Source organism: Carcharhinus amblyrhynchos, chromosome 3, assembly GCF_965287045.1.
Source record: "Carcharhinus amblyrhynchos chromosome 3, sCarAmb.v2.hapA, whole genome shotgun sequence".
NCBI lineage: Eukaryota > Metazoa > Chordata > Chondrichthyes > Carcharhiniformes > Carcharhinidae > Carcharhinus > Carcharhinus amblyrhynchos.
This window is the reverse complement of record NC_137326.1, coordinates 25,723,395-25,795,483: the sequence shown is the minus strand read 5'-3', so window position 1 is coordinate 25,795,483 and position 72,089 is coordinate 25,723,395. Positions and strand designations below refer to the sequence as shown.

At 43.4% G+C, this 72,089-nt stretch overlaps 1 protein-coding gene across 1 annotated transcript; it reads right to left on the bottom strand.

Moving 5' to 3' along the window:
- Positions 1–15,807: 15,807 nt before the first annotated feature.
- On the bottom strand, positions 15,808–71,447 carry LOC145337625 (ninjurin-1-like). The gene is made up of 4 exons (XM_080182432.1): positions 71,062–71,447; positions 32,434–32,659; positions 26,866–27,041; positions 15,808–20,347 (listed from the first exon to the last, which is right to left on the bottom strand). The coding sequence occupies exons 1-3, from the start codon at positions 71,113–71,115 to the stop codon at positions 26,872–26,874; spliced, it is 450 nt and encodes a 149-aa protein (XP_080038558.1). The 5' UTR covers positions 71,116–71,447; the 3' UTR covers positions 15,808–20,347; positions 26,866–26,871.
- Positions 71,448–72,089: the final 642 nt, after the last annotated feature.

Genomic DNA, 72,089 nt, shown 5'->3' with positions numbered 1-72,089 from the left:
AATGTGGAAAATTGCCCAGGGTCGCTCTTTACACAAAAAGCAGAGTAAATCCAACACAGCCAATCACTACCCACTGCAGTCTACTCTTAATCATCAGCAAAATGATGGATTGTGTCATTGACAATGCTATCAAGTGGCACTTACACAGCCATACACGCTCACTGATACTCAATCTGGGTTGCACCCACGTCACCCGGCTCTTGACATCATTACAACCTTGGTCCAAATATGGACAAAAGTTCTGAACTCAGGTGAGGTGAAAGGGACTGCCCTTGACATCAGAATGGTGTTTTACACAGTGTGCTCCTAGTAACACTGGAGTCAATGAGAATCAGGAGGAAAAGTCTACATTGGTTGGAGCCATACCTAACACAAAGGAAGATGGCTGTAGTTGTTGGAGGTCAATTGTCTCAGTTCCTGGACATCAGTATAGGAGTTCCTCAGGGTAGTACCCCAGGCCAACCATCTTCAGCTGCATCATCAATGACCTTCCCTCCATCATAGGGTTAGCACTGAGTATGCTTGCTAAAGATTGCATGATGGTTAAGTTTACTAGGCTGATACCAAGGTGGGCAGGACTGGGCTTGTATTCACTCGAGATTAGAAGTATGAAAGGAGATCTGATTGAAATGTATAGAATTCTATCAGGGCTGGACAGATTAGTTGCAGAGAAGATATTTTCCCTAGTTGAGGTATCTAGAATCGGGGACATAGTCTCAGGGTACGAGGTAGATCATTTAGGACTCAGGTAAGGAAACTTTTCTTCACTTAAAGGGTTGTGAACCTGTGGAATTCTCTACCGCTGAAGGCTGTGGAGGCTATGTCACTGAATGTATTCAAGAAAAAGGTAGATAACTTTTTAAATTTAAATGGCATCAAAGGATATGGGGAGAAAGTGGAAATATAGCATTGAGATAGAAGATCAACCATAATCAAAGAGAATGGCAGAGCAGGCTTGAAGGGCCGAATGGCCTACTCCTGCTCCTAGTTTCTATATTTCAGCACCACTATTGACTCCTCAGACACTGAAGATGTCCATGTCGATACGTAGCAAGAGTTGGACAACATTCAGGCTTGGGCTGATAAGTGACAAGTAACATTCAAATGCCAGGCAATGATCATCTCCAATGTGAGACAATCCAACTATCTCCCTTTGACATTCAATGACATTACCATAACTGAATCTCACACTGTCAGCATTTGGGGGCTACCATTGACCAGAAACCAAACTGGGCGACCCATATGAGTGCTGTGACTACAATTGCAAGTCAGAGGCTGGGAATTCTGCAGTCAGTAACTCAACACCTGACTCCCCAAAGCATATCCATCATCGACAAGGCACAAGTCAGGAGTGTAATTGGTATCCCACAGCCATAACGTTCACTCCTTCCTTCATCTACAAGATGCACTGCAGACAATAAATGCTGGCCCATCAGTGATATTCACATCCCATGAACAAATTAAAAAAAAGGGTGGTGAGTATATGGAACAAACTGCCAGAGATTGCAGCTAAGGCGGGTATAATTTTGTCTTTTAGAAAGCATTTAGACAGTTGCATAGGTAAGATGGGTATAGAGGGATATGGACTAAATGCGGGCCATTGGGACTAACTTAATGGTAAAAACTGGGTGGCATGGACAAGTTGGGCCTGTTTGAATGCTGTAAACCTCTATGACTCTATAACTCTCTCAAAGACCTTCATGTTGTGGCCCCAGAACTGCACACAAAATTCTAGCTGGGGTATGACCAGATCTTGGACATTGAAGATATCACCATATCTGTTTGCATTTTGCTTATCAGACTACTTGGAGCTACATGGGAAGAATCATTACCCAAGTGACAAATTACAGAAATGTTACAGTACCAAAGGAGACCATTTGGCCCCTTGCGTCTGTACCAGCTCTCCAAACAAGCCACTCCCTTGCCTTTTCCCTGTACCCCTTCTACATTGTTTCTATTCAAGTAATCATCCAATGCCAAGTAGGCATCTAAAACAGGCCCCATTTTATGCCAAACACTCATTGTAGTGCTCTGAAGTACTCTGCCTGCTTTATCAATGAGATATCTTAGCCAGCAGCTGTTAACATCTTTGTACTGAAAGCCCAGGTCACAGTTCTTGACGTCTCATACATGAAGTTGTATAGACTTCTCCTGTACTGAAAGGAATCACTCAACTCCCTGGTGGCACAATTGTTAACACTGCTGCCTCACAATGCCAGGGACCTTCAGCTTCAGGTCTCTGTCTACATGGAGTTTGAATGTTCTCCCCGTGTATGGGTTTCCTCTGGGAGTTCTGGTTTCCTCTGCACTCCATAGTTGTGTGGGTCATTAGCTGATTGGCCCTGCTAAATTGCCCATTAATGTCAGGGGAACTAGCAGGTAAATACATGGGGATAGGACCTGGGTGGGATTGTTGTCAGTGCAGGCTCAATGGACTGAATGGCCTCTTTCTTCACTGAATGGATTCTATGATTCTATCCTGTTCTAAATGAACCAAAGTTTCGAGTTGTTTTCAGTTGGCATTTTTCGGGTATTAGTTGACTATTGGTTTCTTTGAAATTGATTTTAAACCATTTCTCCAACCAGAAGGATTTAAATCTGTTGACACATTAAAACAATGGGCTCCTTTCCTTCCCAAGTCTTCCTCCGAGCTTTGGGGAGATGACGAGTTCCAAACGATCGCTTTCAAAAATATTAATTGCCTATGGATGGTTGCACCTTTTATCAATGGTTTATAGGAGTTTTCTCTGAGACCTGTTGTGTATTTTTATGTGACATAGCCGACTCATGTAACTCGCTTTTATAATTCCATTACATCAGACTCCTAAGCACTTGCTATTCATTTATTGGTTCCAGCAATAAATCATCAATATATATTCAAACGAACAGAGAAAATAACTTGCACTAGAGCAGCGTAACCATGGGAATGCTGATATTACTTTTATGTTCACATTAATATAAGAGGGTGGCAAAGTCAAGTCTTCTTTCTAAATTGTGTATGAAATATTTTGACAAGATCCACTTCTAGTAATCCACAGAGTGTGTTGCAGAAACACAGGAGAGTTCTGTTTGAGCTACTCCTTCAGTCAATTCCAGTCTGACCAAATAGTTATGGCTGTCGTGCCAATTTTTGAACAGAGCGACATTAAGATCCACACCAGACAGAAGGCTTCCTAAGAACAGTTAATACTGCACAAATTCTAACCAGATGTAACAGGCGTTGGCATTGACATGTAAACTGGAATTGGATCAATTGGATGGAGTCAGGAATTTTATTTTTCTGTTCACATTAAGTTTAAGGTGGTAGAATTGACTCTGAACGCCAGAATCCATAATGGTATCATGATTAGATTGAAACACTTTAATATTTTCATAACACGCCTAATGTTTGCTTATCAAATTTTTACTTTTTTATTAGTTCATAGGTTGAGAGTGCCGCTGGCAAGGCCAGCATTTGTTACCCATCCCTAATAGCCCTTGAGAAAATAGAAGTGAGCTGTTTTCTTGAACCATTGAACAGAGATTCAGGATTTTAATCCAGTGACAGTGAAGGATTGGTGATATGGTTCCAAGTCAGGATAATGTGTGGCTTGGAAAGGAATTTGTAGCTGTTGTTGTTCCCATGCCTCAGCTGCCCTTGTCCATTGAGATGGTAGCGGTCACGGGTTTGGAAGATGCTGTAAAAGGAATCATGGTGATTTGCTGCAGTGCATCTGGTAGATGAGACACACTGCTGCCACTGCGCTTCAATGCTGGAGAGAATTAATGTTTAAGTGGAATGCCATTCAAGCAGGCAGCTTTGTCCTGGATGTTGTCAAGCCTCTTGAACGTTGTTGGAGCTGCAATCAGCCAGACAAGTGGATGGTATTCCATCACACTCCTGACCTGTGTCCTGTAAATGGTGGACAGTCATGATGAGTTACTGTGCAGAATTCCCAGCCATTGACTCACCTTATTTATATGGCTGGTCCAGTTGAGTTTCTGGTCAATAGCAACCACTAGGATGGTGATACTGGGGGGATTCAGCGATGGTAATGCCATAGCATATTAAGGGATTGTAATTAAATTCTCTATTATTGGAGATAGTCACCATCTGGCAATGTATAGTGTGAATATTAATTGCCATTTATTTTCTTAAGCCTGAATGTTGTCCAGGTCATGCTGCATATAGACATGGGCTGCTTCAGTATCTGAGGAACTGTGAATGGTCCTGAGCTCTGTTCATTTATCACTGAACCTCTCACTCCTGACCTTCTGTTTGGGGGAACAAATATAATTCTAATTTCCTTTCTAAAATGCTATTTTTATTATTTTTCCGCTCCTTTCCATGCAGCAGTGTATCACTTGTTGGGAAAGAACCTTGCTGCCAGTTCCCAACTGGCAGTATTTTTGAAATGGTTGTGAGGTGTTAGAGAACAATTCGGAAAGATTCAATTGATTTTTTTAATTTAGTTCCTCGGTAAGATGGCATAGTCAAGGTCATTGATTCACATGTGTTAAATGTTTATTATAGCACCAGTGTGTCCCCTCAGGAAAGACAATGCAAATTTCCCATTGTCATATTATCAATCAAGTGAAGGACGCTATATATTGATTGGTGGATTTGAGCGTGATGATCTATTTGTGGTTGAAGACTGTGGTACACGTCGCTGTTGACATTGGAATTTTAGTTAACACAGACTGAATGTTGAAACTAGGACATACATTAAAATATTTTGCTATCATTAAATATTGTGTTGACATGACCTGGATATAAAAATATATGCAATTTAAAGCTTCAGTATCTCAAGTTGCATCATATTGACTGCTTTTCATTTCCCGCCATTTACACGTTGGGCAAATTTTCCAAGAAAATGGCAAAGTGTCAGGTTCTGACTGAAAACCAGCGTGTTTCTCCCAGAAACACAACAAAGTCATCTCTCCAGATCTTCTGACAAGTTGTCAAAAAAAGGTTGGCACTACCCAGCCATTTCCTTCACCACCCGGGGGCTTTACTGACCTCTGAGTCCCCGACGTGGTCATCACGACTGGTTTCTGTTTTTGGAAACCAGAAGTGATTCCCACCACTGAGGAGGGGAACCCCGGAAGCTATGGCGTTAAGCCATTTACAAATATTTAAATTTATTTAAATCCATGGTAATGGAGGGTGTGATTCTGTTGTCAGAGGGGAGTCGGGGAAGGTCTCAGACTGAGATTTTGCCGCAGCAACCCTCTCGCAAGACCAAAATGGGATTTGCATCTTTGACCAAGGGAAGCAGAGAATTGCTGCCATTAAATTTTTGTAACTGACATCCGAAGATTTTTTTGAATAGGCATGAACTTAATCTGGCTGATGAACGGTTAATACGTGTACATAAGATGGGTAAGCATACCTTTCACTTTTATTAGTTGGAACATCTATATTGAAAAATACAATAAAAGAACAAAGTATTGGAACTGTCAGTTATTTAACCCAACAAAGAAAAATGTGAAAACTGTGAATCAAGTTAGTTACCATATGTAAGGAGAAGAAAGTTAAACATTTTTTGAGCAGACGCCTTCGATATTGAGGAATGAAAGATAACACATCAGGAAAATAAAAAGAAGAAATTCACTTAAAATTAATGAGTTTAATAACTTCTATTCTGCTTGGAAAATGAAAGATTGCACCAAAGGATTATTTCATGGTGCAGAACATTAAAGAGATCTAAGTATATGCAAATCAACCTAAAGGAAAAAAATAAGGAAGTTAAAAGATGAAGGAAAAGGAACACTAAAACCCACAATTGATGCAATTATTCGATGAGAAGGACAAATTTTAAAGGTATAGACTCTCCACTCCCCCTCCCCCACCCTTACCACTTCCTTACCCCCACCCCAGAAACATGTCCACCGAAGGTTTAACCAAGAACATCAATGCATCTCCCCATGCCCCAACATCCCTTACAGTATAAGTGGGAGAGATAGCGAGGATTGAACTCTGACGGGCGCCAGGAGAAAGATGAGATCCTGATGGTCATTGTTAACACAGCCCTAAATCAACTCAATTTTTGTTTTATTAATGTCATTGCCAAACACTTTTTTTAACTAAACTATCTTTTTTAAGCAGCTTGCAAGTCATGAATCCAAGTATCCTGTTTTCCTTCGCTTTCAGACTCCATTAATATACATGTTTATCTCTAGTTTTTTTGGTGCTTAATTAAGATTCTGTCCAAAATGCCTTTCAATTTTCTCGACAAATACTTCCAAACATAGTGTGCATTTCTAGCATCTTCTGTCCTTGTTCCGTTCCAGTTAAGCATCTTATGTGTGTCTTTGATATCTTTGTGCTTAGACTTCCACTGATAGCCACTGAAAACAATCATAGGAATGATGAGGGATTAATCCACACCCACTACTTCTTGCAAACTTTCTGCCTCCTGCTGGTGTAAATGATAGTAGTAGGCAACCTTGTACCCAGTGCACTGTATGGTGGCTGCACGCCTTAACATGGGCCCAAGTTGGGCAACAATGGCACTACTTTGTAGCTAACTATTTAAAGCCAATCTTCATCTCGGAAAGGAAAGGCACATTCTGGCTGTAGCAGGTTCTGGAGTTTAATGTGGAACAGAGTCCAACCTGCAAGAAGAGTGAATATGAAGCAGCAGGGTAGGCAGCATGCTTCAAGGTCCTCTGACACAATACTTGGAGGTTTTATGTGCAGCGGTGAGCTGGCAAAGGGAGGTTGCCTATTGAAAGGGGGCCAGACAAGCTTTGCAAAGGCAATGGGAGCATGTCTCTATCATTGCCAGTGCAAGTGATTTAGCACCCAGGACTTGCATAACATGCAGGAAGAAGATTCGTAACCTTACACTGATGCTCAAAGGCAGATAAGAGGTCACTTGTGAAAGTGGTTTGTAGGTTTTCTGACAGTAGTTATACACTCTAGGGTGGAGCATCCAGAAAGAAATAAATGAAATATCCAAGAAAGGTACCATGATAATCATGGATGACTTTAAGAACATAAGAAATAGGAGCAGGAGTAGGCCATCTGGCCCTTCAAGCCTGCCCCGCCATTCAATAAGATCATGGCTGATCTGAAGTGGCTCAGTTCCACTTTCCCGCTTTCTCCCCATAACCCTTAATTCCCTTGTCTACCAAAAACATATCTACCCATGACTTAAATATATTCAGCGAGGTAGCCTCCACCACTTCAACGGGCAGAGAATTCCAGAGATTCACCACCCTTTGAGTGAAGAAGTTCCTCCTCAACTCCGTTCTAAACTGCACCCCCCCCTTATCTTGAGGCTGTGCCCCCTAGTCCTGCTGTCCTTTCCGAGCGGAAGAATCTCTCTACCTCTACCCTTTCCATCCCTTTCATTATCTTATACGTCTCTATAAGATCCCCCTTCATCCTTCTAAACTCCAACGAGTACAGACCCAGTCTATTTAGTCTCTCTTCATAGTCCAACCCCCTCAACTCCAGTATCAGCCTAGTGAACCTCCTCTGCACTCCCTCCAAGGCCAAAATATCCTTGCGCAAGTGCGGTGACCAAAACTGCACACAGTACTCCAGCTGCGGCCTCACCAGTACCCTGTACAGTTGCAGCAAGATCTCCCTGCTTTTATATTCTATCCCCCTCGCTATAAAGGCCAGCATCCCATTCGCCTTCTTGATCACCTGCTGCACCTGCAGACTGGGTTTTTGCGACTCGTGCACAAGGACCCGCAGGTCCCTCTGCACCGTAGCATGCTGCAGCTTTTCGCCCTTTAAATAGTAATCCCTCCTACTATTATTTCTATCAAAGTGGATAACCTCACACTTGCTAACATTGTACTCCATCTGCCAGGTCCTCGCCCACTCGCTCAGCCTATCTGGATCCCTCTGCAGACTTTCCACACACTCCGCGCAATTTGCTTTTCTACTCATCTTTGTGTCATCAGCAAATTTCGTTACCCTACACTCAGCCCCCTCCTCCAGATCATCTATATAAATGGTAAATAGCTGAGGCCCCAGCACCGATCCCTGCGGCACTCCATTAGTCACCAACCGCCAATCAGAATAGCACCCATTGATACCAACTCTCTGCCTCCTATTAGACAACCAATCCTCTATCCACGCTAACACCTTACCCCCAACTCCATGCACCCTAACCTTCTGAAGCAACCTTTTGATCTATCTATAGATTGGAACTATCAGATTGGCGAAGATGACCTGGAAAATAAGTTCGTAGAGTGTTTTTGGGATAATTTAGGCACAGTAAGTAGTCTCACAACACCAGGTTAAAGTCCAACAGGTTTATTTGGTAACATGAGCTTTTGAAGTATCGCTCCTTCATCAAGTGAGTGCAGGATTTGTTTCACAAATTGGGCATGTATAGACACAAACTCAATTACAAGACAGTGGTTGGAATGTGAGTTTAACAGGTAATCAAGTCTTTCCAGGTGCAGACGATGTAAGTGGGAGAAAGCGTTAAGCACAGGTTAAAGAGATGTGAATTGTCTCCAGCCAGGACAGTTAATGAGATTCTGCAAGTCCAGGTAAGTCGTGGGGGTTACAGATAGTGCAACATGAACCCAGATTCCAGTTGACACCATCCTCATATGTGTGAAATTTGGCTATCAGTCTCAGTGATTTAGCTCAATGATTCTGCATTGTTGTGTGTTGTGAAGGCCGCCTTGGAGAATGCTTATCCAAAAATCAGAGGCTGGGTGCCTGTGACCAATGAAGTGTTCCCCGACAGGAAGGGAACACTCCTGCCTGGTGATTGTCGAGTGGTGTCCATTCATCTGTTGCAGATGTCGTAGCGTTTGCATGGTTTCCAGAATGTACCATGCCTCAGGACATCCTTTCCTGCAGCGTATCAGGTAGGCAATGTTGGCCGAGTCACAAGAGTATGTACCGTGTACCTGGTGGATGGCCTTCTCACATGAGATGATGGCATCCGTGTTAATGATCCAGCACATCTTGCAGAGGTTGTGTGGCAGGGTTACGTGGTGTCGTAATCACTGTTCTCCTGAAGGCTGGGTGGTTTGCTATGTACAATGGTCTGCTTGAAGTTGCATGGTTGTTTGAAGGCAAGTAGTGGGGGTGTGGGGATGGCCTTGGCGAGATGTTCGTCTACATCAATGATATGTTGAAAGCTCTGCAGAAGATGTTGCAGCTTCTCCGCTCCTGGGAAATACTGGACAACAAAGGGTACTTTGTCCGCTGTGTCCGGTGTTTCTCTTCTGAGGAAGTCGGTGCGATTTTTCACTGTGGCGCACTGTCAATCGATGAATTGAGCACCATATCCTGTTCTTACGAGGGCGTCTTTCAGCGTCTGTTGGTGTCTGTTGCAATTTTCCTCATCTGAGCAGACCTTGTGTATCCATGGGGGATGGCTTCTTTAACACGTTTAGAGATGAAGCTGGAGAAGTGGTGCATCGTGAGGTTATCTGTGGGCCTGCGGTACAGTGAAGTGCTGAGGTGACCATCCTTGATGGAGATGCGTGTGTCCAAGAATGCAATTCTGGAGATAATGAGGCCGCAGCTGGAGTACTGTGTGCAGTTTTGGTCGCCGCACCTGCGCAAGGATATTTTGGCCTTGGAGGGAGTGCAGAGGAGGTTTACTAAGCTGATGCCAGAGTTAAGGGGGCTGAGCTATGAGGAGAGGCTGAATAGACTGGGCTTGTACTCGTTAGAGTTTAGAAGGATGAGGGGAGATCTCATTGAGACGTATAAGATGATGAAAGGGATGGATAGGGTAGAGGTGGAGAGGTTCTTCCTGCTCAGAAAGGACAGCATGACTAGAAGGCACAGCCTCAAGATAAAGGGGGGGGGGCGGTTTAGAATGGAGTTGAGGAGGAACTTCTTCACTCAAAGGGTGGTGAATCTCTGGAATTCTCTGCCCGTTGAAGTGGTGGAGGCTACCTCGCTAAATATTTTTAAGACGCGGGTTAATAGGTTTTTGATAAGCGAGGGGATTAAGGGTTATGGGGAGAGGGCGGGGAAGTGGAACTGAGCCACTTCAAATCAGCCATGATCTTATTGAATGGCGGGGCAGGCTCGAAGGGCTAGATGGCCTACTCCTGCTCCTATTTCTTATGTTCTTATTTGGAGGTAATTCTGGAGGTAATTTTTCTGGAGATAATTTAGAGCAGTTCTAGAACCAACCAGGGAGCAAGATATCCTAGAGCTGGTAAGAGGCAAAGAGACAGGATTAGTCAATAATCCCATGGTAAAGGAGCCTTTACATGATAGCAATCACAACATGATAGAATTCATATTCCGTTTGAAATGAAGAAGTGTGGGTCCATGGTTAGCGTTTTACACCCAAATAAAGGTAATTATGAGAGTATTAAGGCAGATCTGGCCATAGTGAATTGGAAAACTCGGTTAAAAGATAGCACAGGAGAGTTGCAGTGGCAGATTTTCAAGGGGATATTTAAAAACACTCAGAAAAGATGTATTCCAGTCAGAAAGGAAGGCTCTCTGAGAAGGATCCATCATGATGTGGATGTGCTGGCGTTGGACTGGGGTAAACACAGTAAAAAGTCTGACAACACCAGGTTTTAGTCCAACCGATTTATAAACAAACAAATAAATCGGTTGGACTAAAACCTGGTGTTGTCAGACTTTTTACAAGGATCCATCATCCATGGCTAAATGAGGAAGTTAAGGTTTGTATTAAATTGAAAGGAACACTGTACAAATCTGCAAAGATTAGAGTAGGTCAGATGCAAAAGTGGGTTAATGTGTTTTTTGTGTGCTAAACTGATCAAAGTGCCTGCATAGAATATTTCACAGACAACACTCTTGGGATGAAGGGGTTCAAATGATGTGGAGGAAGACAGGATCAGGTTAAAGGATTGGATGACCAGCCATGATCATAATGAATGGCTGAGTAGGTTTAAAAGACCTATTTCCCATATTTCTATGAGTACAGATGAATGACAGGTGAGCTTATTGAAACACACAAGATCCTGAGGGGATTTGATGGGTGTTGCCTGGAGGGTGTTTTCTCTTGTCAGAGAGCCTAAAATTAGAGGACATTGTTCAATAATAAGAGTAAGATTCCTTTTAAGACAAAGGTGAGGAGAAAGCTTTTTTTCCCAAAGGGTTTTGGTGTGTGGAACTTCTGCAAAAAGTAGCGAAGGCTGGGTCATTGAATTTATCTAATGTAGAGTTAGACAATTTTTAATTAGGTAAGGAAGCCAAGGATATGGGGACAGACAGGAAAGTGGAGCTGAGACCACGAACAGATCAGCCATGATCTTATTGAATGATGAAGTTGATGTGGAGGGTCAAATGGCCTACTCCTGTTCCTATCTTCTTATGAATTTATTCTCATGCTATATCCTTACAAATGAACATGATACTCACATCCTGTTCAATTCACTTCTCTCAGCCAAAAATCTTGTGCAACCATGATTCAGCCCTTAGGCGGGATTTCCTGTACCCCTGCCTCTTGTTTTATTAGAAGTTTTTCATTTTACAATTGCCACAAAATTGCAACAAATCCCCAAAATCTACAAATGTGGTACAGTTCAGAGTGGCCATTATTCCAGATAAACATACAGAAAGGACCAGTGAATATTCATGCGAGTGATTCCAATTATCAATCATTGCAATCTTTGTAGTTGGCATCTCCTCTCTTATGGATAGAGAAAGGATACAATGAAGAGTGGGGGAATCTCAGGATAATATGATGAAATGATACATTCATAAATCCTTGACCACCCCCCGGTATGTATGCTCTTCTCCACAGGATAAGAGAGACAGAAGTATACAATATATAGGATCCCTTGTGAGATAATATGCAACCAACTGGGGCCTAACTCAACATTGCAGAACTGTCAGCAATGAAAGGATAGAAAAAGGAAATATCAGAATATTGCTATCAGTTCAGGGTGTGGCATGTCAGTCTACGCTCTCACGCACAGGAACCAGTAAGCCAAGGATCCATGCACCTCGCCTTAGACCATTTTCCACCAAGGAAATCCCACTAACAAGGAGAAAATTGTCAAGATACCCATTGACAGAGTATCTCAGGAACAGAGATGACCCTTCTCCCAACAAGATAAAGGAAATCCTGCAGGATTAACTAGAATGAATGAGAGCCTCTATCATAATCCCCCCTCCCCCACCTCCTCGATGAATAAAGGAAGCCCCAGAGAGAGAGAGGAGCATCAAGGTTATCTAATAGACAACAAACGTGGTTATTCTGTATACACTTTCACAGAAAGGATTCCAGCAACAGAACAGCACATCCTCGTAAGAGGGAGAACATTGCCTCATCTTTCTAGTTCTGCTTTTTAAATGATAAAGCAAAAATAGTTTTATTTGTTAGCTCTGCTGTTTGGCACTTTTTAATAATCATTTTTAATGATTAACTTTTTAAAAGATGGATTTATTGCTTTGACATCATTTTGGCCCAGAAGGATGTCTGTTTTCCTCATACCCATACCTTTTTTTAATAATTGTTTTTAGTCTTGTATCAAACCAGATCTCAGGCCATTGCTGTTGGGTTCTTGCTGGAGGGAAATAAGGGGGTCACAAGAGGATTGTTTTTTGGATGGGTGACAAAAGAGGTTATTTTTGTTCCATTAGAAATGGGAAGTACTGGAAATGTTATCTGTGTTGAGAGGTGTGGTTAGTTTCAATTTTAATAAGAAAATATTTATCAGCCAATGCAAAAAAATGATATTTCTGATAATACTGCCTTTTGTTAATTTACAAGAAGATTTTGCCATTTTAATCTTGGAAGTGAAAATAGGCATTAAGCACCAATGGATATGTCACTGTGTGTTCGAGATATTCTCATTTGTACACAGGATTTGTTTATAGTGTTTGAGGTTCAAGTCTTTTGACTATTGTTGCCTGAACATCACAAAGGATCTGGTTTTAAGAAGCAGACCTGGTTGCATAATATGAACCATCAAAATTTAGAAAGCAGCCAGCATAATCAAGGACTCCATGCACTCTGGACTTATTGGGTGGAATTTTATGAGTTTTTTTCTAATTGTTCAGCTAGTCTGAAAATGGGTGAGTTTTCATGCCCAATCTTATGCATTCTCTCTGAAAATATGAGCTAGTCAGTTTCTAGCCAGACAGGCTATGGGCAGGGCTTAACTCACCAGATAGCTTGTAGAGGGGGTTATTGCGCATGTGCAGACCTCTGATGCTGCACATGCGCATCAACAGCAGCAGGGGTCTGACAAACAAGGGAGAGCTGTCAGGCCCCTGCTATTGCAGGCAGCTTCAAAGAGCGACACCCACTCCCACAATCCCAGGAGCCCATGGTCTGAGATGCAGGCCCTACTGGCCCCCAGAGACCAATTGCGGACCCCTCCCTCCCTCCCCCACCGATTACGGACTCATTTCTCCCCCACTGATCATGGAATCCCGCCTTACCCCACCAATTGTATGCAGAGTGGCAGTGGACGCCCCTTCCCCAATAGGCCCTGCCACACATTGGCCCTGCTCCTACAGTCATCACCCACTGGCACTGCCCCCCCAGACCCCACTATCTGGCACTGCACCCACAGGCACCCACCCCATTTACCCCATCCCCTGGCACTGCCCAGTGTGCATTACCCAGGTGCCCAGGTTGCACTGCCACTCTGGCACTGCCCATGGGGCACCTGTACTCTGTACTCGGCCCTCCCGGAGGCCCTCTGTGGCCTCCAGTTCTACTGGGTGAGGCCATTAATCAGCTTCTCGCCCTTACCAGTGACAGAATGACTGCGCTGGAATTCCAGGTATTGTAAAATTGCACTGGTCACAAAAACTGGCGCCAATCACCCTAGCTGCTTTACTCCCAATTTTACAACATTTTCCCACTGCAAAACGGGCCTAAAAGCGCTGTCAAATTCTGCCCACTCTCTTCCACCTTCTAACAGGAAAAAGATGCAAAAGTCTGAAAACATGTACCAACCAGCTTAAGAACAGCTTCTTCCCTGCTATCATCAGACTTCTAAATGGTTCTATCATATATTAAGTTGATCTTTCTTTTTACCCTACCTGTAACTACAACACTGTATTCTACACTTTATCCTTTCCTTCTCTATTTACTCTATGAGCGGTTTGTTTTGCTTGTATATTGCGCAAGAACAATACTTTTCACTATATCCCAGTACATGTGACAATAATAAATCAAAACATTCAAAAAAACAATTGTCTGGTTAAGCTATGATTGTAAAATGCATGATACTGAAACCTGGGCTTTCAATGGGCTTTATCAATGAGGCATAGAGTACAAAAGAAGTGTTTGAGTTGAGAAGCTTTGATAAAACAATTTGTCCCTACTATAACTATGGTTCCGAATTCAAGGCACCTGAAAGTTTTGAGAGGGAGGGTTTAAGGGGACAGCGGAAAGGTGGAAATTGGGTCCCAAAAAGAGGAGCAGGACCAGAGTTCACATTTGCCCTCCCTGGCACTGGCCTGGGTGAAGGTAATGAGATGATCATGCAAGAGTTAAGCAAAATTTGATTTATTATTGTCACATAGTGGAAAATATTGTTTCTTGTGCACTATACAAAGCATATTGCTCATAGAGAAGGAGAGAGTGCAGAATATCGTCTTACAGTTATAGCTAGGGTGTAGAGAAAGATCAACTTAATACAAGATAAGTCCATTCAAAAGTCTTACATCAGCAGGGAAGAAGCTGTTCTTGAGTCGGTTGGTACGTGACCTCAGACTTTTGTATCTTTTTCCTGATGGAAGAAAGTGGAAGAGAGAATGTCTGGGGTCACAGTGTCATAGGGGTTTACAGCATGGAAACAGGCCCTTTGGCCCAACTTGTCCACGCTGCCCTTTTTTTTAAATCCCTAAGCTAATCCCAATTTCCCACATTTGGCCCATATCCCTCTATACCCATCTTACCATTTAACTATCTAAACGCTTTTTAAAAGACAAAATTGTATCTGCCTCTACTACTATCTCTGGCAGCTTGTTTCAGATACTCACTACCCTCTGTGAAAAAATTGCCCCTCTGGGCTCTTTTGTATCTCTCCCCTGTATATTGATCTCATGGGACTGGAGATGAGGACCTTTGGTATCTTTTCTCTGGTAACAGGACAGTCGAATGGGTGAAAGTAATTAAACAAATGATCGACATGACTTATCCACCAGCTCCTAAAAATGAAGTGTATAAACAGGCAGGGGGGAAGATCATAGTGAACAGCGGGGAGGATCCCGGAGGTGGATCCAGGCTAGGCTTCAGCATGAACAATCTGTTTGAGAGGCAGCTGGAAAAAAAGGAGTCAAAAAGATCAAACAACTCCATCTCATCCATCTGATCCAGGACTGGTAAAACGGTCCTCAACCTGTTCCATGGTGTATATCAAGTACGTTTATTTTGATTATATATTGCATATGAACTGTCGCTTCTCAATAAACTGCTTTTGACTCCTCCACTGTTCTGATCATCCTTGATCAAATTTTGCATGCTGCCTGAACTATCAAAGTGGAAGGCATCTGGGCAGGGATGAAGAAGTGGCTTTTGCTACCAAATAAATCTGTTGGACTTTAACCTGGTGATGTGAGACTTCTTACTGTGTTTACTCCAGTCCAACACCGGGATCGCCACATCAGAGATGAATAATCCAGAGTAAAACATCAGCGATGCTTTGCAGTTCAGTGATTTGGCTTTGGGAGAAGCAGTTAAAACAATTACAGAATCTTTCCATGGGAAATTAAAATGTGTGGAGTAGATGAAGAGGAAATCTTCATCTGATGTTTTTGTGGGGCTCAACATAATGCTGAAGAAGTATGTTAAAAATTGCTGTTAAAGTCCACATTGAAAACAAATGGACAGCCAGGGGTTGCAGGTACAAAATGATGGACACAGTTTTATTAAAGTGAGTATTTTATTTGTAAAGTGCAATATTTTAATACAAATACATTTAAACAGTCATTTGAAATAGAACTTGAGATGTCTAAAATGTTTACAGCTGCTGTGTGTACTGGCACTGGATTGAAAATACAAACTGAGAACCTGATTCAAAAACCATTTTTGATCTTTGAACTCCAGCGTTGTTGTTTGAGCAATTCTTAAAACCTGATGCTTCAATACAGCAACATCAAAGCATAGAGGTAACATCTGCTGAATTTGAATGGATCTGACTTAACCTGGAGTGTCGGACAAAGCTGGGTGCTGTTTCATATTGGTAGAAGGGGCAAAATGGGTGATTGCGACTCGGCGGCCAATTTTGCCCAATTTTTGTTCTTAATTGATTTCAAATAAAAAGCAACTGAGGTGCAATATAAACCAAATAGCCCTGGTTCACTACTGCTTGCTAAGTTGTTCAGTGTGAAGCAAGCTTCCAATTTGCTATCACCCGTTATGCAATAATCCCTATAATAAATTTATACTTCTATTTTCTGTGAATTTGTTTTAATAGGAGAGTAGTCTCTCATTCAAGCGCCTCCACAATACTAATTGATTAGAATAGTGAAATGTTTGGCCCCTGATCTGGTCACCATGATTCTCTCCTGATAATGCCCAATATGAGTTACATGATCACAACACTCATCGAGTGGTGAAATTCAGTAGTCCCCCAATGCAAGTGGTGTTTTCCTTCTTTCTGTGTGAGGGTAGGAACCAGGTGGGAAAATTGCACCCGTTCCCAACCCCATTTTAACTCTGACCTTTTAAAGAGGTGGGTAAATCATAGAACCCTACAGTGCAGAAAAAGGCCCTTCGGCCTACTGAGTCTGCACTGAACACTATCCCACCCAGGCCCTATCCCCCTATCCCTACATATTATACCCACTAATCCCTCTAACCTACACATCCCTGGACACTAAGGGGCAATTTCTTAGCTTGGCCAATCAATCTAACCCACACATCTTTGGACTGTAATGAAAATGAGTCATAACGTTGCCATAAAATACCCTCTTCAAGGTGTGCTATGTTTTTCCTTTTAAGTAAGAGGTCACATAGCTGTCCTATGATCTAAGATCTCAAAGTGATATTCCAAGAGGGACGTAGTCACCATTTTTTCTTTAATACATACATCTGTTTTGGGAATTTCTCCTATTCACTATATTAAATATCAATCCATTTATTTTTATTTTCTTTATAAAGGTCTGCATAATGGAAAATGTTGAATTAATAAGCTAATATATACTGAAGACAAACCTAAGTCGAATACAGTGACAGCTGTTCCCAAAATATCTAAACACTCAATTCATAAACAGATGACTATGAATATTAAGATTTGCCTAGCTAAGAACACACTGTGCTTCAGCGGAATACAAATTGTACATAATCGTAGAAAAGGCAAAGTCAAACTGCGGTTAATCACCTGATTTGCAATCTGATTTGACTGTTTTTGTTTCAAATAATTCATTAAACAGTAAAATTCAAATATACGGCAGTAGTTTATTTCCCCTCCCTTTGTCCACTTTATCCATTGAAAACTGTCTCTGCTGTAATGTGATATAGGCAAGGCATAATGAAAATGAAGGAAGTAATAGTAGCTTACTATTTAAGTCATGCTTCACAGTGCTGTGGTCATGGCTTGAGGTACAAGTTGTAGATGAAAATTCATTCTAACTACATTATTTTGTCTGTTCTTTTTCAGGTGGCCAGCCTCTGAGACAGAGAATATCTTTTCACTAATGACCATGTCACTGGTTTAGTTCCTGTTCCTGGGTGAAACTGATAGAGATTTTTTTTATACCTTTTACTTGAGGTAAGCTGACTCAGACCATCTGCATATGCTGAAAGTAGTTACTTATTTATTGAGGAAGAGATAATGCAGGTTGCGTATGTGTTGTGCAGTCTTTTAAAACCCAGGTGGTTTCATTAACAGGGTGTATTTAATCTTGGGCTGAAAACGCATTGAGGGCAGGGCTTCAGGACCCTTACGTTAATAAGGATCTCAGGCCCATTCTTGTTAGCAGTGAGGTGGAATCTTCAAGGAGCGAATTGGCGGCCTTCCATCTCACCAATGATGAAAAGGCTCCTGATGTTGCAGGTCCAATCAGCTCTAGAGCTCCACCTGCGAGTGCAAGTCAGGATACCTCTGCGTGGAGGAACCAATGCTGTCCTACACATCAATGTCAACCGGCCAACAAACAAAGGTAATGGAATCGGTGTGGAGTGAAAACCCCTTCAGCTGCAGTGCTTGGCTTGCGGTTCTGATGGTCTTCCTGCCAGCTGCAGGGAAGCTGCCTCTGTGGAACTAGTGACCACGGCATGTTGTTTTCCCAACATTGCCTATCCCCAAGACCAACACCACTGGGCAGATGTTAACCATCCATTGACCAATCCACCAACTATACTAATATATTATTCTCAAATATTTTCCTTTTGTGTGGCACCTTATCAAATTCATTTTGGTGATACAAGTATATTATGTCTACTGGTTCCTCTTATCTATCCTTATATGCTTGCCATGGCCACTTCAGGAAAGGGAGAGAAATGTACAAGCAAACGACTAATGTCCTAATTCAATTTTCATCCAATGAAATCTTATTGACCTGAACATTAAATAGCAACACCAAAATTCTGCAACACTAGAGAGACCTGAAATAAAAGCAGAAAATTGATGGAAACACACAATTTCCAACAACTGTGGTCAGGAAATTGTCAGGCAGCATCTGTGGAGAGAGAAACAAACTGTTCAGGTCAATGACATTTCATTGGATGAGAAGTGAATGAGGACATTAGTCGTTTGTCTGCTTAAATCTTGTCAGGGGAAAGGGACGTGGCCAGGCCAGAATCACTGCCTGATAGAGCCTGCAACACCGACTCCACAGAGATCAGGGCATCATCTTTAAAGGGCTTCCTCATCTGCATCTGGATGAACTCCCCACATCACCCCCATAAAACACAGTCCTCAGGGTAGCCCCTCCCTTCACGAGCATTAGGGTAATCTCCAGCTTCCTCCCCCCACACAATGGGGTTCCCCAGAAGGACTGGCACTGCCAAGTTGGCACTGCCAGGGCAAGCGAATCCCTCTCTCTCTGGGGGGGGCTATCCTTACCTTAGCGTCCCCGGCAGGTTTTTCTTGACTGCTTTATGTTTTTAGTTACCTGTTGTAAACCTTGTCGGCGAGATATGAATATTCAGTGAGGGAGGCGAACACATTGCGGGGAAGTCCTTCAATTATGTTTGAACTTGTTATAATTTATCGAAACCGGGTTCCCACTTTCACTTCACTGGCCAGGGCATGAAAAATCAGAAAGCAAGACTTCACTGGTGGGATTTTGGGCCTGCATTGCCGTTTACACTGATGGCTAAAGCAGATTCAAATCAACCCCACTTTGTCAACTTGCTATTCAACAGTAAGCTATAAGTCAAGCCCGATTCTATGTTCACCCACTGTCCACGCACACAGTTTCAGCAGAGATAGTGACGAGCAGCTGACAGACCCAAAGCAAGCACACAAAGTTTCTCATCACAGAGAAGACGGAAGACATAGATGGAGGAAGGTAAATTTGAACCTGAACAAAAAACATAAGTAGGTGAGAATCCAAAATGGGGAAAGAGAGCAAAAGTGAAACATGAAAAGTACTATGCCGAGGGGGGAACAAGTTGAGCACGAAGTCCAAACGAAACTCTCGAAACGTGATGAGAAGAGCAAGGTAAGAGATCCAGGAATTCACAGATTTATGGCTGCAATTCAGAGATATGTAAAGGGCGCAAGGCTACACAGAATGAGCATAATCAAAGCTTCTGGCTATAATAACGAACAATTTTAGCATTCAAAATCAAAAATAAAAATCAAATGTAGCAACACTGTTTTGAAAAAAAATACACCATTTGTTATCCCATTTCAAAAAAGGGCTTACATTTCTAAAATGCAACATTTCAAATATTTCATGTTACAGAAAAGTTTTAGAAGAAAAGGTTGTATGATTACACTTTAAGCTGGTACACCCCAGGTGTGCTCTGTGACTCATACAGAAATAATCTATTCTTTACTTATAATATTGCAGCAACTATCTGATGCTAGGTTTAGCTGTTACTGTTAAAATGGCCTACGTTTTGGTATATTTGGTCATTTCTGATCTGTTTCATATCTAATTTTGTATTTTTGATCCCTAATTTCAAAACAATTTATATGTTTCTATTTATAATTTATTACATTTGCTGTAAAAAGTGACAATTTTGTTACTGAATTTAAGTACGTCACTTATTCCAGATATGCACAATATTGTTCATTGATGGAAGTAGTTGAAGATTCACTGCAAATGCTGATACAGGACAGTATAATCAGTGGAAAATATTTAAATAATAAGACAGCTTTGTTCCAAGCAGAGAATCACATGTTTAGAAAGCCATTTACAAGGAAGCCTGCCTTCTAAATGCTTTCTTGTTAATAATGTAACTGTGCGAGTGATACTTGTGATTGCGAGTTTCCTTTGTGGTACAGAATGGTTGTCCATTATAAGCTGGAATAAAGCAAATGGGAGTTCCCAATTAGAATGGTTAATTCCAACAACGTTCAAAATAGACATTACATTGCAGAATTCTTCTCTTTTACATTATGGACAGACCACCAATGTTAATCATAAGGAATTCCTTTCACAAACGGAAGTAGCAGATCAGGAATCCCTAAAGAGCCATTTTTTAAAATCTGCCTTAAACGAGTTTGTGAAATGTTTTAGCAGCTGTGGTCTGGTCAAGCCCAGTATAGCAAGAACACTACCTTGTGTATGCCAAGAACAAGAAAGCAGAAACTGATGTTATCCACTGGAGAAGGAGATTGCATTAATGGGGAATGACCAGAGCTAAGGGTTCAAGGTCCTGCCTTTTACTATGGACCTTGCATGATACAAGGGTCACTGTTTGTGTGGAGTTTGCACGTTATCACTATGTGTGCATGGGTTTCCTTTGGGTGCCCTAGTTTCCTACCGCACTCCAAAGATGTGCAGGTTCGGTGGATTGGCCACACTCAATTGCCCCTTAGTGTCCCATGATGTGTAAGTTCGAGGGGTTAGTGGGGAGTAAATGCGTGGGGTTACGGGGATTGGGTGGGGGGGGGAGGGGTGGGTAAGATGCTTGGAGAGTTGGTGCAGAGCCAGTGCAGACTTGATAGGCCAAACGGCCTCCATCTGCACTATAGGGATTCTATTCTATGCTAAGGCTGATTCCTGTAATGCAAGCACACAAGGCCCACAAAATGTTGTTAATTTCTACTTGACAGCATTGCGAGAGCTTCTTTACTACATGGGCTGTAGTAATTCAAGCAGCATCTCAGAGCATAGTGCTTTTGAGCAATAAATGCCAGCCACTGCCTTAACCTAAGACACTCTGGCACTCATAGGATGCCATAATCTTTGTACACTTTTTTTTCCCCTCTTTGTGCCTTCAAAATCCTCCATTTAAATTTAACTTTGATCTAAGCCTTTAATTCTACCCCCCTCCACCCCCAACACCCCTGCCTCTGCCACACTCAGATTCCTTTCTTTCCCACTTGGTGTCCACCTCTTTTGTTGAAGTGAAGTCATGAAGTACTTCACTTAAAAGACTGGAACTCAATCAATATGCTGCTAATTCATATTGGGCCTGAATATGATTAAATCTCAGTATCAAAAACAGTCAATTTGTAACCAACTCGCAAATCTTAATCGATGAGATTTCTATTGGGAACATTTGCTTATTATTTGTAGTAGATTCAGCAGTTTTGAAGAATGAATTTGGAATTAATGCCACACGGATGTTTATTTGATTGTTTTAATATATTATTGGCAAAACTATTCTTTTCAAATAATCAGCCAGATGCCAGTATAATTAAAGACCTTTGCCTTTTCAAACACTAACAACATGGACTACTTTTGCACCATGTTCCACTGGATTCCGGGGAAGTGCCGGAAGATTGGAAAACGGCTAATGTTACGCCGTTGTTTAAGAAGGGTGGCAGGCAAAAGGCAGGGAATTATAGGCCGGTTAGTTTAACGTCTGTTGTAGGTAAAATGTTAGAATCCGTGATCAAGGAGAAAATAGCGAAGCATCTTGAGGAGAATTGTTTGATAGAGCAGACGCAGCACGGTTTCGTTAAGGGGAAGTCGTGTCTGACGAATTTATTGGAGTTCTATGAGGATGTGTCTAGGGTGCTGGATAGAGGAGAGCCAGTGGATGTGGTGTTTCTTGATTTTCAGAAGGCGTTTGACAAGGTGCCTCAAAAGAGGTTATTACAGAAGGTCAGGGGGCATGGAGTTGGGGGTAGGGTGTTAGCGTGGATAGAGGATTGGCTGTCAAATAAGAGGCAGAGAGTGGGGGTCAATGGGTGCTATTCGGATTGGCGGTTGGTGACTAGTGGAGTGCCCCAGGGGTCGGTGCTGGGGCCTTAGCTATTTACCATTTATATAGATGATCTGGAGGAGGGAACCGAGTGTATGGTGTCGAAATTTGCTGATGACACCAAGATTGGTGGAACGGCAAATTGTGCGGAGGGTGTAGAGAGTCTGCAGAAGGATCTAGATAGGCTGGGCGAATGGGCCAGGAACTGGCAAATGGAATTTAATGTTGGCAAATGTGAGGTTGTCCACTTTGGTAGGAATAATGGTAGGAAGGACTATTACTTACATGGTGAAAAACTGCAGCAGGCGACGGTGCAGAGGGACCTCGGGGTCCTTGTGCATGAGTCGCAAAAACCCAGCTTGCAGGTGCAGCAGGTGGTCAGGAAGGCGAATGGGATGCTGGCATTCATAGCGAAGGGGATTGAATATAAAAGTAGGGAGGTCTTGCTGCAGCTGTATAGGGCATTGGTGATGCCGCAACTGGAGTACTGTGTGCATTTTTGGGCGCCACACCTGCGCAAAGATATTTTGGCCTTGGAGGGAGTGCAGAGGAGGTTTACTAGGCTGATGCCGGAGTTGAGGGGGTTGAGCTATGAGGAGAGGCTGAATAAACTGGGCTTGTACTCGTTAGAGTTTAGAAAAATGAGAGGAGATCTCACTGAGACGTATAAGATGATGAATGGGATGGATAGGATAGAGGTGGAAAGACTCTTCCCGCTCAAAAAAGACAATAGGACTAGGGGGCACAGCCTCAAGATAAAAGGGGGGCGGTTTAGAACGGAGTTGAGGAGGAACTTCTTCACTCAAAGGGTGGTGAATCTCTGGAATTCTCTGCCCGTTGAAGTGGTGGAGGCTGCCTCGCTAAATATTTTTAAGACGCGGGTTGATGGGTTTTTGATAGGAGAGGGGATTAAGGGTTATGGGGAGAGGGCGGGAAAGTGGAACTGAGCAGCGACAGATCAGCCATGATCTTATTGAATGGCGGGGCAGGCTCGAAGGGCTGGATGGCCTACTCCTGCTCCTATTTCTTATGTTCTTATGTTCATTATCCTTTGTTGCTGTGGGCTGCTTTTTGAATCTTTACTCTAAGATCAGAATGGTTTGGGGTGTTTATATTCGACTTGGCTGGGGATTAATATGCTTTTTTTTAAAATGCAGGAAGATATAAAGCCAGGCCTTTACCCTGCCTGTCTGGATATCTTTTTGCAAAACGTCAGCATCAGTGACCTCTTCACACTGAGAGACTCTTTGCGGAATTGGCTCTGAAACTAGATGGTCATGAGATTTGCTGGAAAGTTGCTGATTTCATATACAGGAGGGATCTGATTGATCCTTAATATAGAAATATTGTCGACAATCTCACACAGCTTTTGACGTGTGACTTCATTGGAACTTCCGCTTCCTCAGTTTTAAAACAGATCTGTCCAGTTCAGCAAATATTCTCTGTCTCATCCCATTGAAGTTCATCTTAACTAAATCTAAAATCTTTGTAGCTCTTCCACGTTTCTCCTGCTCAAACACAACGTTGAACTTGATCAAATGGTGATCTCAATTAAATAAATGTCAATGCACCAATTGGCTCTTAACTAAATCTAACGTTACTTCAATGTTAGTGATATTGTGAAATCTGACACAGCCTGTTCCCTTTGTGATTTTGTGACATTGTGATCTAGATTTTCACCATTTTGGGATGACTCAAGAGGACTTTAGAAATAGTGGGTGGGCCCTGATTTCCCACACAATTCCAGTTGTGCCTTTTAAGGCAGTGGGCTGGTTGGGTCACAATCCCACACCTGGCATTGCCAACTTGGCCGACTCCATTGCGGAAATAAGCACATCCTTTCCCTCTGCAGTTTTGATGAATTTGGTCAGGTTTTTAAGGAGTTGTGTGGTTCATGGCCCCTCAGAGTCGTCTTGAGCTATAACAAACTGCAGAAGGAAACCTTTGAAAAGGTGAGTTCAAAAGGTCCACCTCGTGCCCTCATGCCAAGCTATGCCCTTCACCATCCCCATGGCCCCTCATTTCCCCATGCCAAGCTACTCCCACATCTCTATGCCTCCTATGCCAAGCTATGGCTTGCACCCATTCTCATGTCTCCTCATGCCTTCTATGCCAAGCTACAGCATGTCCATGCTAATTACACACCATGCACTCCATAGAACCAATGAACCTACAGTGACAATATGATATATATATAAAAAGGTCGTCCATTCATTTCTTTTGATTATAGTAAAAAAGCCTTTTCACTACACCCCAAAAATGTCAATTAGCCAGACCCTTGAATGTATCAATAATAGAGATTGCAGACACTTGAAACCTCTTAATCTTGCATAAATAAACATTGTGAAATTGACAACAGAGAACTACAGCTGTCAATCAAACAATGTTTTCCCTGGGGCTCAAGTATTTCAACAGGTTAATGAATATCTGGGCTCTCTGACAAGTCTCATTATGTATTCTTGTTTCAAGTGTCTGCAGTGCCTGGGGGAAGGGTAAAATGGCATGGATGGGACATGGGGAGTAAGGGCTGGTGGGTCCTTCTAAGCCCCATGGCACTGAGGTGGGCCTGTTAAACTGTTCGCCTCCACTCCTGACAAACTCTGTGGCTGCTTCCAGCCTCTTTCCTAGGCCAGCTGGCATGACAACAGCTTGCACCCATTCCCAGTAATAAAGATCCTATCTCTGTGGGCACATCCTGAGGCGGGCAGGCAGGCTGAGCCAGGAACTGATTCACAGTACCCATCTTGAGGATAAAAACTCAGGCCAGTGTGTCAGAAAATTATTCCCACGCTCAAACAATTCACTAACGTCTTAATGTGCTAAACTGTGTATCCCAATCTGCATAAAGATTAAATTCACTCTGCTTTTGCCACATGCTTATCTAATCTCTGCATTTATACAAGTTATCACTTCACAACTACAACCAGGGAGCCTATACGACCAGGGAGATGTGTAGAGTATAGGGCTAACGGTAGGACTCTGAATAGTGTTGACGAACAGAGGGATCTAGGTGTATACGTGCATAGATCCCTGAAAGTTGGAACTCAAGTCGATAAGGTTGTTAGGAAGGCATACGGTGTCTTGGCGTTTATTGGTAGGGGGATTGAATTTAGGAGCCGCAACGTCATGTTACAACTGTACAAAACTCTGGTGCGGCCGCACTTGGAGTATTGTGTACAGTTCTGGTCCCCACGTTATAGGAAGGATGTGGAGGCATTGGAGAGGGTGCAGAGGAGGTTTACCAGGATGTTGCCTGGTATGGAGGGAAGGTCCTATGAGGAGAGACTGAGGGATTTGGGGTTGTTTTCGTTGGAAAGAAGGCAGCTAAGGGGAGACCTTATTGAAACATACAAGATGATTAGAGGTTTAGATAGGGTGGACAGTGATAGCTTTTTTCCTCGGATGGAGAAAGCTAGCACGAGGGGACATAGCTTTAAATTAAGGGGTGGTAGTTATAGGGCAGAAGTCAGAGGTAGGTTCTTTACCCAGAGGGTGGTGGCGGAATGGAATGTCCTGCCTGCTGCAGTTGTAGATGCGCCTAGTTTGGGGGCGTTTAAGAGGTCCGTGGATAGGTTTATGGATGGAAAGGGATTGGTTTAGGTTAGTGGGTCATTGCTTTTCTCTTAATTGGTCGGCGCAACATCGTGGGCCGAAGGGCCTGTTCTGCGCTGTAATGTTCTATGTTCCATACATAACTCTTGCTACTGTCTTAAAATCATATTTCCACTTCTTAATTCTTCACTGCTTGCCTACATATTATTAAATCCTCTCTTACTTTGGAAATTATTTCAGTCTTAATCATTAAGGCTACTTCTCCCACCTTTACTATTTTCCTTATCTTCCCTTTGAAACTTAAAAACTGCCATATTTAGTTCCCAGTCTTGGTCACCTGGCAACCATGTCCCAGTGATGGCCAATATGCCACAGAATCCTTACAGTGTAGAAGGAGGCCATTTGGCCCATCGAGTCTGCACTGACCACAATCCCACCTAGGCCTTATCCCCATAACCCCGTGCATTTACCCTAGCTAGTCCCCCTGACACTAAGGGGGCAATTTATCATGGCCAATCCACCTAACCTGCATATCTTGCCATGCCCTCCAAGTTGAGTTTATGCCTGCAATTCATTCAGTTGCTTCTTTCCTCAGAATGTTTCTTTGGACCACACATCCTGACCTATCCTCCTGCCCTGATGTGATTTAGTCACATATTTTCCATTTCTCTCGCCTGGCTTGGCTTAATTATTTTAGTTTCCCTTTCATCTGCAGCATTTACCTCGAGCACAACTTCTCTTTTTCATTATTTTCAAACATTTATCTGCATTACTTTTTCTACCTGAGCCTCCCTGCCTCCACTTTCTAGTCTAAAACCCACGTGACCATGCCTTTCATTCGGATCCTGGTCCCAGCCCTGTTCAGCCACCCCATTGGAACAACTCCTTTCATGTCCCAATGCTGCTGCCAGTGTCCCATGAATGGAACCTCTCTCTCCCACATCACTCCTTCAGCCACGTGTCTAGCTCCCTTAATCCTATCCCAATTTTCACCTGGTTTGGATAATAATCTGGAGAAATCTGGTAATTGCTTTAACTTGATACATGCGGGTTGATACAAGCATTTCAGTAGGCTTTATATTCAACCTGAAAGTTAGATGGCTGGTGGACCTACCTTATTTTACAAGTTGCTCATGTGCAGTGGAGTTGCTTGGTAGGTAGGAGGCCGTTGTACTCCAAATGCTGTGATGAAAATATTCACAATGACGATTATGAAGATCAAGCCTGTGGTGATGTTGTTGAGAATATCCAGCTTGCCTTGCTTCCTGTGGTCATTCAGATCATACTTGACTGAAAAGCAGAGTAAGAACTGTCACTGAACTGTAAAGCTCAACATTCATCATTAAATAATACTGGCATGGCGTAACCTTACAAATATCACTGCCACACTTTATGGTCACCCATGCAATTTTCAAATTAAGACTAAAATTATGGCATTAACTTTGGACACTAACAGCCAAGCTGTAATGTTTATCATATCTCAAGACTGAATGGATTATAGTGTTGACAAAGACTGTTCACAGACACAAAGCTACTAGGTGCTTTCCATTGCACATTCACCTAAAGAGACAGCTTTGTAATATAAGCATTTCCTGTCATAGAATCATAGAAACCCTACAGTACAGAAAGAGCCCATTCAGCCTATTGAGTCTGCACCGATCACAATCCCACCCTGGCCCTACCCCCATATCCCTACATATTTTACCCACAAATCCCTCTCACCTACGCATCTCAGGACACTAAGGGGCAATTTTAGCATGGCCAATCAATCCAACCTGCATGTTTTTGGGCTGTGGGGGGAAACTGGAGCACCTGGAGAAAACCCACACAGACACAAGGAGAATGTGCAAACTCCACACAGACAGTGACCCAAGCTGGGAATTAAACCCAGGTTCCTGGAGCTGTGAAGCACAGTGCTAATCACTGTGCTACCAGCTGCCCAGGAAATCTAGCTGCAATAACATATTCGGTGCCAAAATAAAACTATGGTCTTCAAAATGCACCCATCACCGGCCCCTCAACCCACACCCTCCCCACCCAATTGCCAAGTCCTCCACCCCTGCCAAGGGCCATCGCTGGCATCACCAGCTCCTCCATCCACTCCCAGACATCACCGCGTCTAAATTAATCCCGTGCCATGAGATTCTCAATGGGCCTGCTCTTGGCATAGATTAACAACAAAGAACAAAGAACAAAGAACAACCCAGCACGGGAAACAGGCCCTTCGGCCCAACAAGCCCGCGCCGCCGCATCACCCTACACCTATTCTACCCTGCGTGTCTACGAATAGAACCCCTGACTTAGCCAGATTCAGGGGAGAATAGTGTCAATTTGGTAAAACCAATCAGCCTAAGAGCACATCTTTGGGGTGTGGGAGGAAACCGGAGCGCCCGGAGGAAACCCACGCATCCGCAGGGAGAATGCACAAACTCCCACAGACACAGGCCCAAATCCATGTATCTGCACAGCTAGCAGTGCTAGTCACCGAGCTGTTGCGGCGCCCTTCTACCGGTCCAGGATCAAGCACACACACCGACACGAAGTACTAGGCCACTCCTTGAACCTCCAAGAGTAGCCCACGCACGACCCACCGTGTGCATGCCCCTCGTTTGACAACGAGGTGGACCTCCACCTGCGGAATAAAAGACAAAAACGTTAATCACAAGCCTGCCTTTCCGGTCTCTCCCGAGGTTCTAACCCTTATTTAATTCCCCTACCATAACCCTCCATCCTCGTTTCACTCATGTGCCTCTCTAACTGAACCTTAAACGAGTCCAACGTTCCCGCCTCCACCACCCTACTCGGTAGCGCGTTCCATACCCCCACAACTCTCTGCGTAAAGAACCTTCCTCTCATATCCAAATTATATCTCTCCCCCCTCACCCTTAAATCATGTCCTCTTGTATTTGTTACCAGGGCTAACCTGCGCCAGGGGACATTACCAGGTCACTGCCACACCATATCCCTCTCCCCTGGGACTTACCTTTACAACCCTGGGGAAATCCCATGACAGGATCCTATCTGGGTGAACCTGTTGTAAATGGCTGAATATTCAGTGAGGGGGGGAGTCACGAAGAGAGTGCTGGCTAATGACATGCTAATGTGTTAAAATGAGCTTTCTGTAATCCCGCAGATTTTACCTATGCCCTGCACCCGAATCAAACTTGTAAATTTACCACAGCCAATAACAACAAAACACACACTATTACTGAAAACACTCCACACCAGATCAAATACCTGTGATACAGAAATACTAACGTCAAGCTGCCATACTGACTTTACTAAAACACTGTCCTGTTCTCAGTCAGAAATTAACTGATGGAGAGATTACGTACATAATGAATATATTAGCGGGGAGAAGTTTAAAGGTTTAAGTGTTGTAACTTCCAAATAGTTTTAAGAGCCGTGATGTTTTTGTTTGGAGGCTGAATCTCCTTGAAATATAGTTTGTCCCCTTCACAGTTAAGTACTGCTGTTAGGTCCAGAGGCAGGAGGGTTAATTTAATAAGCTGAAGTGAGCTTCACATCTCAATATGGTCACTGAAGTTGCACACAACCAATGGTTCACTGTTACAGTTCCAGCTGAGTCAGGTGTCCTTCCCCCTAAAGGTTTGAGCAGGGACGCATCTTACACTGCAGTGCCACTACCCCTGAAAGTAACACCCACTCAATGACCACAGCTGACATCAGGAATAAAGCCGTGCCTTGTGTACTAATCTCTCCAACTTTGGCATTTTGTTTACTTCATTAGCAATAAGTTTACCTCATAGCAAGCTGAGCACAACACTAGTGGCCTTATTGATGTTGGGGAGGACTTTTAGCCCACACTCTTCCGCCAGTGGGAATGGCAAACGGGTTTATTTGGTAGTAAATGCCACTAGCTTTCAGAATGCTGTTCCTTCGTCAGGTGAGTCTGGTGAGAAGGAACAGCGTTCCGAAAGCTAGTGGCATTTACTACCAAATAAACTTGTTGGACTTTAACCTGGTGTTGTGAGACTTCTTATTGTGTTTACCCCAGTCCAACGCCGACATCTCCACATAATGGGAATGGCAGCAGGGGCTCGAAATCCAGGGAGCGCGATATGCGCCGGCGAGTTTCCAATCTTACTGGCCCCTCCCCTGGCGGCAAACATGCTGCAGAACTGCAGAAAGCTCATTTTAACACATTAGCATGTCATTAACCAGCATTCTCCTCGGGACTCCCCCTACTCCCCTCGTCATTCGGATATTCAGCCATTTACAACAGGTTCATCCAGACAGTAACCTGTCATGGGGACTTCCCCAGGGTCATAAAGGTAAGTACCGGGGAGAGGGACATGGCTCAGCAGTGACCTGGAAATGTCGCCTGGCACAGGCTGGCCCCGTGCCAACTGGATAGTGCCAACCTGTGCCACAGGGCAGACCCAGTGGGAGCCTCATGGCGGGGGATTAATTTAGACATGATGAGCGGATGGTCATGCTGGTGATGCCGGCGATGGTCTTTAGTGGGGGTGGGAGGGACTCAGCGATCGGGTGGCAGGTGAGGGAGGGTGGGGGCTGAGGAGCCGATGATGGGTGGGAGGGAGAAGGGGGCCAAGGATTAAGGGGGTGTTGCGGGAGGAGGGTGAGAAAGGGTTGATGGGGGGGGGGGGTCAGGTGATGTGGTAGAGAACTGCCAACTCCAATCAGGGGTGACCTCCATGGGGGGTAGGGGGGAGCTTACTCAGGTTCTGAGGAGCAGGGTTTTTCACATGTGTTGAGGAGTGAAACACCTCCTTGATTTTAGTGGCAGATTGTCATAAGACCTAGAGAGAAAAACCAACTGGCTTCTCTGGAAAGGAATATGCCAGTTTTCTCACCACTGCTATATTTTGGTAAGATTACACCCATGGCATCGGCACTGTGGAGTGGTTCCCTAACCGGATTGAAACAATGCAGATATTATGACAAAGAAAGCTGTGTGTGCACACATTGTATTTTTCTGTGTATTTCTTATAATATGATAAGTACTTGAATATAATTGAGCTGTGAGTGGTGTTCATGTTTTTATAATTCGTCCATATTGATAGGACTTTGCTTCCAGATGATTCAGAATGGAGCAAGTCTGTCTTGGATGTAGATTAAATTTACAATACAGTACTTAATATTCCCAATCAATTGCATTCCTTTTTTTGTGACTTTCATAATGCACCCACCATCAATCAAGCTGCAATTACTCAGCTCACACTGCACTGGAATGGAGGTCTCTCCTGATGGTTGAATGAGTAATATGCTGCAAGCTCTGCAGTCCTCCAAGTGCCAAGTTTAATTCCGAGCTTATTATCACTCAAGGGCCAGCGACTGACCTCAGCACACATGCACTGGAAAAGTAAAGCATTCAGGCAGGATTCCCGTTCTGAATTACCACTAAGGCTGTTGTGAGAGGAGAATGTTGAGTGATGGCTCTGATGATGTTCAAATTGTTTGCCACCTTGCAGTCACTCGGATCATTTTGTACATCTTAGAGCTCTCTGCCTGAAGAGTTCTACAAATGGAATTCTTCCCAGGTTGACATACTGTGACTTTGATCATAACCATTACGGTGGCACAGCGGTTAGCACTGCTGCCTCACAACGCCAGTTCCCAGCTTGTATCACTGACTGTGTGGAGTTTGCACGTTCTCCTGTGTGTGCGTGGATTTCGTCCGGGTGCTCCACTTTCCTCCCCCTCTCCAAAGATGTGCGGGTTAGGTTGATTGGCCATGCTAAATTGCCCCTTAGTGTCAGGGGGATTAGCAGGGTGTAATAATTTCAATCAGGTCATTGAGGTGGGCCTATTGGAGTATGAACGTCCTGATTGGCTCACCAATTGCTCCTTAATCAGAGAATTCATACTCTGATAGACCAACCTCAATGGCCTGATTGAAGTCATTACACAGGAATAGGGCCTGGGTGGGATAGGTATCAGTGATGGGCCAAATGGCCTCATTTTGCACTGTAGAGTTTCTATATGAAGCGGTTACTCCTGCACAGCAGAAATGTTTTTTGGGCTGTCAAAGCCCATACAGATCAGCCATGACCCAATTGAATAGCAGAGCAGGCTTGAAGGGCTGAATTTGCATACTTATAATCCTAATTCCTATGTTCCTATGTACAACTGGGTGGGGCGGGGCAGGGGGAGGGGGCACTGTACCAGCAGACATGAGCATTCCTCCCAATGTCAATGTGTCACTGGGAGCCACAGTTGCACCCTCCAGCACCATCAGGAGTGGGGCTTTGAAGCCTGTACCTTCTGATTCCAAACCAGGAATATTAATACTAAGGTAAAGCTCAAAGGATGCAACAGAAGGAGACCAGTAAAAATGCAGGACTGAACCCCAGTGAGGGAAAGAAGAAGTACTGAGAGGGGTTGAAAATTTGGGTTTCATTGGCTCATGGAGTGAGGTCAAATTTCACAGCATTGCAATGGAAGTGTTTTTCCTTCAAAAACATGTGAATTTTCACACAGAACCAAATAAATGTTGATTCTTTGTAAAAATGCTGTGTCCCTTACCTTTCAAAGATGTTAAAAGCAGTTAATTCACAAACTTCTGCAAATTCTCTTGCAACATTATACTGCATTGTAAATTGATACACTAGGAATATATATGGAGTACAAATGACAGACAATTGAGACTTTTCATTCAAAATGTAATTATCTTAATGTGACTCAGTATTGAACTCACCAATGAATATCAGTAAGATGCCCACTATTATCTGAAATATCAGTGATATGCTAATGAGAATGATGAGTGGCACATAGTAGCTGAAGTTCGACCCTTGATCGACCACTGCTTTGAGCTGGGACGCGTTGGCCATCAGCAAGGCAACATCCAGCATGCTTTCTGCTGCACTCTTCTTGTTGGCATAGTGATTGAAGTTGATGGGTCGTCTCTGTCCCCTGTTCTGATTCTGTTGTGTGAAAAACAAGTTGGGAACAAAATTAAGTTTAGTGGAACAGATAAAATGTTACATTTTACGCTGTCTGACTGTAGTCCTCTAAAGTTTAGAGCTATTCTTTACCACAAAGGTAGTCTGGTCAAGCTTTTCTCTGTGGTACAATACCCAAAACACAGCGATTAGGTTATATGCAATGGGCACCGAGGGCTCATTACATCTTAAGCTATAAATCATTTTCTTAAGCAATTCTTATCAGTCTGAATTGGCAAACTGCACTTATCAGTTCAAAAATAATAAAAACAACTTTAAAGTTTATTTATTAGTCAAAAGTTGGCTTGCAATGAAGTTCACTGCAATGAAGTTCATTTGAAAATCTCTAGTCACCACACTCTGGCGCCTGTTCGGGTACACTGAGGAAGAGTTTAGCATAGCTGATCCACATAACCAGCATGTCTTTGGACTGTGGGAAGAAACCGGAGCACCCATGCAGACATGGGGAGAACGGACAGAGTCCAAACTGACAGTGAGCCAAACCAGGAATGAAATCCGGATGCCAGGTGCTGTGAGGCAGCAGTGCTAACCACTGTGCCACCGTGACACTTGCATTATACAGCACCTTCTTAATAATAAGTCCAAAAGTGCCTCATAAGATCTAACAGAATTTGACACCTGTTTCCATCCACAAATATTTTGGAAAATCTTAAATCTGTGCACATTTTGTCTTTGAAAACAACCTTAATTCCTATTGTCATAATTTCACATCAATCTTTTCCATTATAATTCCATATTTATAATGGAAACTGCCTGTGCAAATCTGTCACTATGCAATTATATCGTCCCGTCAGTGGTGGTTCAGTGGTACCTCAGTTTTGCATCTCTCTTCCATCTATACTGGGGAGAAGAAACTAAGTAGTCAGATCGCACTACTCTGCTTCCCAAAGTGCCTACAAATACCATAGTCTACAACCAAAATAAATACAAAAATAAACATACACTGTATGATTTTAAAATAGAGACGGAATTACACTTGCATTCCCCAATTATTATTAACTAATTTGTTTAAATCTAGGATATAAAGCTTTTGAACTGAAGTGTTTTCAAATTGTTCTGACGTTGATAAATTAAATCCTTTGTATCTATGTGAAATGGGAACTTTCTATTAATGAGCTTTTGTCTCTACTTTTTAGCACGCACACCATACATAACCAAAACATCTGGAGCGCTGCAATCTGTTCAGGGATACGCAGCATGGCTTCGTTACAGGGAGGTCGTGCCTTACGAATCTAGTGGAATTTTTTGAAGAGGTGACAAAAACGGTTGACGAAGGACAAGCCGTTGATGTCGTCTATATGGATTTCAGTAAGGCGTTTGACAAGGTCCCTCATGGTAGGCTGATAGAAAAGGTGAAGGCTCATGGGATACAAGGCCAGGTATGTAGATGGGTGGAGAACTGGCTTGGGAGGAGGAGACAGCGAGTAGTAGTGGAAGGCTCCTTTTCCAATTGGAGGCCTGTCACCAGTGGTGTGCCGCAGGGCTCGGTACTTGGACCTCTTCTATTTGTGGTATATATTAATGACTTGGAAGAGGGGGTAGGTGGTGTGATCAGCAAATTTGCTGATGACACTAAGATGGTTGGATTGGCGGGTACTGAGGAGCAGTGCCTGGCAATGCAACAGGACATAGACAGGCTGGTAGATTGGGCAGATAGATGGCAAATGGAATTTAATCCGGAGAAATGCGAGGTGATGCACTTTGGCTGGAATAATGTGGAGGGGAGTTATACGATAAAAGGTAGAACTATCCGGAGTATAGATACGCAGAGAGACCTGGGGGTGCAAGTGCACAAGTCCCTGAAGGTGTCGGTGCAGGTGCAGAATGTGATGAGGAAAGCGTATGGTATGTTAGCCTTCATAGGAAGAGGTATAGAATATAAGAGTAGGAGTCTGATGTTGCAGTTGTATAGAACGTTGGTTAGGCCTCACTTGGAGTACTGCGTCCAGTTCTGGTCGCCGTACTACCGGAAGGATGTAGAGATCCTGGAGAGAGTGCAGAGGAGATTTACCAGGATGTTGCCTGGTATGGAAGGGCTGTCTTACGAGGAAAGATTGAATGAACTTGGGCTGTTTTCCCTTGAGAGACGTCGGCTGAGGGGGGATCTAATAGAGGTTTATAAGATTATGAAGGGGATAGATAGAGTAAATGGTGGTAAGCTTTTTCCGCTATTAGAAATGGATAGAACGAGGGGTCACGGGCTTAGGGTGAGGGGGGCTAGGTATAAGACAAATATTAGAGGGCAGTTTTTCACGCAAAGGGTAGTGGGGGTGTGGAATGCACTGCCGAGTAAGGTGGTGGAAGCAGGCACGCTAGGGTTGTTTAAGAGTCACTTAGACAGCCATATGAGCGGGCTACATATAGGGGGATATAGTAGGCCTTACTAAACATTGTAGGCTTGGGAATACGTTTTGCCTCAGGGATGTTAGTCTTTGCCTGTTTAATAATGAATTTTTTTGTCTCCACAGGCATTTAAGTCCAGCAAGGGGCATACATGCGGCAGGTTGTAGTGGGCTGCTCTTGGACGTTGCTTCGGGAGTTGCCTATTGCTTCATGTCATTAGTGTGCTTAAACTGGACCATCTCGAGGGCAACATGACAGCTCAGAGACTATCTCTGTTGCTGTGCGGACACATGGATTTGGGCCTGTGTCTGTGGGAGTTTGCACGTTCTCCCCGTGGTTGCGTGGGTTTCCTCCGGGTGCTCCGGTTTCCTCCCACATCCCCCAAAGATGTGCTTTTAGGCTGATTGATTGGGTACTAAATTGTCCCTAAATTGGACCTCCCTGATCCTTGCACATTAGGTGTAGACTAAAATCATGAATAGGTCACTGAGACAGTGGGACGGCGGCGCGGGCTCGTTGGGCCGAAGGGCCTGTTTCCCGTGCTGTGTTGTTCTTTGTTCTTTGTAAAATTGACGAGTTTCTCTGGCTGCCCCGAGTCTAGAAATTCCCATCTGAGGTCAACGGAATCTGGAAATCCCCACCCATGACAAATACTGCGGTGGGTGGGATGGGAAAATTTACCTTAATGTTTCATTATTTTTCAGTAGCTGGGAAAGAATTATTTAAATTAATGTTACAATTAGTAAAATTGGTTTGTTCTCATAGTACATGTATTTTAAAAATGTCTGCCCAAACTCTTCTGTTTCATATCTCTGGGACAACTTAAAAATACTGTTCTTAAGATATGTCTCCTATGTCTTATTGTCTTTTAGGGGAACATGCATGAGAAAAATATCAGCCATTATTGAATGACAGAGCACATACGATGGGATGAATGGCCTAATTCTGCTCCTATGTCTCATGGTCTTATGGAAAGGTCATCAACTTCAAAAGTTCACTCTGTTTCTCTGTCCAGTGATGCTACCTAACCTGTTAAGTTTTTCCAACATTTTCTGTTTTAATCAAGGGCTTTTCTATGTTTATGAGGAACTGTTGTATGTGGCTGGCTGACTTCCCTTCTATTTAATAACATTTTGTTCAGTACTTCGTACCAATTATGGAAACATTTCTTTCACCAAAATGTCACATCATATACATCCAACATTTCCATGCCAAAACACAAAGTTGAATCACTGTCTTTTTAAAATGTGTGTATTAGTGTCACAAGTAGGCTTACATTAACACTGCAATGAAGGTACTGTGAAAATCCCCTAGTTGCCATGTTCTGGCACCTATTCGGGTACACTGAGGGAGAATTTAGCATGGCCAATGCACTGAACCAGCACGGCTTTTGGACTGTGGGAGGGAACCAGAGCACCCGGAGGAAACCCACGCAGACACAGGAAGAACACACAGACTCCACACAGACATAGGGCGACACAGTGACATAGTGGTTAGCACTACTGCCTCACAGCTCCAGAGATTTGGACTGGATTCTGGCTTGGGTCACTGTCTGTGTGGATTTTGCACATTCTCCCTGTGTCTGCATGGATTTCCTCCGGGTGCTCCGGTTTCCTCCCACAGTCCAAAGATGTGTGGGTTAGGTGCACTGGCCATGTTAAATTGCCCCTTAGTGTCACAGGATGTGTAGGTTATAGGGATTAACAGGGTAAAATGTGTGGGGTTGTGGAGATAGGGCCTGGGGTGGGATTGTTGTCAGTGCAGACATGATGGGCCGAATGGCCTCCTTCTGCACTGTAGGGTTTCTATGATCCTATAAAATACGGCAGTCACCCAACGCTGGAATTGAACCCGGGTCCCTGGCGCTGTGAGGCAGCAATGTTAACCACTGTGCACGCCCTGTGTGCCTAACGGTCTCCTTGCATATTTACAGTCAAGAGAAGTTGGAGATGATGTTTGGGAGAAGGTCAAATTGTTCAGGAAATACTTTGTATCCTTTTAACATGAACAACAATGCTGGGTGGTTCAGGTCTGAGGTCAGGAAATATTGAGAATTGTTTAATGCGTATTATGGTAGGATTAGAGATTTGTTATTTTAAAACACTGCAGCAGAAATATAATGTATGCAAATATTTATTTTGTGAGGGACACGCTGTATACTTTTAAAAGTGCTAGCAATGAATGTGTCTCTGCATATTTTACTTTTTTTTAAAGGGATTTGGGTGTTGGGAGGGCGTGGGTTGGGGGGAAAGGTCTTGACTTCAGGACTCACCCTCAGGATGGGGTTTAGTGGCTGCACTTTACCCTGGGAAATGTGTTGTTCAGTTTCAGAATGATGGATTCAGACACCCTTCTGGAGTAAAATATTCATTACTGCCTCTGTTCTCTGAAACCTTTGAACTGCCCTGGTCACTTGGACATCCATGCCTGCTTGGTTAGGGTGGGGAGGAGGGGTGGTGTGACCCATTCATTCCGTTGTGGGGGGAGGATGCCCCTCTGTGCTGAGAGGTTGGGGGTGCTCTCCTTACCAGTGGGGATCACCTCTGGGAGAGGTGGGGCCTGATTGTCAGCAGGGAAAGGATGCCCCGATCTCTGTAAAGCCCAACTGCCCACTGTTATTCCTGGGAAGCAGAAATTTAAATGGTTCAGGTGGGTGAACCCCACATCACAGGCACTGCTAACGCCAGCGATAAACACTCCGATTGCTGGTGGGAGCACTTAAGTGTGCAAATGAGAGATATGTGCCCTAAAGTAACTGTGGGGCCGGTGAGTCAGGCTGGGAGCATTGTGACGGGTTTTGCCCACGGTGGGAATGCTCAACACAACGGCCCACCAGGACCCCCACCAGGGGCTAGCAGGCCCGGTGAATTCCCAGCCTTACCGCCACTGGATCAAAATCCTGAACTGACAGCACAGTGAGTGCACCTACATCACATGAAGCAGTTCAAAAAGACAGCCGAACATCACCTTCTCCAGGGATTCTCAATCAGCAATGAGAAGCAAATGCTGACCTTCCCAACAACACTTACTTCCCATAAAAAGAATAAACACAAAGAAAACTAAAGGGAGGAAAACAAATTTGACTTGGATAGTGTGACTCTATAGTGAAGACTGTGACTTAGTTTTCATTAGAGTTGCCCCCAATCCCAAATAGACCATTCTGACATAGAATCCACAGAATCCCTCCAGTGCAGAAGGCCCATCAAGACTGCATCGACAATCCCACCTAGACCCTATTCCCATAACCTAACATATTTATCCTGCTAATCCCCCTGACACTAAGGGCAATTTAGCATGACCAATCAACCTAACCTGCACATCTTTTGGACTGTGGGAGGAAACCAAAGCACCCAGAGGAAACCCACGCAGACATGGGGAGAATGTATAGACTCCACACATAGTGACCCGAGGCTGGAATTGAACCCGGGTCCCTGGCACTGTGATGCTGCAGTGCTAACCACTGTGCCAGCAGGCTGCCTTATATCATATCCCCTTGTTATTCCAGTTATCCTTATAGAATTTGGAACCTTGGGGTAACACTTAGTAAATGACACCAGTGTGATTTGCTGCCACTCTTGTAATATTACTTTTTCACTCTGCATGGAGCAATCCCACCATGTCCACTAATTAATGATAAGAAACACTAAAACTGGGCCACATTTGTACTTTTACAAAATGAATCAAAGCAACTAACATGTAAAAGGTGCAAACCAGTTGTGCATGGATTGACCAGTACATCACACAAACCAACCTCATATCCATTGACTCTGTCTACACTTCCTGCTGCCTCAGGAAAGCAGCCAGCAAAATTAACGACCACACACACCCCAGAGATACTCTCTTTCACCTTCTTCCATCATGCAAATGTCTGAAAACACATACCAACCCGCTCAAGAACAGCTTCTTCTCTGATGCCATCAGAATTTTGAATGGTCCTATCACACATTAAGTTGATCTTTCTCTTCACCCTGTCGGTAACTGCAACACTATATTCTGCACTCCGTCCTTTCCTTCTCCCCTATGTACTCTATGAAAGGTATGTATTCCATGAAAGGTATGTACTATCTGAATCACTCGCAAGAATACTTTTCACTATATCCGAATACATGTGACAGTAATAAATCAATTGGCTTGTATAATGCAGGGAAAGTCACATTTGAGATGATTTATTGTGGCACAAATATATCTCGTTTGTAATTGTAGTTCATCACCTCAATTGCTTCCTACCACAACTGCCACCAGTGACGGACAATGTTAACACCAACACTTTACTCAGGTATTGAATGTATTCTCACCAGGCACGATCCAAGATAATGATTTACCAGATATTTTTCACTACTTGGATGGATAATGTGAACATTTCTTGCACATACACTTGATTTAAATAATAATATGCAAACCTTGTCTTAAAGTGTAAGCCTTCTGCCCACAATGAAAATCACTTCAAGCAAAGCGTCAATTTCTAATTAATTTGGAATATTTTATATATGGCACACTCTCTGGTTCCATTTTGAAATTTGGTAAGAGTTCGCATCTTGCACTTCAACTCACTGTTTTGTATCTTCACTAGGCTGCTAAACAGTGACAATAGAAATGTTCATTCCCCCTTACTGAGCTTTTCTCTCAACAGTAAAGTTTATTTATTAGTGTCACAAGTAGGCTTACATTAACACTGCCATGAAGTTACTGTGAAAATCCCCTAGTCACCACACTCCAGCATCTGTTCAGGTACACTGAGGGCAAATTTAGCATGGCCAATGCACCTAACTGGCACACCTTTCGGACTGTGGGAGGAAACCAGAGCACTCGGAGGAAACCCACACAGACACTGGGAGAACATGCAGACTCCACACAGACAATGACCCAAGCTGGGAATTGAACCCAGATCTCTGGCACTGTGAGGCAACAGTGCTCACCACTGTGCTACAGTGTATGGTGTCTGTCACTGAATTTGTGCAGCAGTTCCTTGCTCTAAACCCTGTGGGTGAGCAGACTCAAGGATGCTTGTGTGAAGACATATTCATCTGGATGGAGGATATGCACAATTTGAAAAATAAAACTTGCTGCCCCTTTTACTTTGTCAATGATATTCAATAATACCCTCTACTTAACCTAGATGTCTTTCACCAAGACTTGTGCCTGTTCAAATTTCCCATTTCAGAGCCCATATATTTCATCTGGAGTCCAAACAAAAAAAAACCATACAAATAAATATACTATAGCAACTGCCAAGCATCCAGACCACTTGAAATTTTCTATAAAAAACTATTTTCTATACAAACAATTTCTAACAAGATATTATTGGTTTTACAATAAAATGCCAAGTTATTGGATGGAGTTCAAATTCCAGTTTGAACTGATTCCCACCCCATCAATCATTGGGCAGGAGTTTCCATGTCTTGGCCTGAGAAAGTACAGTCCTTGCCATACAGTGAACAGTTAATCGGTCTTGATGGTCCCACTTTCCTAAAGTGAATCAGAATAGATGTGAAAAGGGGAAAAAAAACAAAGTGTAGGTACAATAGCATCACAAATGCTTGGGGAAGAGGACAAATAAGAATGAGAAGAAATACAATATGGGCGTGCAACAACCCCATTCCTCATCTAATATACAAATTATACACACTATAGATTGCCCCACAAAATTCTGATGAAAGTGAAAACTATTCTGGGTGACTGCTTCTGCCATGGGAATAGCAAAACTTGTCTGTATTTGGGTTGAAACCGAGCCATGAAAAGAATGACATAAGTGGGAAGTCCTTATTGGCGACTGAGTTTATCTTATCCAGCCGCAGGACAAATACATAGGTTTACCCAATTGTTTACTGAAATTTAACTTCAGGAATATGGCCACAGATAGAAACTGTTATTGCAGTGAAATGATAACCAACGTATTGCATGATGACACAGCAGCCTTTTCAGCCACGGCAACAATGAGCCCGTGTAGATATAGTATTGTGGGCAGTCTTCAGTCAAGATCGTTTTTTTAAAATTATTTTATCATCACTCAAGAGTTTGGAGACAGTCCAAAATATGGGTGGCACAGTAGTTAGTACTGCTGCCTCACAGCGCCAGGGACCCTGGTTCGATTCCCAGCTTAGGTCATTGTTTGTGTAGAGTTTGAACATTCTCCCTGCATCTCCATGGGTTTTCTCTGGGTACTCTGGTTTCCTCCCACAGTACAAAAGATGTGTGGTTAGGTGCATTGGACATGCTAAATTTTCCCTCAGTGTACCCACACAGGCGCTTGAGTGTGGCAACTAGGGGATTTTCACAGCAACTTCATTGCAATGTTAATGTAAGCCTACTTACAACATAAATAAATAAATATCCCACAGTTCTGAAACCAACAGCCCTAGATTCAAATCAAGTCTTTCTGTTCACAGAATAAAAAAGGCGTTCAGCTCTATTGATGCTTCCTCTTCTAGTTCACAAGAAATTTGCATAAGGTTAATGGATTGTTTGAAAAAAATTTGATACGTGCCTCGGGTTAATGGGCTTGCTATGACTTCTCTATATCCTAACTTCTGGTATAATTAAGCACTCTGTGGAAACACCACCATGCACAAGTTCCCCTTCAGTCCAAAGATCATGCGACCATAAGGTTTAGGAGCAGAATTAAGCTCCTCGGCCAATCGAGTCTGCTCCACCATTCAATCATGGCTGATAAATTTCTCAATCCCATTCTCCTGCCTATTCCCCATAACCTTTGATCCCTTTACCAATCAAGAACCTACCTATCTCTGTCTTAAATATATTCAATGACCCAGCCCCCACAGACTTCTGAGATAATTAATTCCACAGATTCACCACCCTCTGGCTGGAGAAATTCCTCCATATCTTGGTTTTAAAGAGTTGTATTCCCCACATCCACTCTGTCTAGTTGCACATTCTGACTTGGAACTATCGTCACTGGGCCAAAATCGTGGAACTGCATTCCAACCAAACATTGTGGTTGTACCTACACCACATGGACTGCAGCGGGTAATAAGAGTGGCTCACCACCACCTTCGCAAGGGCAATTAGAGGCGGGCAATAAATGTTGGGCTTGCTGGCAAAGCTCACGTCCCATGAACAAATAAACTACTTGAATCCTCATAACTTTCTGTGCTGTACAAAGCTATTATTGGTAAAAGGAGTAAGGACATTTAGAGTTCTAATGAACATGAATACACAAAGCAAAAAAGATTTAAATTCCAAAGCTAATTCTTGGGACCAGACTTTCCATCAGCACAATATTGCTGTTAAAATGCTCTCTGCAGCATGCAGCCTCTGGATAATTCAGACTGAGCTTCCACTTTTCTTTTTTAGATTTTTGATTGTGTATAAATAAGCTAAATATAAGTATTAATATATCTTTATCAATTAACAGGAGCCAAAGAGGTGTTGAATAAAGCACAAAAGCAATTAGATGCAATGCCCAACAATAAATCAACCCTGACCTTCCTGCACTTTCTTGCAGTTTAATTTCCCAAAGCAGTTATCAAATGGGCTTACCAATTTGTGTTAAATTAGAACAGCCAGTGTCCACATCATAAGGAAACCAGTTCAGATAGCCAGCAATTAAAGCAAGTAGAGAAAGAAGGCCTTCATTTTGTTTATTCTGAATAGATTCAAAGTCACATTCCCAGATTTTAGACTGTAGCGTGCAAATCTGCTGCATTACCTGTCCAATCTGGGGTTAAATAGTTTGAGGTCATTCAGCAGTCAGTGGGGTAAGGAGGGATGGGGAAATGAAAACATAACACGTGTCTAAAAAAACTGAGAGGGGACAACTTTTTTGCTCTCTTTCTCAGTTAGCTGCCTTTATATTTCAGGTAAAATTTCTGTCCACTCCCTTTCCAGGGCAGCACAGTGGTTAGCATTGCTGCCTTACAGCGCCAGGGATCCAGATTTAACTCCAGCCTTTGGTGACTGTCCGTGTGGAGTTTGCACATTCTCCCTGTCTGTGTGGGTTTCCTCCCAGTGATCTAGTTTCCCTTTCTTTAAAACTTTATTTTATTGGTGTCACAAGTAGGCTGACATTAACAATGCAATGTAGTTACTGTGGAAATACCCTGTTTGGGTGCACTGAAGGAGAATTTAGCATGGCCAATGCACCTAACCAGCACGTCTTTCAGACTCCGGTGCTCCGGTTTCAACCCACAGTCCAAAGATATGCCAGTTAGGTGGACTGGCCATACTAAATTGCCCCTTAGCGTCCAAGATGAAGGGGAGAGTTACAGAACAAAGAGATCTAGTGGTACATGTTCATAACTCCTTGAAAGTGGAGTCACAGGAGGACAGAGTGGTGAAGCAGGCATTTGGCATGCTTGGTTTCATCAGTCAGAACATTGAATACAGGAGTTAGGACGTCTTGTTGAAGTTGTACGAGAGATTGGTAAGGCCACACTTGGAATTCTGTGTACAGTTCTGGCCACCCTATTATAGAAAGGATATTATTAAACTAGAAAGAATGCAGAAAAGATTTACTTGGATGCTACTGTGACTTGATGGTTTGAGTTATAGGGAGAGGCTGGATAAACTGGGACGTTTTTCTCTGGATTGTAGGAGGCTGAGGAGTGACCTTATAAAGGTCTATAAAATAATGAGGGGCACAGATCAGCTAGATAGTCAATATCTTTTTCCAAAGGTAGGTGAGTCTAAAACTAGACGGCATAGATTTAAAGGTGAGAGGGGCGAGTTACAGAAGTGTCCAGAGGGGCAATTTTTTCACAAAGAAGGCGGTCAGTGTCTGGAACAAGCTGCCAGAGGTAGTAGTAGAGGCAAGTACAATTTTGTCTTTTAAAAAACTTTTGGATAGTTACATGGATAAGATGGGTAAATGGGATATGGGTCAAATGCGGGCAATTGGGGTTAGCTTAAAAAAAAGGGTGGCATGGACAAGTTGGGCCAAAGGGCCTGTTTCCATGCTGTAAACCTCAATGATTCTATGACTTCATGTGTAGATTAGTGTGGGGCTACAGGAACAGGACAGCAGGTGGGTCTAGGTAAGATACTCCTGTCGGGGAGTCAGTGCATACTTGATGGGCTAAATGGTCTCTTTCTGAACTGTGGGGATTCTATGATTCTGACTGAAAGGAACCATATGAGTTGAACAGCCTCAGTGAGCACACACCTATGTGGTCAGTTTGATATTTTCACTGGATATATAAAGTAAAATAAATTCCATTCTCCGACCTTAACTTCCCTCATCACCTACATTAATATAATTAATGATAATTCTAGAATGTGTTTATTTTTGTATATCCAATTGTTTTTATCACCTTAGGATATATATGGAAACTGGTTTCAAGGCTTAGCTTTGGAATTTGTCTTTTCTGTTTTATGCATTCATATTCTTAAGAACTCTGAATGCACTAACTTCCTTTACTGCCTTGTGGTTTCCATTAGCAATAGGCCCAAAAGAACATAAGAAATAGGAGCAGGAGTAGGCCATCTAGCCCTTCGAGCCTGCCCCGCCATTCAATAAGATCATGGCTGATCTGTCGTGGCTCAGTTCCACATTCCCGCCCTCTCCCCATAACCCTTAATCCCCTCTCTTATAAAAAACCCATCAACCCGCGTCTTAAAAATATTTAGCGAGGTAGCCTCCACCACTTCAACGGGCAGAGAATTCCAGAGATTCACCACCCTTTGAGTGAAGAAGTTCTTCCTCAACTCCGTTCTAAACTGCCCCCCCTTTATCTTGAGGCTGTGCCCCCTAGTCCTACTGTCCTTTCTGAGCGGGAAGAGTCTCTCCACCTCTATCCTATCCATCCCATTCATCATCTTATACGTCTCAATGAGATCTCCCCTCATTCTTCTAAACTCTAACGAGTACAAGCCTAGTTTATTCAGCCTCTCCTCATAGCTCGACCCCCTCAACTCCGGCATCAGCCTAGTAAACCTCCTCTGCACTCCCTCCAAGGCCAAAATATCCTTGTGTAAGTACGGCACCCAAAACTGCACACAGTACTCCAGCTGTGGCCTCACCAATGCCCTATACAGCCACAGCAAGACCTCCCTACTTTTATATTCAATCCCCCTCGCTATGAAGGCCAGCATCCCATTCGCCTTCCTGACCACCTGCTGCACCTGCAAGCTGGGTTTTTGCAACTCATGCACAAGGACCCCGAGGTCCCTCTGCATCGTCGCCTGCTGCAGTTTTTCGCCACGTAAGTAATAATCCTTCCTACCATTATTCCTGCAAAGTGGACCACCTCGCACTTGCTAACATTAAATTCCATTTGCCAGTTCCTGGCCCATTCGCCCAGCCCATCTAGATCCTTCTGTAGACTCTCCACACCCTCCGCGCAATTTGCCGTTCCACTAATCTTGGTGTCATCAGCAAATTTCGATACCATACACTCGGTTCCCTCCTCCAGATCATCTATATAAATGGTAAATTGCTGAGGCCCCAGCACCGACCCCTGGGGCACTCCACTAGTCACCACCCGCCAATCCGAATAGCACCCATTGACTCCCACTCTCTGCCTCCTATTTGACAACCAACCTTCTATCCACGCTAACACCCTACCCCCAACTCCATGTCCCCTGACCTTCTGCAATAACCTCTTGTGAGGTACCTTGTCAAATGCCTTCTGAAAATCAAGAAAGACCACATCCACCGGCTCTCCTCTATCCACCGCCCTAGACACATCCTCATAGAACTCCAGTAAATTTGTCAGACACGACTTCCCTTTAACGAAACCGTGCTGCGTCTGCTCTATCAAGCAATTCCCCTCAAGATGCCTCGCTATTTCCTCCTTGATGACGGATTCTAACATTTTACCTACAACAGACGTTAAACTAACCGGCCTATAATTCCCTGCCTTTTGCCTGGCACCCTTCTTAAACAACGGCGTAACATTAGCCGTTTTCCAATCTTCCGGCACTTCCCCAGAATCCAGCGACGTCTGGAAAATAACCACCAAGAAATAAGGTCTCTTTAAATTCTAATGCTATGATGAATGATTGATTAGTTTTTAATATCTGTTGCTTCTCACTGTGTTTCTGATGTATTTGTAGACTTGGAACTTAAATAACGCACCTCTAAACAATGATCTAGATATTAAATGGGAGATTCTCGCGATGGAAACAAGGTCAGACTTTACTGCGATCAATTTGTTTATAAGCAAATTACATGCATCCCCTTGAAGGGTAGATAAATATCACACTTATTCAGTAGCTACTTAATGCAGTGCTGAAGAAAGTTAATACAATCTGCCAGTGTGGGATGCTTTCTTTACTGAGAGAATGAAATACCTCCCAGAGGTTAAAAAAAATTGAGACATATGCAGAGAGAGAAAGAAAAATTGTAGTTAGACACCATTTGCCTGAGAATGAAAAATAATCAAAAGACAAATAATGTTGATGCTTCAAAAGAGAGAGAGAGTTTATGTATTAGTCACAAGTAAGGCTTCCATTAACACTGCAATGACATTACTGTGAAATTTCCCGAGTCACCACAGTTCAGCACCTGTTCGGGTCAATACACCTAACCAGCATGTCTTTCAGAATGTGGGAAGAAACCGGAGCACCCGGAGGAAACCCACACAGACACAGGGAGAACACACAAACTCCACACAGACAGTGACCCAAGTCGGGAATCGAAACCGGGTCTTTAACGCTATAAGGCAGCAGGACCGTGCAGCTGGAGAGCCGCAGACTGGTTTTCAGTCTGACATTTACAAGTAGGAAATCAGAGAGCTCTTTCCAAAGAATTGTAGAATACATTTTGAAAAAAATATAGTAAGATTCCACCCAAAGATTAAAGAATGGAAGGTAAGCAGAGTTTCACCAACTGAATGTTGCATAATTTCCTTCCGCAGGCAATGCAGTGGGAGATCGATTACACTTGATAAACTATAATACAAAGAATCTTTTTTTTTAGACAGCATAACCTCATTCAATGGCAAACTGAGATAAGTACCGACATCCCACAATCTTTATATTGTCATTAACTGGAAAAGTAATATAACTTGGGAGGAATTGTCCTGGAATACCAACAGGTGAGCACCAAATCTTCTCCCACAACCTTTAGTTCCCAGACATTGGTTAACACAATGGGCACGATTTTCCCAAAGAAAACTAAGGCCAACAGGAGGGAATACAACAGATTTTCTTGCCTGTTTTTTGGGCAAGCTTAGTGAAATATATTTACAGCATTCTGCGCATCACAGAATCCATCAGGGGATTTACACTGGTGGTGGTGGGGCGGTGGGGGGAGCGGTTTAATCACACCCGAGAGGCCAGCATCGAACTACAGAGGGGGTTAGTGCGCATGCGCCTGTCTCCCAGGTTATTGGGAGATCGGTGGACAAGCACCTTCCCACCGAAGGCCGGCTTCCTGATGGCCGGCCCCGAACCCCCCTCCATCTCCAACATCGTCGGCACCCCCCCACCACCACCAATACGTGATTGCTGCTGGTGTGGAACCTCTACCAGCGGGGCCAGAAACTTTTGCCAGCCCAGACAATTGAGCCCAGGCTCGCTAAAGGGAAGTGGGATTCAGCCTTGCACTGTTCTCCAGCGTGAGGTTGATGATGCTATTAAAAATGGATTGGGTAGACCCTGTCTCCACCCCCCCCCCCCCCCCAGCCCACCCCTGCTGACATTTCTTAGCCTGCTGCGCTACTTGAGTAGCACAGTGAGTCAGGAATATTGTGTCCTATATGTGCATTCCAGAATAAAGAAACAGTGCAAGTAACATTGCTGTGAATGAGATTATTGTGGGGAAACCACAGAAGCTGTATTTCTGGGATCCATATAATTTGTCTGAATCTCTAGCCACTCCTATCTTTCTATTGGTCACCTCTACTAAGAGAGTCTTGCCAATGATGTAAGGGTAATTTTGGCAGTTAAGTAAACAGCTAAGTTCATCGGTCTGTGAGATTTTGGACTGAATTCAGAGACAAAGAGGTTTTCTGCAAACCACGAAACAGGGTTACAGAGTTCTATTGCTTAAATCATTAAACACTGACATTTACAAGTAGGACAATCAGAGAGCTCTTTCCAAAGAATTGTGGAATACAGTTCTATTTGACTGGTTGATTTAGGCTTTCAGTCTCCCTTCCACATTCCTCCCCCCACCAACTGTTGGGAGAAATGAGGAAAATGTAGGGTGAAATTCTCTGCCCTCCCAGCCATCTGTTTCCTACCTGCGGGAAGTGGTGTGTTGTTTGCTAGTGGCGGGATTCTCTGGTTCTGCTGCTGTCAGTGGGAATTCTCACTGACGTCACCCCACACCAGCAGAAAATCCACGGGCTGGGGTGTGCTGCTGGCAGGACCAAAGAATCATGCCAGCATGAACAGCCAGAGAATCCTGGTCATAGTTTCTACTATATTCATCAAACACTGGGCACAGGGGCTGTCGGTTGTGTGTTTGGTGTTGAGTTGGTGGCTGAGTCCTCAGGCATAAAGTACGGATCCCAAAATGAAAAGAAACTATATTGTGGACAACTCACTGGCTGCCTGTGTGTTGACTCACCTGAGGCCAGGCAAGCCTCTTCACTTGGTCTGTGTCACCTGTAATTGACAACAAAACTGGAACTGGAGCCAGCATCAGGATTGCAGTATCTCTAGGATATCCCACAGGAGCAGCACCCTACCCAAGGTGATAGTGGCTCTCTTTAATTAATTAAGGTGTTACAATTTTATGGTTTATACGATTATTATATTTTGAAACTGATTCTTTAATTAAAGGTAAATGATGGAGTTCTTGTGAGCTGTTCTGAAGTCTGCCTGACAGTAATTTGAGGTGCTTTGATCAAAGGGAGGCTCAGATTATTTTACAGAGAAGATGCAAAGTATTTATGCTAGGAGACAATGGCAGCAGTCTCTGAGTTTACAATGGTTAGGCATTCAATCTCCCAAAGCCCCAGATAGATATCGGGTTATAAACAGTGTGCTGTAAATTGTCCATTTACTTCTAAGAAGAAAGAGAGTTGGGGTCAAGAATAGCTAATCAGTATTTCCATCTGGGTGCAATGTTAATGTAATTCACATTGCCATGGGGAAAAGAGCAGAGAAAGTCAATTTTGAGATCAGGTTACAGGATTCCTTACACGTCAAAGGATACCACAGACAGATGGCAGATCGGTCTGGATTTTAGAGAGAAGAGGCTGTTTGTGGCTGTGTGAACTACCATAGCCAGATGCAGGAGAGAGACAATCTCTAGCTGATGAAACACATTCTGCAGCCTCCTCTCCAGCAGATTAATCCTGTCATAGTGAGGGGGTTGAAAAATTATCAGTACAGGTTTAACTGTTGGTGGCAGAGATAAGAAACTCTCTAAAAAAATAAAGAAAACTGTGTTGACGATCACTCAAAGATACGACACGGTGGAACAGGGTTACAGAGCTCATTGGAAGCTAGGAGCAACTACAGACTGTTTTCTAAGAGGAATGTGATTCTGTGGAGAGTGTGGCTGATGTTAAGGATAAAAGGGGAAAATTTCTTTTTGTATTTCAAAGTATAAGTCACCTACAAAAATAAGTGTAGTCAGTAGCACAGTTATTAGTTATAGTCAAAATTTTAAAATGTGAAATCCTGTGTCAGCTTTTTCAGGTGAACATTTGAGTTTTTTTTTACAGACGTTATCGATCTTCTGAGAGATCCTAACAGAAGTCTTTCTGCTATTCCTGTAATATCACAATATCATAAAGAAGAGAACAAAAGCTTTGAAAATTGCTATCTACACAATGAGTTGGAGTGAACAGGTGGCATCATCAGCAGGTTAAGTTACTACCGAGAAACATTAGCCCTTGTCTCTACAGTGTAAGCCAGACCAGGAAATGATTTACCATTTCAAAGGTTATATGCTGCCAATGGGACAAGGTGGTTAATTTCGCTGATATTTTTCTTGATATCTTAATAAACATTGTTATTGCAACATTTGTGCCATTTTTAAGGTTCTGCCATTGTGGAGATGCTGTTATATTTTGTGATCTAGCTCTTTGAACTGGATATAATTTCCAGTACGATTTACATACACAGCTATCCAGTGTCACCTCATCCTCTGGGACATATTAAATTCACTGTCCAATAAAACTGTTCACTTAATTTCAATATATTCTGCAAGAGATGAGCCTCTCTTGTTAGACAGAATCTTTTACTTTGTAACTATTGCAAAACTCTGTATCAAATGTAGCTCGTTTTAGGGTTTTCTTTCATGCTCCAATGTCAACGGCTATTAAAAGTTTGTCTTCAGTTAAGAAAGCAGAGCTACAAACTGCTCCCAGCTCCTGCCAACCATGTTACTGTTAGTGGGAGCTTGCTGTGTCCAAATTGGCTACCATGCTTCCTAAGGCCTGAATTTTTACCGATTGCAGGGTCTTGCTTCCTGCCATCCAGAAAGTCGGCAGGCAGCCCATTTACGCACGTATGAGCATTAAGCGGCTGCATCCACCCCTCACTTAGGAGGAAGTCCCGTTTTAGAAAGATGACGGAATCTACGAAGCCAAAGGCTCTCCAGTTCCTGCGGGGAGAGCGCTGCAATGGGGAGAAGAAGGAATACTGGAGGAGGCTTGAGCCTGAGTTCAGGGTCCAGAGGCCCAGGTAAATTCATAGGATCCCAGGGCAGGAATGGTTGGGATGACCTAAAGGGTTATGAAGGGGTGGTCGGGTAGTGGGGTGAGGTGAGGTAGGTCGGAAGGTCTGGAAGCCATTAGCCCTTAAATGGGTGGGAGGCCCATCTTCAGAAAGGGATTTCTGATGGAGGTGTCCCTCCCCATCTCTCTTTCCACCCAAGGTGCAACTTTTTTTTTACTGTCTCCCCCCACAGAGGTTCAATCTGTCCACCAGCCCAATGATTGAGCTGAGCGGGAAAGGACCCGTAGATGGCCATTAATTGGCCATTTAAGGGCACCAGTAGGGGCAAAGGTGGGTTTCTTTCTGACACCTTTTCCACCCCAGTGTAAAGTTGTGATGTAGTCAGGGAAAGTGGGCACCCAGAGGGAATCCCATCCCCTCAATTTCACACTGTCCCCTCTCTCTTAAAATTCCACTGATTTGAATAAATTTGATTTATTATTTTCACATGTATTGGTATACAGTGAAAACCATTGTTTCTTGTGCACTATACAGACAAAGCATCCTGCACAAAAAGAAGGAAAGCAGAGACTGCAGAATGTAGTGTTACAGTCATAGCTAGGGTAGAGAACAATCAACTTAGTGCGAGGTAGGTCCATTCAAAAGTCTGATGGCAGCAGGATGGTACGTGTCATCAGACTTTTGTATCTTTTTCCTGATGGAAGGAGATGGAAGAAAGTATGCCTGGGTGCATGAGGTCTTTGATTATGCTGGCTTTTTGCCAAGGCAGCGGGAAGTGTAGGTAGAGAATGGATGGGAGGCTGGTTTGAGTGATGGACTGGGCTTTGTTCACAACGCTTTGTAGTTTCTTGCGGTCTTGGACAGAGCAGGAGCCATACCAAGCTGTGATACACCCAGAAAGAATGCTTTCTATGATACATCTGTAAAAGTTGGTGAGAGTCATAGCAGACATGACAAATTTCCTTAGTCTTCCGAGAAAGTAGAGGTATTGGCGGCCTTTATTAACAATAGTGTCGGTGTGGAGGACCAGGATAGGTTGTTGGTGATCTGGACACCTAAAAACTTGAAGCTCTCAACCATTTCTACTTTGTACCCATTGATGTACACTGGGCCATATCCTTCACTATGCTTCCTGAAGTCGATGACTATCTCCTTTGTTTTGCTGACATTGAGTGAGAGATTATTGTCATTGCACTAGTTCACCAGATGGCTATTTCTTTCTGTACTCTCACTAGAGGGTGAGCCTGAAATTCTGGCCAGTATTAAAAGTGATTACATTTCAAACAGTTCTCTATTTTCTAGAAAACACTCTGGGAAGTCCTGAGATCATGAAAGATGCCTTATAAATGCAATTCATTTTCAGTAGTGTTCTGCATTGAGCCTGCAGAAAACACACTGGCTTGCCTTCCATCAACCACATTCCCACCCCCCCCCCACCCCCAAGGAAGTCTTTTACACAATAAAAAATGATGTCAGGGCGGTAGAATAATATTATTTTAACTGAACTATTTTTGCAGCTGTCGTCAATCTGTACAATAAAATTTCATAAATTTGCTACCAAACGCTCCATTAAATTTATATCCCTGTGCTATTGATCCACAAAGTTCTCTCTGTAATAAAAATCCAAAATGCACACCTCCATTGTAATACTTCACAAACTTGCTCACACCAACAGGCTACCTAATCAGTCAACATAGGTTTGGCTTCTTTGCTACGCAGAATTACATTTGTTTCAGGTGGAGTATTCAGCAAGTAGATTAAATTCACAATGACTTTCCCTTCCACATCACCCTCATTGGCCTCATCACTGTGGAGTGCTTCCACAAGTTGTAAATTTGTGAAAAGGACAACGCAATTACGAGTTAATCCTACTTTCTTAGAAGTGCTCTGTTTTCCATGTCAAGGTGGAGGTAAATCTGAAATTCCTGGCTCTGCCAACAGAACTGAAGCAAACAATTTATTCTTTTCCCGAAAACTATGGACATTTGGCACAAAAGTCAGTTACAGCCTGAGTAACATTTTTCTTTTATAGACAGTGCTTTCCAAATTTTTTCTGCACTCATGGTGATTTCTACATTTATAGAATCATACAGTGCAGAAGAGTTTGGCCCGAGTCCACACCGACACATTAGAAACACTTGAACTCCCACCTAATCCCATCTGCCAGCACTTGGCCCATAGCCCTGAACGTTACGATGTGCCAAGTGCTCATCCAGATACTTTTCAAAAGGTGTGAGGCAACCCACCTCCACCACCCTCCTAGGCAGCACATTCCAGACTGTCACCATCCTGTGGTTAAAAATTGTTTTCCTCACATCCTCCCTAAACTTCCTGTCCCTCATCTTAATCCAATGTCCCCTCATGACTGACCTTTCAGTTTAGGGGACTGGCTGCTCCTTGTCCACTGATTCATCACTGTGGGAAAAATCCACTAATTTCCTACATTAGAGCCAAAGTAAATATGCCTCAGTTACTGAATTGCAATGATGTGCTGACATCTTAACAAAACTCACATTGCACTGATAAAGTTGTCCGTTCCTTGAACTCTCCAACAAATTACCTACTAAAAACTTCCAAAGGGTCTGATGCCCTGTAAATATTGCAGAGATATACTATACCCAGATAATTCCCACCTTTCTCTTCAAGATGCTTTAAACTCAGTTCACAAATATTCTTCAATCTAATTTAGAGGGTGAAATCTTACCAAAAAAATGGCACAGTGTTGCCTCCAGTGAGAAAAATGGTGCGTTTCTCTCCAGGTCTTACCACACTCACCGAAAAAAGCTTGCACGTTTCACAATGTTAAATTGGAGGTGGAGGCTCACCACATCGACAAAGCCCAGCTGCATAGCATTTAAACAAGGCTCCCCGATCACAGCTAACACTGATCCCCCAGCCAACCACGGAGGTCTCAGTGGCTCCCCACTCTCCCCTGCCCCCCTGATCAGAACCACCGTTCACACACCAACCGCCCTCCCCTCCCCACTGGATCTGAGCCAGCACCTTCCCCCAAACATCAGGCTCCTTCCTCCGACTCTACTCTCTCCCCCCACACAGTCACTGGCAGTAACTCTCCTTCCCCCAAAGTCCAACCCCTTCCCTCTAACCCCATACCCGCACAATCAGTGCCTACACTCCCTTCCCTCTTCCCCCCTAACATTGGATCTCTTTCCAAGCCCGCCCACCCACACGGTCAACGCTGGCACCCCCACACCCCTTCCCCCTCCAAATGGCTATCACTGGCATCCTTGGCTCTCATATCTCCCCACCCACACCCACCACCACAGCTAAATGGATCTGCCCCCCCCCCACCCCCCCACCCTAACTCCCCCCATGAGGCTCTGACAGGGCTCCAAGCTGGCACTGCAACCTATCACAGGTCAGCACTGCTAGGTTGGCATAGGCATGGAGCCAACCTGATAGTTAACCTCTGCCAAGGGACACTGCCAAGCCACTGCCTACCCATGTCCCTTGCCCCTGGGGGCTATATTTACCTTTATGCCCCCTGGGGTTATCCCCATGACAGGTTCACGTCTGGGTGAACCAGTTGTAAACTGCACTGATGTGATGACACATCGGAACAATTTGAATATACGGCAAGGAGTTAATATCTGGTGGTCTTTAGATATACTGAAGTATATTAACATGAATGTAAATTGTAAGTTGCGATCTTGCCTGTGAGATCCAAGACTTCCAGGGTTTTGCTGAACCTTGAGAAATTCCCAGGGACATGGATGGTGAGCGTGGGCACAAGATTGCCCCCGTTATCTCCAAAGTGTAAAACATTGAGCTGTCAAAATCATGCTCCCAGCAAAATAGGCCTGTCTGTCTGGCCTGGGACAGGTAGTGGAAGCAGATATGATAATAACTCTTAAGGGGCGTCTGGACAAATGTATAAATAGGACGAGAACAGAGGGATATGGTCCCCGGAAGGATAGGGGGTTTTAATTCACATGGGCAGCATGATCGGTGCAGGCTTGGAGGGCTGAAGAGCCTGTTCCTATGCTGTAATTTTCTTTGTTCTTTGACAGCAAGTCAGGAAAATGAAATGGTTACTCTAAAGGGTATCTCACTGTCAGGATCTCACTAGCAACTTTCTATTCCATTGTCCAGGAAGGTAAGCTCTCTGCTGGGAATGCAATTCTGTAAAATTTGCCAACATGGTTCAGATTTTCTTATGAGTTTTAGTCAAGATTAGTGTAAAAGATGTGCCACACTGCAGTTGACTTAAGCCAGAATTGCATCAGAACCTCACTACTCACTAATTTTCTTGATCATTTATACCATTCCTGAGTTACATCTACTGAAAAATCACCAGCTTCAGCATGCACAAGGTCAGAGATTACAAATTTCCCAGCACGGGTGCCCATTCTGAATAGAAGGAACTCTTATGTCCAGATGTTCAGGTGCAACAAAACCCAAAGTCACTCTTGCTGGTGTTCTTCTCTTAGAAGCTCTGTATTTGCTTTATCTTTGAATGTTTCGTTTTAATAGAATCAGAATCTGTTAGATTACAAAGTCAAAAGCTTCAAAAATTGTGCTTTCTTAGTGTGCAGGGAAGAAGCCTCAATAGCTTACGTCCATGTCAGTTTCTTCATAAGAACATATGAACTAGGAGCAGGAATAGGCCACCCGGCCCCTCGAGCTTGCTGTGCCATTCAATAAGATCATGGCTGATCTTTTTGGGGACTCAGTTCCACTTACCCGCCCACTCACCATAACCATTCATTCCTTTATTGTTTAAAAATTTATCTATCCTTGCCTTAAAGACATTCAATGACGTAGTCTCAACTATTTCACTGTGCAGGGAATTCCACAGATTCACAACCCGTTGTGTGAAGAGGTTTCTCCCCAACTCTGTCCTAAATCTGCTTCCCCTTATTTTGAGACCATGACCCCTAGTTCTAGTTTCACTCACCAGTGGAAACAACTTCCCTGCTTCTATCTTATCTATTCCTTTCATAATCTTATATTTTTCTATAAGATCTCACTTCATTCTTCTGAATTCCAATGAGTATAGTCCCAGTCTATTCAGTCTCTCCTCATAAGGCAACCCTTTCAACTCAGGAATCAACCTACTAATTCTCCTCTGCATCCCCTCCAGTGCCTGAATATCCTTTCTCAAGTAAAGAGACCAAAACTGTACACAGTCCTCCAGGTGTGGCCTCACCAGCACCTTATACAGCTGCAACATGACCTCACTGTTTTTAAACTCCATCCCTCTAGCAATGAAGGACAAAATTCCATTTACCTTCTTAATTACTTGCTCCACCTGCAAGCCAACTTCTTGAGATTCCTGCACAAGGACACCTAGATCCCTCTGCACAGCAGCATGCTGCAATTTTTTAATCATTTAAATAATAGTCCATTTTGCTGTTATCCCTACCAAAATGGATGACCTCACATTCACCTCCATTCATTTGCCGCACATGCTAACCAATTCATAGAAATGTCCCTCAGTCTGTTTGGAGAAATCTCCACCCTATATAGTGTTTATAGTAACAGACAAGCAGCAGTACCTTTGAATTGAAGCTTTTATTTCAACTATGGCATCGGGGCATAGCTGAGAGTATGCAATCAATGGGAAGTGATCAATAAGACTAAGGGAATAATAGAATGCATTGCCAGTGTGTTAGATTACGGAATTGATTCTTTTCCACAAGAGAGCTTTTCCTTCATGGTGAAAATAATAGGTGAGCCTGAAATTGCCAGTCCTACCCCTGAACACAGCACTCCCTGTTTTAGTGGGGTGGTTTTTGATCAGTACCCGCACAGTTCATAGAGATTGATCATTTGAATTGTCAGCTGAATCCATTCAAGTCTGATTCTGATAGCCCAGGAGTACATGCAGAGTAGATCTGGTAAGAGCAAGTTTGAACTTTGTGCATTTCTCCGAATAGCCAAGGTACACTTTTAAAGAGGTAAGATACCTCTCTGGATCTGGTCCAGGACACCTTTGCCAGAGGTTAGGTGCCCTTTGGGAAAGGTAAAGTGATCTTTGGAATTTCTAAAAGTGGGGTTGAATGTGCATAAAAAGCACATCAACTGATTAACAGTCAAGCTTACTGGAACTGTCCATAGGCTGGTCAAGATCAACTGTCAAAACTGTCAAGAGGATTTGCAAAAATGACCTATCAAAAGTGTTATGAGGAACAGTCAAGAGGACCTGTCACAAGTGTCAAGAGGTACTCTCAAATGCAACTGTCAAAGGGAGCTGGCAATCTGTCAAGGCATTTAAAAGTCCTGCCCTTTAAATGTTTGAAAGTGGGGGGGAAAGTTTACGGAGTGTTAAAAATAAGTCACTGCTTGCTATTTCACTGTGTCTGCTGAGATCGGCCCGTGGGCTTTCATGACTATATTACTGCTGCATGACTGATTTGACAATCATCCATTATCATAGTACGGTGTCTGCCATAGCACAGGTTGATTGACAGCTCACAGTAATTATAGACTGTTTAGAGTGGGGCCATGAATTAGAATGCAAGCTGTTATCAGGGTTGTACACCTGGATAAAATATTTGTTGTTACAAAACTTCACGTAGTCAAAGGAATGTAAATATAATAAATGGGATTTTATGACTGACAGTTTTTTTTCAATAGAGTGAAATCTGCCATCAACACCTTGAATTTAATTTTATAAAACTTTATTTTATCTTATCTCTGAATGGGAGCTAAAGTCTTCCTGTGGCGGATACTGGGAGAGTCACCATGGTTGGTGGTAGGTGGGGAAAATTGGTTGACATGATTTGGCACCACATTGGCACAGGGGCTATAATGGGTCTTGTGGGGTACAGAGGCATAGGTAGGAATAGAGGTAGTAAAATGCCATACGAGTGGGTATTGGGGCATAGATTGGCATGGAGGGTAGGAGGGGTCTAGGCGAAGGACACAGGGCTTGGATACTCCCTATGGATGGGGCATGGGGAGTGTTTGGGAGGAGTGAGGGGTTTAAGGTTGAGGGCTGGTGGGATGTTTACGTCTTATTCTTTTAAAAATCTTTGGATTCAGTGCCAGAGCCCCAAGGAAGGCCTTCCATCCAGCCCATCTCTACACCTGGCATCTTCCACATTAAAGTCAGGGTGAGGCTGAATAAACTAGGCTTGTACTCGTTGGAGTTTAGAAGAATGAGGGGAGATCTCATTGAGACGTATAAGATGATGAATGGGATGGATAGGATAGAGGTGGAGAGACTCTTCCCGCTCAAAAAAGACAGTAGGACTAGGGGGCACAGCCTCAAGATAAAGGGGGGGCATTTTAGAACGGAGTTGAGGAGGAACTTCTTCACTCAAAGGGTGGTGAATCTCTGGAATTCTCTACCCGTTGAAGTGGTGGAGGCTGCCTCGCTAAATATTTTCAAGAAGCGGGTTGATGGGTTTTTGATAAGAGAGGGGATTAAGGGTTATGGGGAGAGGGCCGGAAAGTGGAACTGAGCCACGACAGATCAGCCATGATCTTATTGAATGGCGGGGCAGGCTCGAAGGGCCAGATGGCCTACTCCTGCTCCTATTTCTTATGTTCTTATGAGCCACCCCTGAAGTAAACATCCCCGACCCCACCCCCGAACTGAAAATCTGACATTCAGATAACCATTTTCAAAAGTCGGGTTTGTGAAGCTGGGAATTCTCCCACTCTGCACTGCCAACACGTGGGTGAAAATTCAGGCTACCTGTTCTAATAGAATCCCTACAGTGCAGAAGGAGGCCATTCAGCCCAGCGAGTCTGCACAGAACTCAATCCCACCCAGGCCCTATTCCCGTGACCTCACATATTTACCCTGCTAATCCCCTCACAATAGGGTCAATTTAGTATGGCCAATTAACCTAATCCACACATCTTTGGACTGTGGGAAGAAACCGGAACACCCAGAGGAAACCCATGCAGTCACGGAGGGGATCTGTAAACTCCACATAGACAGTGACCCGAGGCCAGAACTGAACATGGGTCTCTGGCACTGGGAGGTAGCAGTGCTCACCACTGTGCCGCTCCAATTCTATTTTACAATTAAACCTTGAATGGATCACTCGGGGATCTTCAAGGGGAATACTGTGTGGTACCTGGCACCCTACCTTCAAGAGAGCATTGATATATTGCAGAAGGCTCAGAGAATAAGGATATTCAGGTTGCAAGTTTGGATAAAACTGCGCAGACACAAGTGGCAAAGCAAATGAGAATTAACTGAAATTAAACATCATCATAAATATGAGGGGGGATCTTATAGAGACGTATAAGATAATGAAGGGGATGGATAGGGTAGAGGTAGAGAGATTTTTCCCACTCAGAAAGGATAGCAGAACTAGAGGGCACAGCCTCAAGATAAGTGGTGGGGGTGGAGGGGGGGGGGAATGCAGGGATGCAGTTTAGATCGGAGTTGAGGAGGAACTTCTTCACTCAAAGGGTGGTGAATCTCTGGAATTCTCTGCCCGTTGAAGTGGTGGAGGCTACCTCGCTAAATATATTTAAGTCACGGGTAGATAGGTTTTTGATAGACAGGGGAATTAAGGGTTATGGGGGGAAAGCGGGAAAGTGGAACTGATCCACTTCAGATCAGCCACGATCTTACTAAATGGCGGGGCAGGCTTGAAGGGCTAGATGGCCTACTACTGCTCCTATTTCTAATGTTCTTATGTAAATGATGAGCCAAATGGTTAATTTAATTACTGGCAGATTCCTAGAGTCCTGCTCAATTTATATTAGGCAAGTCATGAAAAAACATTTTCTTCAGAAGATTAATTATGATCCACATTCTTGAGCAGCTGAAATTTATCTGGAGTTTGAATTCAAGCCTTAATTAAACTATGGTAATCCAAAGTGTTATCAATCATATATCTCTGCTGAAACGATCAGCCACAAATTAAATTCAGGTGCTGAATTAGCTCAGTGAATTAATGAACAATGATAAATGCATTTGCGTACCAACGACAATTTGCATTTATGTAGCATCTTTAACATAGCTAAACATCAAAGGCACTTCACAGCAGCGTAAACAAACAAAAATTAATATGGAGCCAAAGGAGGAGACGAAAGGTTAGATGACCAGATGTTTGGTCAAAGAGCGAAAATGCTGAAAATACTCAGTTAGCCAAGTAGCAGATGTAAGAAGGGAAACAGAATCTACAGACGAGATTTTCCAGTCCAAACAGCGGGAAACCCCATTAACAAAGGCTGATCAGTTGCCGGCCAAAGGCAGGCAACACCCGCAAAGCACACCACCTGGGGGAATCCTGCCCATAGTTTCAGGTTGACAACCTCTCATTGAGGATGGTGACCTGAAAAGTTAATCCTGTTTTCCCCTCCACAAATGCTGACTGGCCTGCTGAGTAATTCTAGCATCTTCTGTTTATTATTTCAGATTTCCTATATCCACAGCAATTTGTGACTGAGGTTATGGAGGGATTTGAAGACAATGATAAGAAACGAGAATTTCCAAATCAATAACAACTTCTTTTTACATAGTGCTTTAACAGAATGAAATATTCCATGGCACTTCACATAACCATCATCTGACAAAACTTGACACAGGTCCACGTGAGGAGGTATCTGGACAAAAAGGCAGCTCACCATAAGGGTAATTAAGAATGGACAATAAATGCTGGTCTAGCCAGCAATGCCCACATCCCAAAAATGAATTAAAGATGAAAGGACAGGTGACCTAAAGCTTGGTCAAAGAGGTGTGTTTGATGGAATGTTTTATCGAGGAGGATAGGGATTGAGTGGCATGGTGGTTTAGGAAAGAAATTTGAGCTGAAGGTCTGGCTCAACCACTGCAGCAAGGGAAAAGAAATCAAAATTGTTCCAGAGGCCAGAATTAGAGAAATACTGGGGTCTTGGGGAATTGTACAGCTGGAGATACTTATAGAGACCGGAAAGGGTGAGGCCATGGAGGGATTTAAAAAAAATACATGAGGCATTGCTGGACCTGGAGCCAATGTACGGGATGAACTTAGAGCCAATTCGGATATGGACAGCAGACTTATGGACGTGCTCAAAACATCTGAAGGGTGGGAAATTTAAGGGTGGTCAGGATAACATTGGAATAATTGAATCTGAAAAGATGAGTTTTACAAGCTGAGATAGAGGAGGATGCCAACAAAATCATGGAGGTGGAAGATGGCAGCCTTTGTGATGGACAGAATATGTGGTCAGAAGTTTAACTCTGAGTCAAGTCGGATCAGGAAGCCGTGGAGCAGTTTGATTTGACCTGAGACAGTGGCCAGAGAAGGGCATTGAATTGGTGGCTAGGGTGTGGAGCTGAGGGCAGGGGCTGAAGGAAATGTCTTTGGTTTTCCTAATGTTACCTGGGCAAAATTCTGGTTCTTCCAAGATTGGACAAACAGACTGACAACAGAGAGGCAGTGGAAGGGTTGAGAATTATGATGTTGAGGCAAAACTGGGTATCATCAGAGAACCTGAATGTGCATCCTCCGAGGATGTCACTGAGAGCAGCAGGTAGCTGAGAAAATGGAGGCAGCCAAGTGTAGGTCAATTCCAGAGGGAACAATGGAGGAAACAGGCTTGTAATGACTATGACTTTATCCCATTGCATTTGCTACATTAAGACAAGGTTATGTCAGTAAACATGCAAATCAAACTGCAAACATCCGCTGCTAATATTTTTTCTATTTTAACTTAAAATGTTGAGTTGCAAAATATTTCTCTAACCTCAAGCCAGCATGATGAGCCCAACATTACAAAGTAATTATGAAAGGATTTATAGAATGTTTATAAATGTTGCGTGAAATTGACTTTTTGAACCAAAGTAACAATTTGCTACCAAAAACTAAATTGTAAAATGCTAACATGATTTAATCATCATAGAAGAATCCCTAAGGTGCAGAAGGAGGCCATTTGGCCCATCGAGTCTGCACTGACAATAATCCCACCCAGGCCCTACCCCCTGCTAATCCCCTGACACTAAGTGGCAATTCAGCATGGCCAATCAATCTAACCATCACATCTTTGGGGCGTGGGAGGAAACCGGAGCACCAGGAGGAAACCCATGCAGACACGGGGAGAATGTGCAAATCCAAACAGACAGACACCCGAGGCCAGAATTGAACCTGCATTCCTGACGCTGTGAGGCAGTCGTACTAACCACTGTGCCACTCTGGCTAAAATTATTTCCCCTTTGATTGAAATACGCAGCAGGATTTTGGGTCAGGATCCCAAAATTGGGGTCGAATTGGGGTCATATCCACGCACTGTCGGGGGAAGAGGAATAACAGCAAAATGGACTGTTATTTAAATGGTAAAAAATTCAGCATACTGCTGTGCAGAGGGATCTGGGTGTCCTTGTGCAGGAATCTCAAGAAGTTGGTTTGCAGGTGGAGCAAGTAATTAAAAAGGCAAATGGAATTTTGTCCTTCATTGCTAGAGGAATGGAGTTTAAAAACAGTGAGGTTATATTGCAGCTGTATAAGGCACTGGTGAGGCCATACCTGGAGTATTGTGAACAGATTTGGTCTCCATACTTGAGAAAGAATATACTGGCACTGGAGAGGGCGCAAAGGAGATTTACTAGGTTGATTCCGGAGTTGAGAGGGCTGGTTTATGAGGAGAGACTGAGTAGATTGGGGCTATACTCAATGGAATTCAGAAAAATGAGGGGAGATCGTATAGAAACTTATAAGAGTTTAAAGAGAATAGACAAGATAGAAGCAGGGAAGTTGGTTCCACTGGCGAGTGACTTTTTCTTACATTGACCTATTAGGGCCAGTAAGAGACCCAGCAGCTTAGAAGAAATAGGATCCTGCCTTTACAGGTAAGAGGGAAAGGATAGTTCCATCATTCAGGTCACCATTAGAACCCTTCCACAATGCAGTTTCTGCTGCAGCTGAAACCAGACAGTTAGGGGTCCTCCCACCTACTGCCAGGAGCCACCTCCAGTCTGTTGGCCTCATCCCTCTGACAATGTTTGAAATACAGGTCCCTTTAAGAGTAACTAGTTCTAGCTTCAGGGTGAATGGAGGGCAGCTGATGAAGCTTGTACTTAAGAGCTGGGTTTTCCCCCAGTTGGGGTTGTGTTTGGGCACAGCAAGGATCCAGAAGGGTTGAGTAGAGACCAGTGTGTGAATTCAACTATAGTATCACAGAAAAACATTTGTCAATCATCAGAATATCTTCTGCTCCCTAATTTGGTAAATGGACATTCACCTGTAAACACCCTCTGCCTTGTGGGCAAGAGGGTCAGATTAGGCCAGTAACCAGCCTTAACTGAGTCCCCTTTCAGGAAAATTATCCAAGATGGGATGACGCTGATAAATGTTGGCTATGAATCTCCATTCTCTTCCCCTCCTCCAAACTCACCCCTATTTGGAAACTCAAACCCTATCCAGAATTCCTATTTAAGCTTATAACTACATTAAGATTTCTCCTGTACATTTTTATATTATATAACTGCATGCTAGTATGTCACTGTACAGCTATCTTGGCAGCAAAGTCTCCGGTGTTTTATGATGCAAGGGTATCTTTTTCTCAAAGAAAACTTTTGTTCCATACCCAGACTTGTCAGAGAATAAAAAGCTGTTTGAAAATTATTTCATGCTGAAATGTGAAATTGTTCACATTATCATGTCAACTTTCCAGCGGTGTGTTATTGGATTTGATGTTTTTTGTTCTGCAGATTTCGTGAAGTTCAATTAGCTTGAAATTTCTACTCTGCATCGTTTCAGAGTCTAAAGTAATGTAAACATTAATGTTCTAATGGTTTCCTTTGGTTATTTTATCATAAATGTACAAAAAAGTCACATTTAACAATAATACTGCTTGCTTCTATGTTCATCAATATCCTGGAATTTTACAGAGTCTCTGGGGACAGGCCAGAGGCAGGAAGGCTGGCAAAATGGCATGGGAAGGTATCAGGTGACATCCCTGACAATAACAAAGCAAGAAAGATAGCAGATAACCCACCCATGTGGAAATCAACTGAACCAATGGCCATGTGGGAAGACTGCAAGATAAATCCTGGCGGGTTCCTGGGGCCGCTCCTTTTTGGGCACTCTTTGGCCAACAAGAAGAATCCCCCCTGACAGCAACTGGCCCCCTTAGCACCACCTGGTCTCAGCAATGAATGGCCAAGGCCTGTCTGACTGGCCCTGTTGCCCTCAGAACCCACTTACCAGTCTGTGAGGGCAAATGTCTAGTGATAAGCCCTCAGCCACAGTTCAGTGGGTCACCCCTAGCCATGGCACTGCTGAGGTTGCTGGCCCTCAGGCTGGGCAGCCTTGAAGATGGCAAACATTTGATTGGCTGTTGCTTGTACAATGTAGCCCCAGGCCCTTCCACCCGCTGATGCAAGGTTTCAACCCACTAATCCCCCCACCCCCACCCCCTTTCAACTCTGGCAGCTGAACTCCTGCCAACTCCAAAACATGTCAACCAAAGTTTTTAATCGGCAGCATTCACAGTGCCGTGCACATTTATTCATTTTTTTGACTGGACAAATGCTATTTAATTGACTGCATCTATTAGTACAGTTGGTTTAACACTTCTGTTTCAGCATAGCACTTTGGATCATGTCCCATCTAGATTGGTGAGATGAAAGTTTATGCTATCATCTACTGACTAACTAAACTTGAGCAGTGTTTGTACAATTTCTACTGGCGGCAAGTCTGTGGCACCAGCAAAATGGCTTGATATTCACTCAAACCGCAGACAAACTGGTGTGGAAAATTATCACTGGTACAGCAAAGGCCACACTCTGCAGGTGTCCAAAAATCACCGCTCAGTTCCTATGCTATCCAAACTTTTTGAGCTGATTTAATTTGAAATATTTCCCCTTTTAATCTTGTGTGTTTGTTAAAGTTTTCTATTGCTGCACATTTTCACATTTCTTGTAGTATGATACTATGTACGGTAAAGGTTGAGTAAAAAAATTGAGGTCATTGTGTATTGTATCATTTTTAATAATGAACCTCTTTACATCATTATAAAGTTTACACATTGAAAGGTTTAGGTTTTGCCAATTGACTCTGGCTTCGCTCTCATTACTCAGCTGAAGTTTGTTGGGGAATTGAAAGCTATGTTGGTTATATAACACTGCCTTTCACCTTGGAATACACATTCAACTCCAGCCCTGGAGGTCACATTGTTACTGGCAATTAGGATCCTATCCAATTACGTCACTGGGAGTTTAGTAAATCACAGTGTGGGCATACCAAATGTTTAGACTACGTTCATTCAATCTGTTAATATACCCAGTAGCATTGATATAGTTTTTTTCTCATCCAAGTCTGGATTCTGTCTGGAGAGAATGTTTTGAGCTGTGATGAATTAAATAGACCTTAATGCTCATCATTCATCATGCTTTCAGATATATATTGTATTTGGCTGGGGTCTTGCTTAAAAAATTCACCTCAAATGCATCATGCTTTTTTTTGTTTCATCATATTCTCCAGCTTCCATATCATCCATGGAACCCTGGCTTTGATTGCTCTAGCTTTCCCACTTGTTGAAATGTACCTGCTGAATCTTCTCTTTAATGATCACCCGTTGTTCTGCTGCTTTTTCCCTCTCAGCCTTTCGTTTCAGTTTAGATCTCCTCTCAATCCACTCAAGTTTCTCTTTTTGATGCCCCACTTTAAGTTTGTCTGCTTCATTACTTATCTAAAACTTCTAGTAACTCTTATCTGAGGATTCCCCAACAAATACTTGGTCTATATGGGCCACCTCATTTCACAGCACCAGGGCAAGCAATGTCTTCTTCCTAGCCAGACCAAGAACTTATTTGTCAAGGAATTTCTTCAGAATAAATTTCAAAAACTCATACTCCTCCTTATCCTTCACACTAACATTATCCCAATCAATATTTGGGTAATTAAGGCCACCCAATATCACCACCCTTAGTTCTTGCACATCTGATTTCCCTGCAGGTTTCCTTCTTTAGCTCAATATCTGGGGGCCAATGGAATATCCTCAGTAATGAGATCATACCTTTCTTCTCAAGAAAATAGATTCTGTCCATGTCGCCTTGAGGACATTGTTTCTTTCCAACACTGCAATATCTTTCCTCATAAGTATTGCCATGTCACTACTTATTTTCTTTTCCTTCCCTACCTTTTCTGAACACTTTTTTTGAGGATAATCTTTCTAGTCCTGCAGGAATTGTCGCAGTCAGATGGAAAATTTGGCAGACCACTTGAAAGTCCGTTGATCTTGGACAGAAATTTCCAGTCTCGGGACTGAAAAATCCACCCCTTGTATCCATGAATATTAACATCAGTCTTTACAGTCTTAAACTACGTTTTCTTTACTATTACTACATCATATTTCCATGCACATATTTGTGTGTGTAGCTCACCAACCTTGCTCACCACAGTTTGTTTACATAAATACATTCTAAATTTGTCTTTGGGTTGCTCTTGGTCCTTCTGGTCCTATCTAATATCGTACTGCCTTCTTCTACAGTACTGTCTAAGACTCTCATTTCTTAATGCACCTTCTTCTGCTTTTCAACTTCTAGATGCTGGTGCCCACCCCTCACCAACCACATTTAGTGAACTTCCCCAGGGGAACTTTGACGCCACTCTGTTGAGGTGCAATCCTTCCCTTTCAAATGGATACCTTGTGTCTAGAACTGGGTTCCAACGTCCCATAATCTGAAGTCCACCCACTTGCATCATGCCTAAAGGCAGACATTGATCCTCCCTATCTTCCCATTTCTGTCGTCTGTCATGTGGTACCTGGAATAATCCAGACAGCCTGCTTTTTAACTTCCTCCCTAGCTCTTGAAAAGTTTGTGTAGGATCTCAACACCTGCTTGTCATTGCTACTGATGTGTAGCACGGCTTCTAGCTCACTTGCTCCTTCAGACTAGTCTGTGATGTCCTTTGCCCTAACAACAGACCATAGGGGACTTAGGATGAAGATTACAGAAATGGCTGCCTGTCCCTATAAGTATGGAATCTTCTTGAATGTCTGCTTGTCTACTTTTTGCTGTTCCCTCCTGTTAAGTCCTTGGCCAATTAGTGCCATGGTGTGAACTAAAAACTCCTTCCAGGAGCTGTCACTCCCAGCAATCTCCAATGCTGACTGCCAATTTAAGCATGAAATCCACTCCAAAGTTCCCTAAAAGATTCCTTGAATGTCCACCCAGCCTACTATCCTGAACACACTCTGTCTATGGGGTCGCCACCTCCTGGAACACCATGATTCAGAAAACTCCCTAATGCTATGCAATGTCCCAGCCGTCCTTCAAGCTTGGAAAACCTGAGCTTGTTTGTACTCCAGCAGTTGGCGACAGTCCCACACCTGTGGTCCCCAAGACACATGAAGTGCTGTGAAGTTCCCAGGTGGCATAAGAATCGCAAGGCAACAGGTCTCAGCTGCCCATGCAGCCGTGTCCATGCGTGATCTAAAAAAAACTCTATTCCCTCCATTGGAATCTAGTTAGTACCTTGTCCAAATAACTAATTTTAATTAGTGCATCTAGACCTGTTCTGTGATTTGCAGTCGTTCACTTATCGTTATACTTACTCCAGTCAAATGTTTTAAGTTTCCCAGCTCCTAGTGCCCTCATTTAAAGAGAAAGGAGAGATATTCACCTACCAATCACTTATCTGTTTTCCTGTGGTACAATGCTTTGATTTTTGATGGTGATTTGGACTGTTGCCATCATCAAAATACCAGAAAGAGATTAAACCTCCGTCCCCACAAACACGGACACAAAATTCAAGCCATTTATATGTATGAATTATTCACACAAGATTAGTGTGAGATTGTAATCTCGTCTGTGGGTTCCCAATACTGTTTGAACATACAATATGATCAAGTGATCTAGAATAGCAGTCAATCACTCAAATGAAAGCAAAGTACTGTAGATTCTGGAGATTTGAAATAAAAAGTACTTGAAAAGCTCATCTGATCTGACACATCAGCAAAGAAGGAAACAGAGTTAGTGTTTCAAGTCCAGTATAACTTCTTGAGAAGTCAGTGGTCAATTAATGGGTGTGCATTACTCCATGTTGCCCCTTAGAATCATATCATGCAGAAGAGGCCTTTTGGCCCATCAAGGCAGCACTGACACATGAGAAACACCTGACCTCTCACCTCATCCCATTTACCAGTGCTTACCTTTCTAGTGTCTATTTACAAGTGTCTATTTTCTGTTTTGACTGGGCACCCTTGTGGATGATTAGGTGCAGTTGGAATAATTAAATCACAATCAAAATCTTTTGGTTAAACACACTGTGGTCATGGTATGGTCACATTGTGCTTTTGTTCAGATAATATCTTTGGGTTGTTAATCCAGGAGACTGGATCACTAATCCCAAGTATGTGGTGTTTGAATTCAGTATAAAATATCTGTAAATACAAAACAGACAGGTATCAACAAATCTGACCACGAAGCTGTCAGATTGTTGTAAAACTATTAGATTACTGGGAATGTTAACCGTGAGCAACTAAGATCTTACCCTATATTTATTTATATAAAATATAAAGATGTGCTCATTGCTAGCTCGAAAAGTTTCAAGTTGGATAAAGGTGTAAAATGGCTGATATATGAAGAAGTCATACATTAACTCTGTTTCTCTCTCCACTGATGCTGACAGACCTGCTGAGCTTTTTCAGCATTTTTATTTTTATTTCAGATTTCCAGCATCTGCAGTATTTTGCTTCTTTTATTATTATTCTGGCTGAATCTATGCCTGTCTGTGAGATTGAACAAAATAGCCACCCGACAGTATCAAGGAAACTCGCACATTCTTATCCCTGAAAAGCCACTAACGATCCCCCATGAGCTGCACTTGCCAGAGCTATACAAAGGCCATCTGCATTTCCTAGCCCAGGATTCTGCTTGCCTGCGAAGACAAATTACCGTACAAACTTCCCCTCAATTCTTACTGGTTGAGACATTTAACAACCTTGAGGACCAAGGCAAGGGACACCCATCCCTTCTCAAAGTCAATGTGGAGAGCTGGGAGTTGCATAACATGAGCCACTAACTAATGGAACATTCAGTAATATTGCCTTGCCGAACTGAAAAGTCTTTGTCTGCTGTTTTATCATCTAACTAGCAGCCTCACTGGCCAGGAGTTCTGAGGCTGATTCATCTCTGCACACCTATCTCATTATGTGAAGTCATCACCACTGGAGAAGTAAATAATCCAGCGTCGGTTTTCAGTTCATGAAAAATTCCACATTGGAGTATGGACATTGGAATGGACTTGGATTGTGGACTTTGGAATCCAAATGATCCAATATTTACTTTGTCTGTGATCCCTGCACCGTAAAACCTTCTTTTCTCTATCTCTCCTTTGCTATACAAATTCAAAGAGTGGGAGTGGTGGTGGTGGTGGTGGGGGGGGGGGGGGGGAGGGTGCGGAAACATTACGAATCCCCTTTTTGCATTTTGTGTGTGTGCAAATAAGCTAACCCTTTGAATTCATCAAGTTTGCTGTGGGAGAAAAAAATAGTAACTGTGTTTCTTTCTCCAATACTGCTGCCAGACCTGCTGAGTTTTTCCAACACTGTTTTTCTGTTATTAATAGAAAATTGGTTCACACCAAAACTGAGGGATTGGGACATACACCACCGCTTGTAAAGGGGGAAACACATCAGAATCTTTGTTTGCCAGTGGGTGGTTTTAGGGGAAGTTAGTGCTGTTTAAATGAAACTATAACCAGAAGAAGTGTATCTATATGACTGGACTAGTAATCCAGAAATTTTAATTAATGATCATTAATATAAATAGCACCACCAGAACCATAACATTTAAATTCAGTTCATTAATAAATCTGGAATGAAAAGCAGTTATCAGTAATTGTTATAAAAACTCACCTGGTTCATTAATACCAAAAGTGGCCATTCTGCCCTTGATTGGGCTATATGCAACTCCTGACTCTCAGTGGGATAACTGAATCTTAACTGTCCCCTGGAATGGCCTCCCAATTTTTAAGAAGATGCTTCAATGCCACTTGCTCAAGGACAATTATTGTTTGGCAAGGAGCCAGTGATACGCCCAGTAAACTTTTTAAAACTTTTTTTTAAAAAGAACTCACTAATATTTTTCAGTAAATGAAACCTACTGTCCTTAGCTTTTGTTTTAACTCATACCTGGGACAAGGGTGCCTCTGGCTGGCTAGCATTTATTGCCCATCCCTAGTTGCCCTTGGGGGGTAGTTGAAATCAACCACATTGCTGTTACTCCATAATCACATGTAGGCCAGAACCAGGTAAGGACGGCAGATTTCCTTCCCTAAAGGACATTAGTGAACCAGATGGGTTTTCCCTGACAATCATCAATGGTTTCATAGCCATCAATAAATTGTTAATTAAAGATTTTTTTATTGAATTCAAACTCCATCAGCTGCCATGGCATTTGAACCCAGGTCCACAGAACAGTAGCTAAGTATCTGGATTAATAGTTCAGTGATGATACCACTAGGCCATAGCTTCCAGTATGTCACTAGTAAGTCACTTATTTGTAGGGATGGGCAGTAAAGGCCAGATTTGCCAGTGACACACATCCTGAGTGCATAAAAATAAACTCTATGCATCACATATGTACACTGTAACACTTGTCAAGGAATGGATATCCGACTACCTATGACCATAGAACAACTGCAAAAAAAAAGCTTCAGGATGGAAAGGTATCCAGGTATGGCAGTCTTAATCTTTCATATTATCTGAACTTTCCACATTGTTCTATCGTGTACAAGTTATTACAGAGAAGCCCTCATACCTTATTTACAAAATAATACGATAATAAATTAGTGGTGTAAATCTCCGCTTACAGATTTGAAAGAATTGTTTGCAGTTAATTTCAATTCTAAAACTGGCCAGGAATGCAATTATATCCAGCAAAGCTGTTCAAGTCAGCCTCTTTCCATTCACTCGGTACCAGCAGGATGAGCAGTCCTTATCCCGTTATCTTAGGGGAAAAAGAACTTCCTCGTGTCAATCAATTGGCTTGAAAACACCACTGGGCTGTTCTGAGGTTTCTGATGAAATATTTAGTGGACACGTCTGCTTAAAGATAGATTCTGGTATATTTATCACATGCCCTGACGCTGTTTTTGGAATCTTCGCTCCACAATGAAGTGTTTGCCGGTTGCATGGAAATAGGGCCTAACTGGTAGAGCAAAAGGCAAACATGTCCATCTTGGGCCAACAGCAGCAAACAGTGGCGAGGCCGGTGACAGCGCTGCTTGGCTCTGGCTCCCCTTTGAGCTCTGGCTTCGCCCGCAGCGTCCGCAATATAGCGAGAGTTGCCTGTGTGTGTGTGTGTGTATCACAGCCTGTGTGTGTGTGTGTGTATCACAGCCTGTGTGTGTGTATGTGGGGGAATCACAGCCTGTGTGTGTGGGGGGAGGGGGGGGAATCACAGCCTGTGTGTGTGTTTGTGGGGGATCACAGCCTGTGTGTGTGTGTTTGTGGGGGATCACAGCCTGTGTGTGTGTGTTTGTGGGGGAATCACAGCCTGTGTGTGTGTTTGTGGGGGAAATCACAGCTTTGTGTGTTTATAGGCACTCAGTCACTCTGCCCCTTACCTCACCCACATCCGCATCTCTCCCGCCGTTCATCGTAACGAGTTCGGTCGCCATCGTTTGAAGCTACTTCTCGCCAGTCTGGAGGAAAGTTCTGTCAAGTGCTAGGAGTGAAGGCTCGGCGCCGAGTGGCCGGAAAGTAACACTCTGTAACTGTTGGACGGCCTCTGGCGGCCCCACAGGATGAAGCGTCCCCTCAGAGTCAGTGGCAGCGCTGGCTTCAGTACTAAAGGGGGAACTCCACCTAGTGGGGCCGAAGCTCTCAGTTTGCCTTCTGAAAATCACTCGGTAACTGCTCCATTCACCAAATGAGAAAGGTAACTTTACAGAAGGGGGCCATTCGGCCCATCTTTTTTTCTGTGCCAGCCCGAAGACACCCAGATACCCTTTCTAATCCCCCCCCCCCCCCGGGATATCTAGAGGAAGTAAAAGTCGTAACAAGGTTTCCGTAGGTGAACCTGCGGGAGGATCGTTATCAGCCAAGGGACCGTGGCGACCTCTCGGCACAGAGCGCGAGCCCATCAATGATCCTCACGAGGCTGCGCCAACGGGCATCGGGTCAGTCTCACGCGGGCCGGCCCCGGGGACGTCGCCCGCACCGGCGCTGGCGCCTCCCACGCGGGTGGGAGGTCTCATTTCCCATATCTCGCCGAAAGCGTAGACCTTTGTACCCGGCCCATAACACTTACAAAGTGCAGACACAGGACTGGAGTGTTCCCCTCTCACCCACCTTGTGGCGGGCGAGGGGCAGATCATGCAAAAGTCCGTTGACCTCGGATGGGATTTTCCAGTTTTGGGGCCAGCGCGGCTGGAAAATCCTACCCAGGTATTTTTAAAAAGAGTTTAGAGTCTCTGCCTCCACCACCAACTTGGACAGCAAATTCTAAACACCACTCTCTACATTAAAAAAGTTCTTCCTTATGTGTAGTTAATGAATCTTAACATGATTATACTTCAAAAATAAACCACTCCATTAGTTTTGAGATGCTCCTCATGTTGTAATTTTCCAACTCCAGAGCATAATATTTTTG

Excerpts from the sequence above, each read along its gene's own strand:
- LOC145337625 (XM_080182432.1), bottom strand. The coding sequence starts at position 71,115 with ATGGCGACCGAACTCGTTACGATGAACGGCGGGAGAGATGCGGATGTG. Across the intron at positions 32,660-71,061 it reads GAGATGCGGATGTGGGTGAG|AATCAGAACAGGGGACAGAG; the intron begins GTAAGGGGCAGA and ends TTCACACAACAG. Across the intron at positions 27,042-32,433 it reads CATCTTACTGATATTCATTG|TCAAGTATGATCTGAATGAC; the intron begins GTGAGTTCAATA and ends TCTGCTTTTCAG.